A 71,160-nucleotide genomic window follows, 5' to 3' on the forward strand; every position below is an offset into this window, starting at 1 on the left:
TTTTTAAGCTGGTACCAGCTTAAAAAAGAAACATGGCATTATACTACAAGGGTCCGAGAAGCCTAACCCTATCTCGGATGCGGCCATCGACATCATCAACATCAATTTTTGTGCTCAAAATTGGGCTCAAGATTTTGGGTTCATTGCCCCTTTTTATGCCCCTTAACTATTGGTCTTTCTCTCACCACACGCATACATGGGTGAGGGCCATTGCTTTGGCAGGTACCCATGGTTGTACTTTGTAATACCAGACCCAAAATACATCATGAGGTCGGACCTGACCTTTCAATGCTAAACTGTATTCAATTGGGAGTCCTGATAGTGTGTGTGTGTGTGTGTGTGTGTGTGTGTGTGTGTGTGTGTGTGTGTGTGTGTGTGTGTGTGTGTGTGTGTGTGTGTGTGTGTGTGTGTGTGTGTGTGTGTGTGTGTGTGTGTGTGTGTGTGCACCAAGCTGAGATGGACCTTTGTTCAGCAAGAGAGTAACTGATTTACAGCATCCTGGGGAACTCTTGAGAATCGACACACAAATGATTGACAACCCCAGTCTCATAGCTGCTGGTTGGCCTAGAAAGTCAAAGCCCTCAACTGTTCACTGGGTAGGGCAACAGTTAAAAAAAAATCAACCGTCGAACCCTAAATTTGACTTTTCTTTTGGGCACACCGAAATGTGTGTGTCCAACTGGCCGTGTGCATTTCTCTCTGCGTCCCAGTGTGTTGTGTATTGTTCTGCGGGGCTGGGCCCACAGACAGACAGTGGTCTTTTGTTGATGAGAAGGCAAATGGTGACGCATGCTCTAATGTAATGGCCCCCCTCCGGGCCCAAGAAGTGCATGACATGAGCGTTTCCAAGCACATTCCTGACTCTGTCAACTTGTGTCTGTTTGTCTTGTCCTATTTCTCCTTCCTTTTTTTTTTATCCTCTTTTTTTTGCTTTTCTAAATTGTATATTCAGCAAACCACATTATGGAGGTATTTTATAGGACTTTGAATGACTTGAATAAGTGGCCCCCTTCCTGCCCGCATCCCCACGTCATCTCCACCCAACCTCCACCTTGTTTCAACACCAACTTCACAGCACATGGGCTTTGTCAAGTTTTACATTTAGGGTATGCAACATCTGCATATTTATGGCTTCTTTTCAGGCCCTCAGGGATTTTTAGCCATTGTCCGGTAGGAAGACAATGAAGTGTAGAAGTGGCCCCCTTCACTCGCATACTGTCACCAATGCGAACCCCGGGGGTCTTGTTTACGGCCTCTTGAAGAGGAGCAGCCTCGGGCCTCGTTGCCCTGCAGGAGGACATCGGGTCATGCTGCTGTCTGATATGGGTCTGGAGATAATGGAGGATCTTGTAATATTCCTTATACAAATGCCATGAACTGTTTCCAACTGCTCCAATATAAATCGCAACTTTATGTCTTGATATAAGAGGCCTCTACGTGTATCTTAATGTGGTTAATGATATTGACCCCACTCTACTAGATCTGGACGGTTTTCCTTTCAGACAAGGTTGAAAATTGCATTAGTGGCATGCCATGGTCTGTATGAAAAACCGCTGGATGCAAAGAAATTCCTTAGAGTTCCTTTAAGTCCCCCTCAGTACCGCGACCGAGGGCATGCTGGCCACAAAGGTGTGATTGTGTGTGGTCGGGAAGGAGGGACTGGGTGAGAGAGGGAAACACAGAGGCCCTGTTTACGTGAGTGTCTCGAATCTCTTTAAATCCCGATTTGAGAAACCGTTGTGGGTGAGATTGCGACTCGAGGAGGGAGTTTTCTCCGTCGGAGCAGAGGGAAACACTTGTAAGACACAGTCAGAGGACTGGAACCAAAACCATCTCCGGAGGTTCATGGCACATTCGATCCAGATGACTGGCGATAGATTCTCGTCTAGACTTGCTGAAGCGTAGTCGGGTGTTGTCATGTGGTTGCTGCTGGCCGTCCGCCAATATAAATCGGGGGGGGAATCTTTTTTTAAATATATATATATTGTATATAATATATATATTATTAAAACTAGATTGATGTTTTAAAATCCACATATTGTTCTTGTGTAAAAAGTAGAGAGAAAGAGGGAGGGAGGGAGAGAGGGGTCCAGCTTGAGTTGATAGGTGTTGTTGGCGGGCTGATGCAGCTCACAGTCAATTTAGGATCCTGCATTCCTTGCATTCCTCTGCAAGGGGCTGGGTGGATCAGAGTGTGTGTGTGTGTGTGTGTGTGTGTGTGTGTGTGTGGAGAGAGTGGGATGACAATACAGAGTTAGCAAGAGACAAACTTTCTCCCTGTTTTTATATGATGTGTTTGTTTTGCCATTGTATACGTGGTAAATACTAGACGACAGCTGTGTGTGTGTGTGTTGTTCTAGACATTCCGATAATCACATACATGAGCGCTCATGTAAATCTCCACCAGTATGTGCCCAAAGTCCCCGAGACATAAACAGCCATGCAAGGCCTAACTTGCGTCATAAGGGTACAATGTTGGCCTTGTCTCGATAGCATCTTGGATTCAAGTGTTGTTTTAACTCCAGTCTCAGGTAATAAGGATCCAACGAGCAGATCCCCTGGTTCCTTGTGTGTGTACCACTGAAGCGAGTGATTTTGAACCACAGTTTCTGTACTAAACAAATAATGTCTGCCTTTATCACTGAATGCCTGTGGAAGTGATTGTGAAGCTGTACTCCAGAGTAGAGTGAATCATCTCCTACTGCATAGCCCAAAGCCATTCCTCCTCTATTAGTCGTTGTTGATGGCAAATATATGCTCCGGATGAGGTAGCCTAGCTCACCTTTGACCTGGATAGCTAGTTGTTTTTCTATTGTGATGATGAGTAATACATTGAGATTGAGCAACACATTTGTTTTTTTGTGTCCTGTATTATCTGTGCTGGTTTTGTCTTATTTAGTTTTGCCTACAAATGTTCCAGAATACATTCAAAAGTATGCAATATGATAATCACACAACCATGTCCTTGTCACATTTTACAAGTTCCCAAGTTTCCAAAATGTACACACACACACACACACACACACACACACACACACACACACACACACACACACACACACACACACACACACACACACACACACACACACACACACACACACACACACACCTCATTGGGTACCACCCAAGTAAACAAGATAGACTATCTTTACCAGTGGGAGAATACAGGAAGTGCACTTAAAGTGTGTGTGTGTGTGGGGGGCGTTTCATTTAAGAAAACCATGATGTCATGGATTGAGAAGGCTAAATTAAGGTACCCAAAGCGCTTTACATAGTTAGTTATAGTACATGTGTTTGTAGGGGTATGACACCTCATCCACCTAATAACTGTAGGCTTCCCGAGAAACTGCTCATGACCATAACATGTGACGCATGCAAACACACAGTCACACACACGTGTGTTATTTCTCTTCCTACATTTTGGCTATCTGGCTCTTCCTCTGCTTTCATGTTTATTTACTGTATGGCTCTGTTTACATCTCCGTGTCCGTAGTAGCTTCAGGGCTTCCCTTTGAATCCGGGCCTGCAGGAGCGATGGAGAAGAGGGTGGATGGCATTAGCTGAGATTGATATACTGTGTAGTGTGTTAACTCTCAGGGACATGGCTGCTCCACCTGCCAAATTCTCAGCTCAGTGCACAACATGGCCCAACATTGAGCTCTGATAGGGTGGAATATCACTGTCCCTATTTCAAAGTCATTCCTTAATAACACACAGAATAGTTCAGTGTAATTGGGTGTACCTGTGAGTTGTTTTTCTTCAAAATGCAGTTAAAATGGCGTCATTGTCAATGGCGAGTGTTCTTCGGGTTTTTGTTTTGAGACATGAGGACCAGAGGGCGGTCAGGGATAGATGAGTGTTTGCGAGGCGTATAGCTTTGAGGTGAACGTTAAGTGGTGGCTGTGTGTGGTCATCGCGTCAGCGGCGCTCTCTGTTACGCCCGGAATTACTGACCAGTCAGCCATCTCCATGAATCCATTCAGGGATGGCGAGCATCTCCGATACTGGGAATAGAAAATGTGTACTTCTCCTACCTTGGGTCTCATTCCCTCACGGCAGTCTGAGGATATTAAATAAATCAACATAATCCACACCCGTAGGTGAACTGAGAAATCTCCCCAGACTTGGCCTCAAGATGTGGATATTTGTAAAACGACGCTGATATAAGCTTTATTTAGAGTAACTTGCATACTTGTTACACTCTGCGGAGTTGTATTTCAACATGACCTCAGGTCAAGCAGGGTTGCCAGCCTTAAAGCAGCGAGTGGAACAGAACATGGAATGTAAAGTGATAATGTAAAGTGGAAAGGGAAAGTGAAGGGAGGCATTACGGGAGATGGACCAGGCCTTATCGTGCTCAGTGCACTCTGTGCCATCTTATCTCCACCGTCCGGTCCATATGGGGCCCTTATTGGGAGTTTAGGTTTGTAGAGGGAGTTGTTAGTGGCAGGGCAGAACCACACGCTCTCAAAGCACCATGAGCACTATCTACCCCTTTCCCATTAATCGACCATGCATGCATATCGACGCTCGCATCATTAGCCGTACCTCTGAACCCAACTCCGGCTGGCGCCTTCTGAGTGGCCGCTGCTCCCACACACACACACGCGTTATAATCAGGCACCCGTAACGCAGCTTGCCCACTGCACCGTCCGTCAACGGAGGATGGAAGGCGTGGCGAACGGATGGGGGAGTAGTCTTTGCAGAGGCATCCGTCGGCCAATCAAATCGCTTCCCGCTAACGACAACAAAGCCGGGTTCTTCCTGCTTCTTCCTGCTTGTTGATATTGCGTTTTTGTCCTTGCAAGATGGATCCCGTTTGTAGCAAGGAGGGTGTTATTTCGAGTTGCAGTTGCTGCTTTGGTCCACAGACGTGGAAAGCATGTGCATCGGTGGTGGTGGGCTCACCCCATTCTCCGGACACGAAACCAGAGAGGGGAGTATCACAAACTTGCAGGAGTTGTGTCTCGATGCTCTCTTATTTAGGCAGTATTTTCGGATGTCTCTGAAAGAAATTCCCCGCTGCCGGCCGGCCGGCTTTGACATATCCACGCACTTTCCCGGGTCGTTTCACCAAGGTGATTTTCATTAGTCAGAGCCCCAATAGTGTCACAGTGCATACATTTGCATACGCGATCTGATTGGATGAAGGATCCGTCGCTGCCTGAAAAGTCAAAGTTTTCAACTTCTTGACGGAGCCGACGGATCAAACGGCGCGGATGGATCCACAATGCATTGCGGCTCCGCCCCATTCAAAGTCAATGGGATCCGTCAACGAAGGGTTGCAGTGTGCAAGAGGTGTTACGTCTTGTTCACACTACATGCGTCCGTCAATGGATGACCGAGGGCGTGTAGGGGACTAGTCTCTGTAGACGCATACTGCAGCCAAATCAAATAGCTTCCCGCTGCAAAGCCAATTTGTGGATATAAATGCAAAAGATGACAGGTGTCTAAAAACAATCCTATCATGCAAAATGGATTCAGGAAACGCGTGGAGTTTATTTGCATAACCGCGATCTGATTGGCCGACGGATCCGCCGCTGCCGGAAAAGTTGAGCATTTCTCAACTTTTTGACGCAGGCCATGGAGCCGAATGGACGGATGGACCAACATTGCATTTAGCAATGCCCCATGAAAAGTCGATGAGATCCATCGACGGACGGAGGTAGTGTGAACAAGCCCTTACACCGGCGTGGCTGACGGATGGGGGAGTAGTCTTTGCAGAGGCATACGTCAGCCAAGGCCGAGCATGCGTGATCTGATTGGATGACGGATCCATCGCTGCCTGCACATTTTTCCTGAAAATGTTTCAACTTTCTTGACGGAGCCGACGGATCCAACGGAACGGATGGATCCACAATGCATTGCGGCTCTGCCCCATTCAAAGTCCATGGGATCCGTCCTTCAACGGATGCAGACCGCAAGAGGGCTTAGTCTCACACACCTGCCGTGTTATCGTTGTCTCCCCTAACCTGTGAAATCATTGTTCTCTCTCTCTCTCTCTCCCCCATCCCCAGATGCAGTCTCCCAGTAGCTCTCCAGATGCCCCCAGCAAGCACCCCACAAACAGGAAGTAGCGGCCTCCAGAAGATTGCAGGTAGGACTTTCTGCCGTGTGCGAGGAGGACAGGAATGCTGGGTGTTGGAGATGGGATAGCTAGACCAAATAAGCACAGAGGAGTTTGACTCGGGCGAGCTGGCACATTTCTGCCTTGATGTCAAAGTCTCCATGAAATTGTGATTGACGTCTTGACCTTAGTGGCTCATTTGCACAGCCATATTATTTACCCAAGTAGGTATGCATGCATGTTAGTCGGCCAAAATGCACAAATCAGTTATTATCTGATGTTAGAAACGTCCTCATTCTGGCTCTGGCAGGCCTGAGCTCTTGAGCAATTCAAACATGTTTTCATAACCTCCACATAAATCTCTCTCTGCAACGGGTTGACACCCAGTCGGCCAGCTATGCGGTCACTTTCACATCGGCCAATGAGATCCTGAAGAATCAAGTCGCATTCCTCCAGGTGAAACTGGACTTGTACGTCGTCATGTAACAGAATTGACGTGGAGTGAATGGAAGCTAGTCAGGGAGAACCTGAATGAATGATTTTAAGAGAAGCATATCTTTCAATTGAAACCCAACAACAGTCAGCCCTTTGGGTTGTGGATTATATCGTGCCACTGAGCACAATGTTCTGTGTCTGGTTCCTCGGCACCTAATCGCTGCATCCGACGGCCAAACGAATGCTTCCAGCAGCACAGGTGCAGTTGTCACATCTATTGACATGGCAACGGCTGTCAACAAATACTGGGAGGCCGGTAATCACCAATAATGAACACACATTGTACCACCAGCCCCCCACCTCTCTTTCTTTCTCGCTTCCCCTCCCTCTCTTCATTTAAATCTCACTGTCTCCCTCGCTGAATCTCTTGCTCATCCGCCTACTCCGATGTGGAAAATAGCCTGATCCAATTATCGCTGTCCGCAATGAGCCACCAGCACTTTCTTTACCATTTCCCTTTTTCTTCCGCTCTTTCTAGTTTCTTCCATTATCGTAAATCCAATACGGGAGATTTTTCATCGCTTTGTAATACTGGCGCACACTGAGCAGCAGCATCTACCCCATTTCCCGTTCATCATTCCTTGAAGGTTTCTGTTTTGTTTTTTTTCCTTTTTCTTGGAAAAATTGTGCTGAAACTGGCTGAACTACAGCGGCGGTGTTGTAACCACTCACACAATCCTAGGAAGCCCTGCCCTTGGGTCTATTCTTTGACGGGTGTTCTCCAGAGTGCCAACGACCCACACACCCTGCTACTAGTGCTCCATAGTAAGGCTAGTTGGAACTGTGGGACAGGGGGGCATCACATCGCCATACACCCCCACCCAGAAACGATGTCTTTTTAAACGTACGTTAGCTTATTCTGGCTATAGCATGTTTTCTGTGCGTGCACTACAGCCCATTCTTAGCGGGGGAATGGGGATGCTACAGCCTAGTCTTAGCGGGGGGACGGGGGACGGGGGGTCTCCAGCCCAGTCTTAGCTGGGGGACGGGGGGGGCTTTCCAGCCCAGTCTTAAGGGGGGGGCAGGGGTGCTTCAGCCCCGTCTTAGCGGGGGACCGGGGTCTCCAGCAGGCAGCCGTGTGTGACGGTGAGCAGAGCACACAGCCAGTCAAGGGGACGGATAACAGGAGCGGAGGCGGACGCGAGCTTGTCATTTACCTGGCCAGGCTTCAGATGTGTGTGTGTGTGTGTGTGTGTGTGTGTGTGTGTGTTTGGAGATTCTAAAGGCTGCGGTGGGGGGACTGAAGTGGAGGAACACTCAGCTGTGTGTGGGTGGGCTGTGTGTGCTCGGGAGGCCGTGTGCCTGTTTGGATGCCAACATGGCGCTACCCGGGGAGATGGGTTATTTCTCCTCCGTTTCTCGGTGTCTTTTTTGCCATTCCAAGAGGTAATGAGAGGCTGCCGAGGCATTCTGACAGCCGTGTGTTTTTATTTCCTAATTTAGCTTATTGAGGGTTGGTTTGCATCTATTTTGGAAGGACCAGGGCCGAGTTGTTCAGGAAGACGGTACTTAAATGGGGGCAGTGGATTCAAACTAAAATGCAAGCTATTGCATTTCATTCACCTTATTTGGGTTAAGAAAGGTAGGGCATGCATCTGAAATAAGAACAAGGCCTCAGTTAAAAAGATGAAACTCTATGTAAGCAGCTCATGAAGACTTTAGAGGTAGGAGAGGTTCTGGTTAAAATAAGCATTTGTCTTGAAATGCAGTGCACCTGTTCTTAGACTTTTGTTTTAGGCAGTTTGAATCCACTTTGTTTTGGTGTTTTGCCACAATCGTAAATGTATTTCCACCAAGTATTGTCAGACTTAGTGGTTTTTGGGTTATGTTTTCGAGACCTAGATAAGGGGTTTCAAAACAGCCAGCAGCCAAATAAGCCTGGATGACAAACTGACTGACTTAATTTCCTGTTTCACAGAGACAACAACAAAGGCCAGTACTTTGTGTGTGTGTGTGTGTGTGTGTGTGTGTGTGTGTGTGTGTGTGTGTGTGTGTGTGTGTGTGTGTGTGTGTGTGTGTGTGTGTGTGTGTGTGTGTGTGTGTGTGTGTGTGCCCGCTTTGAATAATAATCCAGTGCAAAGGACTCAAAAATAGAAGATGCGTTTCATTGAAGAAACGAGTGTCCGTAGCGACTGTGGATGAGTACTGTTGGGTTCAAGGGCCATCAAACATCGCAGGAATACAAATAACTGTGAGCTTTGTCATGCATTCATTTGATGATGGTTTTTCCTAGTAAACAGGGAGGAACAATGTGTATGTTTAACTAATGGGCTGGCTTGTCTCAGTGTGCCGACCGTGGTCATGTATCTGTTAATGTTAAGTTGCCAGAGGGGATAATGTGCTGCCTGGAACTGTGGATCGCTCACTGAAATAGCCATACAATCCATCATGTGACCGCCATTTTACTGCCTTACATTGGCTGTGTGCGGCATGTAGGGTTGTGTGATTTTTCTGAGGGAACAGTTTATCGTAGTTGTGTCAAATTGAGTTGTAGTTGTCTCACTGCCACGGATCGGGGGTCGTGCTTACTCTACACCCGTGACCGCCGTCCTTGAGGCTAGAGAATTTGATCCGACGTCAGCCAATCAGTGGGATGGGCTTGGGCACAGAGGCACAAGCCTTTGCTATTGAAGCCACTAAAATGGCAGCTAGCGCTATCACCGTGAGTGAGCTAGTTAAAAACAATTGTAAAATGTACACACGCAACATGCATTCAGCATGTTGTGCTGAATTGATGAATGATCTTTGCATACATTAAATTCATTTTTGCTTACTTAAAATACACTATTAACTGCCAGATCGAATTCCCTGTTTTTACCATTCTCCCAAAAAATCTAAGCCTTAATGGCTCTATGGATGAAATGTGAGAAAAGGTTTTTAAAGGGGACATATTATGAAAACAACACTTTTCCAGGGATTTTGGGTGTTGTTTTGGGTCTCTGGTGCTCCCACACTCATACAAACTTTAATTAAGTCTGTCTGTGCATCATTTTTTGAGTGAGATATGCATTTCTTAAAGCACCCCGCCTACAGTTACCGAACGAGCTCGGCGCCCCCTCCTACGTAGGAAGGGGGCACATTTGAATATTACCACCCACTTCCCCATCCCCTCCAATCAGAGAACAGATACGATTTTGTGGACCAGCGGACGAGCGCTGGGCAGAGATGTTCGCGCATTTCACCAGCAGGGAGATTTCATACAAAAATAGATGTCTAATTTGTCAGTTTGCCATGTGACTGCCTGGCAGGGTGTCTGGCGGAGCTGCCGGACTGCTGCCGACGCTCCCCCGCCGGAGCTGCCGGACTGCCGCTGAAGCTCTGGCGGCAGCCCGGCAGATCCAGCGGGGGCAGCTCAGCTCCATGAGTACAATCCCTTTCTCCTCCATGTCGCGGTTCAATATGGACTTCAGAGTCAAAGCCAAAGTTCCTTTCCCCCAATTCTTCTCAACCATGGCCGGGATAACTCCCACTACTAGTCTTTACTTGTTGTGGAAGTACCAGAGAGCAGGCAAGATTTTTTTTCCTAAAAGCTATTTCCAGCAAACAACTTCAAAAACATGTTTTCTGGAACTCATATACTATGTTTACTTGTTGGGAAAACACCATCATATTTCTACTTTAAATATTTTTTAAAAAGTAGTGCCTGCGGATTTCGTACTCCACGACCTTAAAGAGCAGGGAGGATTAGTACCGGTACATTTCCGTGAATTTGTAAATTGAAATGATGTCTCCCACTATGCCGACATAAATGCAGAATAAGAAAAAAATAAACATGAAATAAGATGCTGTTGCTGTTCTCAAGCTGGCAGGCGACGTGACGCAACCTCCCTGTGAGACTGCTTGTCAGAATCACAGCGTTTGACATAACTGACAAATATATAGTGCTGCTTTAATAATGCCATAAGGCTGCTTGATTATGGAAAAAATCATAATCCCGATTATTTTGGTCAATATTGAAATCACGATTATTCAAACGATTATTTCTGAGTTTGAAACATGATGTAATTATTCAGCATGTCTCTCCTAAAAACACTTAGTAGCTGAGAACTCTTTAATTTCGCCTTAAAAAAAAAACACAAAATGGTCAGAAAGAAAATGTTCAAATCCAAAATAATGTACAGATAATGTATCCAGCTGTTCTAAATAAAAAAAATAAAAAAAAATATCGAACTCGATTATATTAGTTTTGTAATCGTTTGATGCTAAAATCGAAATCGAAATTGATATTAGATTAATCTCGATTATTGGCCTAGCCTAGCCTACCATCACACTATTATTAATAGCAAGTTAGTGAAGGCCATAGTTAATCACTATTATATATCCCAAAGAAGCCATATGATTGATTTGTTTAATGGGTTTATTATTATGTTCGAACAAGAATTGGGGTAAAAAGTGATTTGCAGACGATTGCTTCCACCAAGTGGCAGAAGACGGTGAATCCACTCATGAGGCATTGGAGATGGATGGTATAGGATTAGGACCCTGGCACAAAATAGTTTATTGGTTTACGGTTGAACCGTAAACCATCACGTTTTGGAGAGCGGTTTGAACGGTTTGAAAAAGTTTATATTGTCCACCCCCCACAAGCCCAATGTTTTGCTGGTTTTCAATTGGCTGTGTGTGTGTGTGTGTGTGTGTGTGTGTGTGTGTGTGTGTGTGTGTGTGTGTGTGTGTGTGTGTGTGTGTGTGTGTGTGTGTGTGTGTGTGTGTGTGTGTGTGTGTGTGTGTGTGTGTGTGTGTGTGTGTGTGTGTGTTTTGGGGACAGTCCCGTGCCCTTCACAAACGCAACCCTTGTATCAGCCTTGTCCCCGTTCACCCCTTCTGACCTCCTTCCCCCTCTCTCTCTCTCCTGCTGTCCTTTCTCTCTCTCTTGCTTTCTTTCTCCACCACTCAGTTTCCCTCTCTCTCTCACACATGCACACAGAGACCGGCACTTGCTAAAAACAGAAGCGCATTGTGGACGCGGCCCACCCACCACAACCCATCGCTTTGCTTACTATCCTTCCCTGTTGCTTGTGTTCTCTTATGTGCTTTCATTACACCGCTCTGTGTGTCTTTATCTCTGCGTTCTCTTTCCTTCGCTCCTCCACTCTCTGCTGCTCTCTACCAGCACAACCTTTCCTCCTGAATCTTTTGTTGGGCTACAGTATTGCTGTAAACCAACACTGTGTGTTTCTCGACCTCCGTCTCCGCATCGCTCCTTTCTCCTGTCTCCTCGCCTTCTTTCTCTCTCTGATCACCCCCTCCCTCATCCCCCTTCACACTGTCTGTCTGTCTGTCTGTCTGTCTGTCTGTCTGTCTGTCTGTCTGTCTGTCTGTCACTCCACACACACTCCACACTCACTCACACTCCACACTCACTCACACATCTGTTTGTCTTCTCTCTGAGTGTGTTAGGAAAATGTCACACAATCTCAGTCTTAACCAAGGTCCTCTGGGCCAAGCAGCAGTGTGTGTTGTGACTGCAGTGAGTGCAGTGTGCGCTTGTCCTTTTATCCTTCGCTCCCAAGTGTAAAATTATTGGGGATCAGCGAAACATCACACTTGCGCTATTGACTTGCACAAGTATGTCTCACACACACACACACACACACACACACACACACACACACACACACACACACACACACACACACACACACACACACACACACACACACACACACACACAGTCACAGTCTAAGCAGTCCACGTAAATAAATTGAACTCAGACGCCCGTTATCCATGTGGCACAAGTTTGTCATAACTAAATGTCTATAATCACCCTGGCCAGACAATCGGCGCATGGTTCAACAGCTATGCATGCTTTATTTTTGGATTTCGCAAATTTATTTGGAGGAGCATTATAATAACTGCTGTCTTTGATGCAAATAAGAGAAGACGAAATGTACTGGATTGATACCAGATCGGAAATTGTGGTCTCACTCTGTGTTATATCCAGCCTTTTGCTACTTTTCTTTTAGCATTTATCTATTCATGAAGAGAAAGCCGATCTCCGGCGACACACCTAGCTGTTACATAAGCCAACGGGACGGATGCCGAGGCTCTAGACTCTCATCCTGTTGTATGCACATCCATCTCTCCCCCCCCCCCCCCCCCCATCCCCCCCCCCCCCCCATCCCCAGCCCCCCCCCCCCCATCCCCAGCCCCCCCCCTTCCATTTGCACCGCTTGTAAATATTGATGTGTCTCATATGACTCTATTGTTATCTCTCTCACACACACACACACACACACACACACACACACACACACACACACACACACACACACACACACACACACACACACACACACACACACACACACACACAGTCACACACAGGGAGGAAGGGATTTCTAACCATGTTTATTTGCCGAGTGTGTTTGTACACATTAACGTGTTTTACTCTCTGACCATTTTCACCCCCCCAAACTCCACACGTGGGACAGCCCTCAACGCGTGGGGCCCGGGGGCCCCCGGCTCCCCCTAGCAGGTGCCAATGCGCCTGGCGGGGCTGGGTTGGTGTTGTATTACAGCGACGGGGCTGGAGGTACTATACCTTCAGCGCGCCTCGTTCCGGAGTCATTAGCTGACACTTCCCTTTTCCATCACTTATTTTAAGGTTGTGAAATGGAGACGCTGATGGCTGTTTGGTCATCCGTGTTTTCACGGCAAGGCCGCGCTGCGAGCGTTGGCCGTTCTCACACACACCCCAAGATGTTTCCCAGAAGGCACAGATTCAACCAAACAAACACTTCGAGACTGCATCTCAGCTGCTCAGAGTTCACCTAGACTCTGCGAAGCACCCCCCCCCCCCCCCCCCCCCCTGCCCCTCCTACTTATGTATGTTGTAGGTCCTGGCACTTAATGTACTCACTTATTGTATGTTGTGTAAGGGATAATGCCCAACGAGGTGTCCATTATCAGGAATTAATGGACGACGCAGAGGTGTTAGAAGTTCTCCGCAAAGTCCATTAATTCCTGATAATGGACACCTCGAAGGGCATATTCCCGCTTATACCATGGTCACTTGCCAAACAAAATAAATTAAGACCATTTGTTTATATTTTCATGCATTTTACAATCCAAATATAAAGTTTTTTATTTTTGGATATACTTTGCTGAGGGTTGGACAAATACCTGGAACAATCATTACCCTCCCGTAAGGTTCTTATGCAACGGAAACGTTGTTCACTCCTCCAGTAAATAGGACGGACCTTAGCTACGACTTGGCTACGGGAGGTATTCTAGTCCGCTCAGCTATGAGCTATGAGAGCTAACATTATGCATTGTACATATTTATAATTTGAAATTCGTCCCAGCCTTTATACCACAGATACTATAGGTTCTGTAGCATAATACTGGGTTTTCTGAGTTTAATGCATCTTTCACAATTTACCAGCTGTCGTTTTGAAGACTGAACAGACAGACAATTTGACTGGAACTACTAAGCAGGTGTCTGTATATCAAGGGTTAATGCACACCCTGCAGCCAATCAGAATCGAGTATTCCCCCAGACCATGGTATAAACTTAGTTATAGTACTTAGTTGTGTAGTGTGTTGGCGCTTGGTTCTATGATCATCCTTACTGTACTGACAGCGATATACTATTTCACCTTCTTCTGACAAATGTACTTATTATAAGTCGCTTCGGATAAAAGCCTCTGCTAAATGCCCTAAATGTCAATGTATGTTGTTTTTCTGCAGATCCAATTAGGAAACAGCCAGCGCTCAGTGTAGCTCTCACTCACAGACTCTGTAGCATCTCTCATCCCATTAGCAGGCAGTGTTGCAATAATCACGCCGGAGCAGGGAAAGCAAACGACGGCCTGCCTGAGAAGGGATGGGATAATAGACCCAACCCCCCCATCCCACCGTTGACCCTTCCTGGCAACTCCGCCATCGTCCTTAGGCCGTCCTTTTGCCCAAGCTTGATGATGTCATAAGACGTACATTCCCCCCCCCCCCCTCTTGTGTGATGAGTTGATGAATTAGCTATGATGTCATCGCCCACAGTGATTGGATCAGGTGTGGGTGGCAGGCTGCAGCACAGGTGTACTCCGTTTTTTGTCGAAAAACCGTCTATAAATATGAGACGCTGTGTGACTGATGTTTCTGCTGCAAAAAACAACATTTATACTGTCACGATAAATTACAAATACATTTGGCTTTCAATGTGCTGGGTGCCAGATGGAGTCCCAGTGTGTGGTTATGGCAGGTGTTCTAGTGGCATTAGACAAGGTTGTCCTTCATATCTTTGTCTAGATGGTCAAGGAGGACTCTGGAGAGATAAGATCTGAGTCTCGGCAAACACAAAGAAAACAAATCGACGTAGACGACAACTTCATTACTATTTGTCTATTTAGCTTTCCCAATTCAGCCAACAATTCTTTTAGCAAAATTTATATTTTCTTGATAAAAAATCATGACCAAATTAATCTTGTGCCTCTGAAGACAAATCCTTTTTTTTATGAATGAGTTTCTTCAGAATTTTTTCCCGTTCCATCTGAAGGGTATGTTGCCACTCACTTCCTCTCTGGCGTCATCGCTTCCTGTTGAGTGTCGACATGAACACACAGAAGTGTGTGTGTGTGTGTGTGTGTGTGTTTGTGCCTGTGTGTGTTGTCCCCACAACCACGCACACTTGTCAAGCCTTACATCCTACACAGTTGCACGTCATCATTTATTTATACAGAAAAGTGTAGATATTCATATGGGAATGTCGTTGGAATGAAAGCCTACTTGTGCTTTTTTTAAGTTGTGTAAATTGCCCGCCTATTAACCTGCACTTCCTTCATAGCCGACACCAGATTGACTTGCTGCTCGTATTCCTAGCCACAGCACAAATGACGCCAATACCAACTCCCTACCAAAGCGCTTCTGCAAATGTATCGGTTGAAAGGTCATTCTACGCAAGTATTCTGACTCGACACTTTGGGAACCATGCCGTCAGTGTGAAAATAAAAACTGGAAGTTCAAACTGCTACTTGAATCTGCGTGTAGATGTTCCTAGTAAACGTACTGTATACAACTGGCTGCTCTATTTGGCGGGTTTCGATAAATCGGACTACGCCTGTTGATTCTGTCCCTTCCCGGTGTTGCCGGCACCACGCTTGTCTTGTGATCCATGAGTGGTAGGAAGGGGATTTCTGGATTTCACCATAATCCTCATCGTCATCACTTATTGTGACAGCTTTCTTATTGATTTAGACGTATCCTTCGCCTCTTGTAACCGCACTGTTACTTCAGTGGTCACTCGGGTCCCAGCACCTCGCCGTGTTCATTTGCTCTCAGACTCGGTGGGCGTTCCCGACCGAGTGTCTTCATCTCAGTGACTTCACCCCCCTTCCATTGGCCGGCAGATGGAAGTGCGTACTTTCACAGAGTTGCATAATACCGCGTGGTGCTTCACACGAGCGTTCATGGAGAGCATTTTCTGATCCTGCTGAATGGAGAATATAGCGACACAGCAGCCGTGCCGGAGCTCCCAGTGGGGGGGTGGGGTACTGGTGGGATACTGCGGACGCCCCCGCAATGCTGGCTCCTTCTGGCCAGGCTTCACGGGCGGGTCAGAGGGTTCAGAACCTCGTTCTGAATCTGGCCCGTTTCATTGTGCGGTTTTATGTGTTCAAGCGTTATTTTTAGCATGGTGGCGGAGACCGAGTTTAACCTTCCCCCCGCCCCCCCCCTCCTCCCCCCCTCCCCCTCCTCCTCCTCCTCCAATGAGCCCCTCCTCTTCCCCCCCACGCACGCACACAGACAGCCATGCACACACGCACACACACACACACAGACCCATTATGTCTGCCAAGCTTAGTCAATTACACACACACGCACGTCTAAGTACACATACATGTACAAACACGGACACACACCCATGTACACATACGGACACACACGGGCAAACTTATGTTCACACAGGCAAACTCATGTAGATTGACACACACTGCATTGTGGGGACCCTCACAGTCGTCTCTGTGTCAGACAGTGAGCTTTACAAAGAGTGCTGACTAACACCAGTGTTAACAACGTAACACATCTGCACCCGGAACACACTGCTGACACCAAACCTCAGAGGGCCCGCAGGCATCAAGACATCAGTGGTTTGATTTTTCTTTGAATAAAAAATAAAAAAGGGTTTGAGTCCATTTTTTGATGGGGCGCATGTAACAGTGGCTTTGGTGTCTTAAAGACGGAGGAGCTCGACAAGACTGTCGTTCTCGTTTTCGGTTCCCCATGAGCCTTTACACTAAGCTTATTCATAAAATCACATGAGCGTTACTCTGTCAAGGACACACCACCTTTGTTCCCTATGCAGTTTGTTGACGTGGGCGTATATTTGTGTGTGTGACGATAGGTAGATTAGATCTATATTTACATGAACTAATCAGTCGGTTCCCCCGGTTCTTTCAGAGATCCAAAACGTCTCTGTTGTGGTTTAACTGACTTAACCCGAGGCCCACTGCATGTTCTCTTGCTCCAAACCCATCCCTCCCTCCCTCCCTCCCTCCCTCCCTCCCTCCCTCCCTCCCTCGCTCCCTCGCTGTGAAACCTGACCTAACAGCTGCCCCTGGCTGCCTGCCACTGTGTGCACTTGGTAACCCTGCTCACCTGTGTGTGTCTCTCTCCCTCTTTCTGACTCTGTCCCTCTATGCCTCTCTCTTTATATAAACATGTATGTAGGATAAATCTGCATACACACAGTCTGAGTTAAATGAGTCACGTGTCGACCACACGCGGGTTGATGTGTGCGTCTCGGGCCTCGCGATTCGTCTCGTCATCGTTCAGACGTGTGTCTGGCCGCGGCCGGCGTCGCGTTTCCCCTCCGCACACGTCACATGTAACCGCGCACCTCGGTGACGGCATCCTATGGCGGGGCTCGTGAGCCACGCCGCCTGCGCTTTTGAACAAGGCCCCTCGGATTCAGCCGTGCTCCCGGCCGTCACTCCCGGGGTGTGGCCTCGTGTCTGTGGAGGAGGGGACGGGGGCAGGAGTGAACCTACCATTCAGCGTTTTGTTTCCATTTTCCGCCTCACATAAGAACAGGAGCACACACACGCAAGCGTGAATAACGCAACAAGGCGGACGTCTGTACTGTAGAGGGCTGTTCGCTACTGACAGCCTTCGTCTTCGGTGGCATAACGCAGCTCAAAGGAAAGTGTTCATTTGTATGTGCAGGGGTGAGGTCTTTGGCTCCAGAGAGCTAGCTAGCTAGCTAGCGCTCTCCCTCTCACTCACTCACTCACTCACTCACTCACTCACTCACTCACTCACTCACTCACTCACTCACTCACTCACTCACTCACTCACTCACTCACTCACTCACTCACTCACTCGAGCATGGAGAAAGCCATTCGAGGTTGTCGGGCGAGGTGGACAGGGTGTACCATAATTTTAATTTATTTAGATTTTGAGTTGATTACAGTAGCTAAATGCACGAGGGCGGTAAGGACTCTGCAGTGGGTCTGAAGGAGAGTTGAACCTGTTTAGGAGCCCGGCCATGTTGTTTAACATCATAATTTCAGTCCGACCTCTACTTTTTATACCTGCCGTGTTTCTTAACTGCTCCACCACAAACAATGGCCTTGTGTATTTTTTTTGGATTTGTTTCCTAAAATCTTGAAACCTGCCCCCCCCCCCCCCCCCCCTCCGCCTCCTGTATCGCTTGCACAGACACAGGCACACTGTGTAGGTCCGTCCAGTCGAAGACGTCAACATATCCTCGTGTTTCAATGGCTGCATTAATTAAAAGTGTGTGTGTGTGTGTGTGTGTGTGTGTGTGTGTGTGTGTGTGTGTGTGTGTGTGTGTGTGTGTGTGTGTGTGTGTGTGTGTGTGTGTGTGTGTGTGTGTGTGTGTGTGTGTGTGTGTGTGTGTGTGTGTGTGCGCTGATGAATGAGGTTATTTAATCCAGCCGTCAGGCAGATCTCAGAGACGTCCTCATCCGGTGATGAGGAACATGAGAGGGAAAACTTGATTAGTTTTGCAGATTGATTCTTTTTTTTACCTCACTTCTCTTTCAGAATTATTGACCATCTTTCCTGGCACGAGGATAGTCTGTCCGCCCCACATCCTTTGTCTTCTGGTACCCAGCTGAGTTAAGGCTATACCCCCCCCCCCCCCCCCCCCCCCTCACACTCCCCTTCCCCCTGGCATCTTCCTTCACTGTACTTCAGAGAAGGGGGGGTGGGGGGTCGATAAAGACATGGCAGGGAGACATGGCAGTCTCTTTCTGTCTCTCTGTTTCAGTCTGCCTCTCTCTCTCTGTCTCTCTCTATCCATGTCCCTCTCTCTGGTCAAAAATGATATGCGATTTGTCAATTTGTCAAAGTAGGCCTCTCTAGTTGGAGATCATACTGATGGCCGCATGAGCTAAACTGTTGTCTGTGCCCGGTACTGCACCACCAAGGCTGTATCTTATGCGTAGGCTACGGCCAAGAAAGGTTGCTCTTTTCATGCATCTGCTAACCTGCAGTTACCAACTGAATGCAAACTACTGTTAACACGAAACCATAGAGAAACCAGAGTAAGTTTTCCCTCTCAGGGAGGTTCCCAGAGCAGGTTCGATGGGTGTCTCTGACCACAGTGGCCTCATAATAAACTGTTGTTGTACGTTCCTCTGTGGCTGACCTCATTGCTTCAGCCATGTCAACGGATGGGACGGGTCTGCCGCAGAGCGCTGAGAGTGGGGAGCCGACCGTTAAGCACTCCACCTCTTGCAGCTTTTAATTTGCTGAAGTGGACGACGGAGGACGTAAAGCACTCGCTGTTCGCGGCCTAATCCCGGTCATCTTATCTGTTGGCTGCTGTGCGGGATGTGACGTCACCCAGCCCGATCACGAGGGTTTACCACTGGTGTTTGGACTCGGAACGAGGTCCCGAGTGAGGGACCCTCCGACCCCCTACCTCTCTCTCACTCACTCACTCACTCACTCACTTAAGGGGCTGTATTGGCATGTTTTTTTTATTTTTCAGGCCTAAGCACAAAAAGTGAACCAAAATACAAACATGAGACGCAAGAATATATACTGATAGTGAAAATGTCATAAAAAAAAAAGCACAATTCGACAAAGTGAAAGGGTATACTGATCTGATCGTCTAGTAAGCCCTTAATGTCTCTCTCAACAGGTCCCTATGGTGGAAGTGGCCCGCGGACCACCTTGCCATGCCTCCCGCCATGACGGACATCCTGGACATGTGGTCGCCCCTGGCTGGCCATGCCACGGAGCTGGTCCCCGTAGACTTCCTGCTGCCCACCGGGATCTACATCCAGTTGGAGGTGCCCAGCGAGGCCACCATCCAACACATCAAGCTGGTGAGGGCCTCTATTGTGGAGGCGGGCATGGGGGGGGTGGAGGGTATGGGGGAGGGTGTGGGAGGTGGAGGGCGAGGTAGGGGGAGGTGAAAGGTGTGGGGGGAGGTGGAGGCTATGGGGGAGGTGAAAGGTGTGTGGGAGGTGGGGAGGCTACTGGCGATGGAGGGGGGTGGGTGCGGGGGTAGTTATGAGGTTTCATGCACAACCCAGTTGGATTTGGGGTTAGAGAAGGCATCTCTTGAGCCAAGCTTGAGGTGGTTCTTATGGGAAGGCTGTTGTTTTGTTCTGAGATCATAGGCGATGACGTAAGGTGTCCTGTGGTGAGTGGTTGCAGTGCATCAGGTTTGATCAGCAGGGCCCTGTCAGACACACGCACGGCGCTTTTGTCTTGTTTATTCCACCAGCTGTAATTCCCGAGAGACGCACGCAACACATCCTCTTTTGTTATTTATTTTCTCTTGCTTTTGACACACACACACACACACACACACACACACATGCGCACACTGAGCCGTGATCTGTATGTGTGTGTGTGTGTGTGTGTGTGCAGTCATGTGATGGCTGTTATGACCTTGCCGGCTGTACCTGAGCAGGATGGTTGTTGGTTTTTGTTTTGCGAGTGGCCAGAGCTCGTTACATGCAAATAGTTTTTGACCTGCCGTTTGATTGCAGCTCTTCAGCTGACCTGGAGGTCAGAGGTCATGGACTCATTGTGCACCCGGTCTCTGAGGTTTGACTTTGTTTGTTTTAGAATCAACAGCATGTCGGTATGCAACTGTTTTTAAAGGTAGTATTAATGGCCGTCGTTTGCGATGCATCAGTGATCACTCAACGATGGGTCTTTGCTATTGGCTCTATTTTAGATTACCGGTGTTATTGTATTCACAAACAATCCTTGCACATCCACACTATACAGACGGGAATAAACATGGCTTGAATGTTTTTCATCCACAAAACATCGCGCAAAGGTGCACACAGTGGTTTCTCCTGGGTAGGAATCATCAAAGTCAGTACGTCCATCTGCCGTCTGTCTCCATAAACTGCCTAAACCTGATCGGCGGTACGCTGTGATTTCCCGTCGAGCCGTCTCGCGTTTCTCGTCTCCCAGACGGTGACGCCTGGCGGCCGCGGAGGACGGGGTTACACTGCGTCTCCCGAGCTCCGACGCTTCAGTTCCGCGGGCCTTCCAGGGGCTCACTCCCAACGCTACTTGTTAAACCAAAAGACAATCTCCTGTGAAACCATGAGTCTGTTCACTGCCTCGTGAAAGATGTTGTTGTTGTTGTTGTTTTGTTATGCTGGCATTCACTTGAGGTTTCATTACCTCAGAGGGCTAAGCGCGGAGCGAAATGAGGGTTTGGGAGGGTACGCTAATCTCCACTTCTCATGGACCGCCTCCATTTTGGAAGCAAAGGGGCATTCAACTGATATTTATACTGTGCAATTTTTTGGCCTTTGTTTGGGAATTAATCCTGAAAGGATTTGCACTATGGGGACTCTTCCACAGCTTTTCTCATGTGTGATGGTGGCAAATCTAATTATCATTAATATTATTTTCAGATTATAGAATACTACATCGTTCTTGAGTCTGCTCAGTATGATATAGAGTATCGGCAACCAAAGATCCTATGATGTATCATGACATACAAGCCCTATTGATAAAGGGGGAGAGGACGAATGAGGATGATAATAACAATATAATTAATAAATACTATTTATAGACACTTTGCATCCAGGCCGTACATTGAGGGCCTTCTGTTCAACTGTAACGAGACCCCTCTGAAGCCCAGACAGCGATGGTACCCTGACCCTCTGGAGGCCGGAACATGTTTCATTCATGCAGAAAACTGTGCGTGCGTGCGTGCGTGCGTGCGTGCGTGCGTGCGTGCGTGCGTGCGTGCGTGCGTGCGTGTTTGCCTGCAGATGGTCAAGGAATTTATCCAATGATAATTGAGAACGGATTCCACAGCAAATCTCCAATAATAAAATCTTGGATGGAATGGCTAGGAATGGGACTTAAGCCTTTAGGAGTTTGGTTCCAGCATTAAGTGCGTAAGATGGCCACAAGTGATTTCCAAAAATGAATCGGACAGACCCACACACCCACTTGTTGCCCAACCTTGCGACAACAGGTAAATGACTAATGTGCCTATTGGTTTAGTAGGATGATTCACATCCCGGTTGGATCTTGTGGAAGTCGTGGCTTAATATTTACTCTGCTTGCATTCTCCTGAACAGGAGTTATGTTTTTTATTTGTTTTTGCAGTTCCGTGTTTCACTTGTGTTTTGATAGGATTAAATAAATTTGTGCAGTTTTTTGTTTACAAACAGGCCACACACTTAGTAAGCAAGTCAGTTTGACAAGTGCGCACGGGACTACAGATCAAGGGCAGCATTTATTATCAAGACGGATGATGACATGGCAGGGAAGCAAGCATGAAGCCTCAACACTAACCTCTCTCTCTGTCTGTATCTCTGTATCTCTCTCGCTGCCGCTCTCTGTCTTTCACTCTCTCTCTCCCTCTGTGTCTCTCTGCCTCTCTCTATCTCTGTGTCTCTGTCTCTGCCTCTCTCCCTGTCTCTCTGTCTCTGTCTGTCTCTCGGTCTCTCTGTCTCCCTGCCTCTCTCTGTCTCTGTCGCTGTCTCTCTCTCTCTCTCTACCTCTGTCTCTCCCCCTCTCTCTCCCCCTCTGTGTGTCTCTGCCTCTCTCTATCTTTGTCTCTCTCTCTCTCTCTGCCTCTCTCTCCGTCTGTCCCCCTGCCTCCCCCCCTGCCAGCTCCTATGGAAGCAGGCCCAGACGTACCCTCTGTTCCCCGCGCTGGGCGAGATGGAGAGCCACATGTTCGAGTGTGTGAACCAGGCGGCGGTGCACGAGGAGCTGGAGGACGAGACGCGGCGGCTGTGTGACGTCCGGCCCTTCCTGCCCGTGCTCAGGCTGGTGACGCGCAACTGTGGCCGTGCCGAGCGCCTGCTGGACTCCAAGATCGGCGTCCTCATCGGGAAGGGTGAGTTTAACCTTTTTCCCCTGGAGGTCGTATTCCTTTTGGTCTGGGGTGCACGTTTTGAAGTCCCTCCCTCTAGGAAGCATTATAATCTAGGCCTGACTCGTGGTTGGTTAATCTGTCCTGAGGGAGCAGGTGGGCGTCAGGCAGCGTGATAACCGGTAGACCCTAACTAGACCGTCCTACACCTGCAAACCATAAAGGCAACGATTGTCTTTATAGCTCCGGGGATCGATTCAGTCATCCGTATGTTCTTCAAAATATTGTTTTGCAAGCTCTGAAGCGGTTATGCAAGCTCTCTCTCCCTCTCACAGACACGCATACACACACGTACACGCACACACACACCCAAGCGCATACATACGCATTCACACGAATGCACCCATACACAGTCACGCGCTCACACACACAGCGGGAGCGGTCTCTCCCACGGTGCTTGATTCCCCCCCCCCCCCCCCCAATCCCATTTGACATTTCCGATAAAGCGAAGCACTTAAAGTCTAAAGCCGGGATGGTGCATGGCAAACAGGCTGCTACACTTGCCAGTTGCCGCTCCCTCGGCCATTGCTTGCGGCACTGGGCCCATTTGTGGCCTGCAAACCTTCCGATAGAGACGCTCTTGGTGGGGGGCGGGCGGGGCTGTGGGGGGCTGGACTCCACACCGCTGGATCCATTACCTCCGTCACTTATATCTGCCGGTGATCGGACCTCACCGGGTGCGAGAGTGTGAGGTCACCCAAATCAGGCCTGAAGAATCCCCACGGGAGACGGATTGATCCGCCTCTTTCAATGTGTATTTTGAGGCAGCTTCGTCCGTAGTTCTTCACGGGACTTCTGCAGATGTGGCTACAGGACTTCCAACATTATTCATGTCCCCGCCTAATCGCAGCGGCTTGCATGTGCACATGCGTATCTTCTCACTAGGGCTCCTTGTTACTGTTACTGACTGGAGATCAGTCAGAATCATATTTATTTTTCTTTTACAATTCAATAGTTATAAAAAGAGGTTACATCAATTCATGCATCAATTCATCTCAACACATAGTCCAGGCCTAAAGGAAAGAGCAGCTTCCAATGTATTTGAATAATACATAACATAAGGAACTTTAAAAAGAAAAATCACATACTAAATCGCAATCGCAATATTGGTCGAAATAATCGCAATTTGATTATTTCCCTCACACCTAAATGACTGCAACTCATTTTAATAAAATTGTGGTTTACACTCGGTGACGAATGTGCGTTCATGCACTGGTTGCATGGCTTGGAAGAAGATAATGCAAGCTAGTGGATCTCTGACACTTTACTGTTGCCTCCAGTCTCCACTGCGGGTCAACCTGAACCTCGGGTAGTGTTTGTCAGAGCAATAAAACTGCTTGATATTGATATCAGCAATTTAAAAGCTCCATTGACCTACATGGATACAAACACAGAAATACAGACTCGCACACAAAAGACTATGTTAAAAGTAAAAAGCCTCATGGCCTTTAAATGTCAACATGTTTGTTTTAGTTTTGAACTCAACATTGTACACCACTTCCGTAGAAAGTGAGAAAAAAAGGCAACCTATAATAATACTAATTTCAATAGAAAGGAGCAATGCGGTCAGGTCAACACACCTGGCATTTAGCTCTGCCTCGGCTGTGAAGAGGTTCATTGCCTGTTGAAGAACCTCCCTCATGACCATTCAACAGCACTTGGTTCCGCTGTCCGTCATCAAGTGGTCACACAGGTACTGCTGCATTAACATGAGTGAGGGCCCCGGGCAGACCCCCCTCCACCCCACTCGACGCCATGGGGGGAGGGAGAGAGGGAGAGAGAGGGAGGGAGGGAGAGGGGGAGAGGGGGAGAGAGGGAGAGAGAGATATCAGCGCATGTATCATTGTTTCGATGGCCGTTTCTCCCCACACCTCCTACACCTCCGTTATAATTTGGTTAGATGATTTGAGAGTTTATTTATGAACAATGCCAATGGTGCTGACAACCAAACAAATTGTTCATAAGCACCCATTGATAATAAACAACAAACCTCCGCCCCCACCCGGGCCGCCCGTCCCCCGCCCAGGTCTCCATGAGCTGGACGCCCTACAGGCCCAGGAGGTGAAGGACTTCCGGGCAAAGATGCTGCGCGTGAGCGAGGCGCGCATGCAGTTCTACCATGCCATGACCTGGAGTGAGTGGCTGCAGGCCTGCTTCTCGCCGCAGATGGAGACCACTGGCGCCGCCCCGCCCGCCGCCTCCAGCTACAGCCAGGAGGAGTACCTGAAGATCACCATCCACTTCGACCAGTCCCAGGTGAGCACGGAGGGGGCTGTGGGTTCACGGGTTTAAGAGCTGTTGTTCGAGCGTCGTTGGGCAGAGATGTCATCGTCATCTTCAGGTGTTAAGAGGGAAATGCGCTGTAGGTTTAGTATAGCGGTTTAGGGTTTACTGTGCCGGCCTCCGGAGGAGCCATGCTTTATTTGAGACCATTCCTGAACAATCAGGACATCGCTTCCCTGATTAGTCCTGGGAATCCGTTTCTCCCTTTCAATCAGCAGAAGAGAGCAATACTTGCTCTCTTCTGCTTTTTTCTTCTCTCTCTCTCTTTCTCTTTCTCTCTCTCTTTTACTCTGTCTCTTTCTCTCTTTCTCTCTTTCCAACTGTCAATTGCGACCTGCAGCAGCTGCTGGGGTTGGTTCCACCTTTACAAACACATGTTTGTAAAGGTGGGTCACGCTTTGGCCTTTTGTGCCTGGTGACCGTGGGAACGGTTTGCATTTTACTAGGCCAGCTCCTCGAGGAATATCGCGCCGTATGCACGACGGGAGAGCGTCATGCGACGAAGGCTAACGAGAGCGACGAAGGCTAACGTTTACACTGGAGTTCCTCAGGGAAAGAGATGACTGGATGGTGACCTTTCTCGACTTCCACACTACTGTGAACCTTGACATGTTTGTGTGCGAAAATTTCATTCAGTGTTTGATGACGGGATGTCATTGTAGTTGCTGCGTGCACAGGGCTTGCCACACACAATGAAAACATTGTTGTTGTGTAAAGCACTGCGAACAGGACAACAACTTTTGATCTGGATCTGTTGTTAAACTCTGTTGTCTGATGTTAAACAAAAGTAGCCTAACCTCGCTTCTCACTGGTCAGGGTAAGCAGTGCTGAGATAGGAGCTGGTCATGTGAGTAGACCCAGCTTGATAGCCATGTGACGGCACTAAATAGGTCACCACAAGTGGTGAAACTATGCCATCCATGCACGTGCAATTGCACACACACGCACACAGGCAAAAGCTTGACGACTCAGAGCAGTACAGCCCTCTTATTAAAATGAATCCATCTCTTGCTCTCTCTCTCTCTCACCTCTTTTGCTCTCTTTTCGGTGTTATATGAAGAACACGATTAAATATTAATACTGATTGTTTTTGTCCTGGCTAACACACTGTACACACAGATTGCAAAACGAAAAAAAAAACATGTTTGAAGTACATGCATATAGTCACATGCGACCACAAACACACACATGCACACATAGGCCATCTGTTCCAATGTCCCCAGGTGGAGATTGGCAGGAAGCCACATTAGTGGCAGGAAATGTGCATGGGGGAACCTTTAGCTGTCGGGGAACGTACCGTTTTTGCGGTTAAGCTCCTGGGCCTGTTGTCTCGCTCCTTCACCTCTCCTGGGTCCTCCTTATAGCTCCACGTAACCTTCTCCTCTCCCTGCCCTTCATGATGTGCTCACTAGTACCCACTTGGCAATGAAAACACATCCCACTTCGCTCTAATTTCAGCTCGTCGTTCTCCCCCCCCCCCGGTCTCCCGGGGATTAGCCTAGCCGGTACCTCCCGCTGTGCCCTCGGGGAGGGAGGGACACAGACCTGACCCAGGCGGCCGTAGTCCACGCCTGGGTCAGGTGGGACAGATGATGAGCCAGGACGTTTCCACCTGGAGTGATTTCACATGGGCTTGTTAAGATGGTCTTATTCCGTTTGTATTTTGTGAGATCCAAACAGGTCGTCACTCCCCTTGAATGCTGATCGCCAGAGGTCGGCTTAGCTTAGGAGGTGGAGCGGGTTGACTTGTAACCGGAAGGTTGCTAGTTTAATCCCCGGCTCTTCCTCGTGTCGAGGTGTTCCTACGAGCTGGCTGTCGCCTTGCATGGTTGCACTGTCGTCGGTGTGGGTTTGTGTGTGTAAAGCATTGTAAGTCACTTTGGATAAAAGAGTCTGCTAAATGCCCTAAATGGAAATGGAAATGGAAATGAAACCAACAGCAGGGCCGTTGTGTGTTGACAGGTAAATGCATTCTGTCAAGCTCAAGTAATCTGCTAATTTCATAGCAGATTTTTAAAGGCCAGTAAAAAAGTTAATTATCTGCTGGCATTTTATTGCTGTACGGATATTTTTTCTTTTACTGGGGCCAATAAAATCTATATTTTTAGTGTGTTATGTTTATATGTCTTCTTAATGGTTACGACATGCGTTCCGTGATTCACCACATACTTGTACACACATGCTTATCGTGTTTTGTGACTGACACTTTTCTGACACGTTAACAAGCATACAGTGTGTGTGTGTGTGTGTGTGTGTGTGTGTGTGTGTGTGTGTGTGTGTGTGTGTGTGTGTGTGTGTGTGTGTGTGTGTGTGTGTGTGTGTGTGTGTGTGTGTGTGTGTGTGCACGCGTAAAAAAGTCTGGATGTGGCTCCAATGCTTTGCTACATCTCTCTCAGGATATGAGCTCACACAGTGGGTTATTTCTAGGAACAGTGGTGCCCTTATCTCTGCAAGCGGCAGATGTTGTTTTTGTAAGAACACAACGCTGAATGGCACTTTAATGCTCTCTTTTTGTAACCTTTTCTACTCTCGCTACTCTTCCCCTCTCTCTCTTGCATTTTCTCAATTCAATTCAAAGGAGCTTTATTGGAATGGAAAATAAACATTGACATTGCCTAAGTGGTTAAGGAAAGTACTACGAAAGGTTAAAACTAAGTGAAATGGGATTGCCAGTACAAAAGTAGAAGAAAGATAAGTGACTGGTCAGGAGTGAGTTCATCAACCAGAGCTACCCCAAAGGTTCAAAGCCCACCAGGGACGGGACCCCTCTGTGTGGAGTTTGTATGTTCTCCACGTGTTCATTAGGGTTTCCTCCCACACAACAAACAAGTTAACCCTCCTGCCCTGCCCATGAGCAAGGCAGGGTTGCCGCCCTGAGAGAAAGACAGCCCACTACCCGTCATAGCATTGGATGAGGGCAGTGCAGAGAATGATTTCCCCTTGGTGATTAAAGACACAATGTGTCACATCTCAACTAGCTCTCAAACCCTTAAACGACATGCTCATATTTACTCAATGCTGATCGATAGTGATTCAAATAATGGTATCAATAAAATCACATCCTATAACTGATTTCTAAAATAAAATAAATAACGCTGACCAGGCCCGTACCTCTTTTTTCTTTAGTAGCATCGTACTACTGACAATACGTAATACGTACGTCCGGCCAGTCACACAGTCACACAGCCAGTGAGAGTTATTTAGTGTTTTAATTCTGAAGGTCTCCTGCCTACTCAGTGGGATGGGCTCAATCGTACACGTTCCCGAATTTAATGAAAGTAATAAAAAACATCTAAAAACTTTGTCTCCATCCCTCCCACCCCTCCCCAGGACGCAGCCAGCCTGAGGGTGTCCCCGGCCTCCACCCCCACCGAGGTGATGGAGCAGGGCCTCAAGAAGTGGCTGACCACCCACGGGCCCGAGGGTGACTCCCGGCAGGGGCCCTACGTGCTGAGGGTCAGCCAGCGGCTGGAGTTCCTGTGTGGGGACCACCCCCTCATCCAGTACAAGGTGTGTGTGTGTGTGTGTGTGTGTGTGTGTGTGTGTGTGTGTGTGTGTGTGTGTGTGTGTGTGTGTGTGTGTGTGTGTGTGTGTGTGTGTGTGTGTGTGTGTGTGTGTGTGTGTGTGTGTGTGTGGCGGGGGGTTTCAAAGTGCACCTGACGTAGATGTCAGAGAGACATGAAGAATCAGTATCACTGTTTAGTTTTAATTGTGAAGCAGGTGGCCGGGATTACCTCTTCTGTTGTCGTTTCATCGTTATTCAGTGAGAAGGGTCTTTGTTTCAGTTTGATGTCTTCTAATAGAGATGCCGTGCAGTACAGTTGTGTTCTTTCATTTATTTTCTTCAGAGTTTATCTGTAGGGTCATTGAGTTTACTATTTTTCAAAGTGGGCCAAATAGTTGTTTGTCCTTTCTACTCATGAAAGGCTTATTTAAAGTAATGCCAGATAATGCCTTGTTGACACGAGGATTTTGGATCTCTCTTCAAATATGGAATGAAACTTTTTGCGGAGGAGTTGCGCAGCAATGTCCTCGGCTCCTGCGTCGCTGATCGCCTGCCAATGTCGGGTGACTTACGCTAATGTCTCTGACACGTTATTGTGCCTTCTATCTCCCCGATTCCTAGTGCCTCTATTATCTATTATTAAATGTAGTTTCACTACATTTTCCGACGCGCTGCTCACCGGTAAGCCCTGGCCGCGACATCTTCCCCCGGCCGTTCTCTGAGGTTTTTTGCAAACCCGCGTGGATGTGGTGAGAACCTGAAACGTGTGTTGGTGAGGCTGCGCATCGAGAAGCCATCTCTTGTAAACTAACCCTACCCACAACAGGCTGAGGTGGTTGTGAGTTTGTTCCATGTTAACCGATGCGTGACAAAAACTTGTGGAATCTGAGATATTTCCCGTCATGGAAACAGGGGGAAAGAATGAGATAAAAAGAAAAGGCCTGCATAAACGGACCCGGACATCAAACGTCTCGTACCCTGGACCACAAAATATCGGGCACAAGGTTGGGTCGGCCTCTGGGCTGCCCTTTTTCTATTTCGTTGAAACAGAAATTAGTGGACCATGACAAGTCGGCTCACAGCTCAATAACACTACTTCCGGCTCAGTGGTTTTATCTTTTGTTGTGTTTTGAATTCCATTTTAAACCTTCAGAGAAGTATTCAGCAGGCACGCACACCAAACCTTTGTGGTGGCTAACTTGCGTCAGAAGCTCAACTCTTCGAATTGTGTTCTGTGAACAGTGAAAACAGGACCTCGGTCAACGTTTAAAAAACATCTGTTCCTGTTGCACCGTAGCATTTTATGGCTTGATTTTTTTTATGGCTTGATGGTTATGGCTCCGGCCCCGTCTGTGGCGTGCGTAGCTCATTACATGAAGTCTGGTAAACTGTGTAGACTGGGTAAACATCCACTGTGTCCTTCTCTATCTTAAACCTACAATCCCTTATGTTGCGCCACGGTTGCTTAGTGTAGCGCGAGTACTCTACTGTGAGCCATCCCTGTGTGTGTGTGTGTGTGTGTGTGTGTGTGTGTGTGTGTGTGTGTGTGTGTGTGTGTGTGTGTGTGTGTGTGTGTGTGTGTGTGTGTGTGTGTGTGTGTGTGTGTGTGTGTGTGTGTGCACACGCGCATTTTATGCATATTTTGTATCCAATAATACATAGTGTAGCGGGCCTTTGAGTGTGGGGTTTCCACGCCACCAAGTTGAATAGACAATACCGACACAACACACAAAGGCGGTTCAACTTAGGATGGTTTAATCACCTAGTAAACACAACCAGGGTGGGAAAAGGGTCATCCACCTCCTTTATGACTCAGTCCTCTCTGTAACTTGCTCGCTCTGGCTTGGGGTAGGCTGCTCTCCCTTTTAACTGCAAGCACTCCAGCTTAATGGCCTTCAGGCCTGCCTCGTTAACTGGAGAGAAGTCCATGTATGGCCTGGGGGGTGGAGCCAGCAGGTTGACAGACCTACCACTCCCCTCACTCCTCCCTGGCGTCACCCTGCCACAATAGTTTATAGTTTACATTTAAATTCAGCTTGATTTCACCTGGGTTTGTTTGATTCTGTATGCGTTGGGTACGGGCCTCAAGGTGCGTAAACTGGAGACGTGTTTAGGCAGTGCTCGCGTCGCTTGCTCGGGCGGTGGGTGCGGTGCCAAAACTCGTAACGCACGCAGCCTCAGCCACGGCTCAAAACGTTCAGTCTTTTTTGACTGCACTACAAAGCTTTGGTTGGAGAATTTTCCATGCAGCACGCCAGATTATTTTCTAAAGCGTTCAAACCTTGAAATAATGTACAATTTCTAGTGAGTCCCGTCCACAGCAACGCATCGCAAGGTCCAGTCCCCCCCCGTCCCCCCCAGAACCGCCGCCTTCCCCGGAGGGCCGTCAGCGGAGTGCATGGCGTTCAACAGCCTGCTCTCCGTGCCTCAGGTCGTCGCACCCTCCATCCTAAGACGCGCCCCCTTCTCTTCCCTCTGGTCCTGCAGTACATCAAGGAGTGCATCCAGGCCCGGGAGCCCCCCCACCTCACCCTGGTGCTGACCAGCACCATCAGGACCATGTTCGAGAAGGAGATCTCGGCCATCGGCGCAGTGGTCTCGCGCAAGTCCTCAAACCCTCCGGTCCCCCTCCCGCCCAAGAGGAGAGCGCCTACGGTCAGTTCTTGGGTGGGAGTGTGTGTGTGTGTGTGTGCGTGTGCGTGTGCGTGTGCGTATGCGTGCGCGTGCGTGTGTGTGTTCTATTACAAATCAGTGCAGTAGAAATCCCCTCCGGCCTCAAAGCATTCGTTCTGCGGAGGCCGCGTTGGAGAGGCGTACGCGGAGGCGCGGAGGCTACGAGGCTACATGTCTTTTTATCTTTTTCTTTTTTTGGTGCGAGGCAACGCTTCTCAGCTGTGTGCGCACATGCCTGCCCTGCAGCAGACGTGTGTAGCCTAGAAACCAAACCCCCACACGCTGAATATCACTCCCTTCAGCAGATGCTGGCCGCTTTGACGTGTGTCTGCCTTTTTCCTTTTGAGGTGTTCAGAGTATCTGTGGACACCTGTTGTTATTCTACAGAGCTTTTGTTGGAGCTTTTGTGGTTCTAGGGATTTGTGATCAACGTTGCCGTACTCTTGTTGCCAAATATTGTTTTGAAATATATATATGCTTTCAAAACGTATATTTATTAATTTATTGACCCTTGATTTCTTCGCTGGCTTAATGCATGCAGTAACAGCAAGGCCAATGAAAATAGCATGTTTGAGTGGAAAATGCATTTAGTCGATTTGGGACTCGCCTGAATACGGTGCTGAGCACTTGTGGTACGACTGATATCCTGTGGTCCATGAATGGTTGCCTTTGAAAGGAAGTGGAATCTATTTTTTGCAGAGGCGCCTTTTATTGCGAACTCAGCTGCTGCGGCGGCACTGTAGATAAGCAGCATCTCTAATTGGTCAGAGGCAGGCGCCTTAGGACTCGAGGACTCAGTGTTCTGATAGTGGAACAGCACACGGTTCGTCATATGACACACACACACACACACACACACACACACACACACACACACCCTTCTCGGGTATTGGAAGGGCTAGGGACACTGGATGGAACACATTCACACATGCATATGAGGGGTGGGAAAAATAACAACACACACATATTTGAAAACTAACACTTTCCGTGCAGTCACCTTGCAATGGCCACTCACGAATGCATATACACACACACACATGCGCGCCCGAAAACAGGCACGCATTCACCGCCAGCAGCAGGAAGTGTGGTAGTTAGTCATGAAGCTTGGCTCCATGGGGAAGAGACAGTCATGTGATCGTGTTTGTGCTGCCGACTGCTGACCCTCGCAAATCCCTGCTGGACATCAGAATGCCCCGGCTGACCCTCACACCCTGTGTGTGTGTGGGTTTGGGTGTGTGTGGGTGTGTGTGAGTGGGTGGGTGGGGTAAATGAGTATGTAATGAGCTGTGCTCGCAGAGTGTGTTGTGGTGTTTTTACCGTCAATTCCGCCATAGACTGCGTTCACATTACAACTCACCGACTTTCTCTGTCTCTTTCTCTCGTTACTCTCACTCTGTGCCTCCCTCTCTGCAGCAAGTACAGACCTGTGTGTGGGACGTGTCTAGCCAGTTTAAAATAATCCTCCTGAAAGCAAGCAAGGTGAACGCAGAGGAGACGGCCAAGGTAGGCTCGGGCCCTGCATTGTTCACAAGCAACACAACAAAGTGTATGTCTCCTGTCTCACCGCATCGACACAGGATTCACACATGAATCACCCAAGTGACAATGGACCAATAAAGCTCAAGCTATGCCGAAGGCCCTTTCTGTTAGCTATGCATGTATCGACACTGACTTAATATCAGGTAAACTTATCATGCAAATTTGTCTTGTTTTAGCACATTTGAAATGCTACTGATGGCACGGAGCTAAAAAGCCCCAAAATGTGACTGAATATTCAGCCTTATCCTTTGTGTACATAGTTTGATGGCTATCCTAATAGATTTATCAAAACAATCTCAAACACTTCAATCAATATTCCAATTTTTATGTTCTTGGTACACCTGCACTTTATTTATGCTCTTAAAGAAAACAACAACCCCTCACGGAGCTAAAAAATTATCCACGAGGTAATAAAAAAAAAAATACAATGAAAATCAATGGAAAGGAACCTTTACGACCCAGATCCACTGTTTCCACTTCCGCCCGGATCCATCTTCCCCTCGTGACGCCCCCCCCCCCCCCCCCACCACCCCCCAGGTGCAGGTGCGGGCGGGCCTGTTCCACGGCACGGAGTTGCTGTGCAAGCCGGCGGTGAGCAGCGAGAGCAGCGGGCGCTCGGAGCATGCCTGGTCGGACGGCACGCTGGAGTTCGACATTGTGGCCAGCGACCTGCCGCGCATGACGCGCCTCTGCTTCGCCGTGTACGCCATCATGGACAAGGTGAAGAAGCAGAAGTCCACCAAGAACACGCACTCCAACAAGTACCAGACCATCCGCAAGGCGGGGAAAGTGGTGAGCGGCGCCGTGCACTTTTTTTTTTCCGTTTCCCGTTTATTTATTGAGAACTGGAGACCTGGTCTCGGTTGTGCTGCTGTCGCCGAGGCAACCCCGTGTACGCGTGGTCAGCGTTGGGCTGCGTCAGACCACAGGTACGCACTCGGATCTGTTTTTATGGTAGCCGGCCTGAAACTAGCTGCAGGGCTTCAGAGTGTTCACACAGCCTCCTCCTCCTCCTCCTACACCAAGGAAACCATGCCCCCCCCCCCCCCCAGGCAAGGCAGGCACTGTGCTTCAATTCTGGTTATGGTGCTGCACAAAGTAGCCAGGATGAATACAGCTCTGAGCATATTTATCAGGGTTCAAGCAGAGTCAATAGAGCTAAGTAACCACCTAAACACAGGGGCGAGGCCCTTGAGTGCCTACTTCACGTTGGGTACTTCAAGTGTCACTCGAGGAAGTGGTTGGTAATTTCTGCGCCCCCTCTCCTCTCCTCTCCTCCCGTCTCTGTCACAGCACTACCCCATAGCCTGGGTGAACACCATGGTGTTTGACTACAAAGGCCAGCTGAAGACCGGCGACGTCATCCTGCACAGCTGGTCGTCCTTCCCTGGTAGGCCCTGGACACACCCCGTAGCAGCAGTGTACCACGACACGCGTTGAACCTGTCGTACGGCTCCTTCATTCGCTGTACTACACGACTCTCTGCAGCCCCTTGCTCCAACCGCGCGCGCGTGTGTGTGTGTGCGTTTGTGTGTGTGTGTGTGTGTGCGTTTGTGCGTGTGCGTGTGCGTGTGTGCGTGTGTGTGTGTGTGTGTGTGTGTGTGTGTGTGCGTTCAGATGAACTTGAAGAGATGCTGAACCCCATCGGGACCATCCAGACCAACCCGTACACGGAGAACGCCACCGAGCTGCACGTGCACTTCCAGGAGTACTCCTCGCAACCCATCGTCTTCCCGCCCTTCGACAAGGTTCAAGCACACACACACACACACACACACACACACACACACACACACACACACACACACACACACACACACACACACACAATGACATACTCATAAACAAGCATCCCGCACATCATGCACAAGTCATCACATCTGCTTGATTGATGGTTGATTGATGACACACACACACACACACACACACACACACGCACCTCTCACTTCGGATGAACTTCCTGCTGACACCACCACTTCCTCCGCGTCTCTCGGAGGAAGCCCATCGGTGCCCTTCATTAAGACACGATGACAGAAAATTGTGATTATGAGGAGGCTGGCGCGTGTGTGCGATTTGTGTGTGTGTGTGCGATGTGTGTGTGCGACGTGTGAGGCATGCACCATCTGCAGGCACTAAAGTTCACGCCGGTTTCTTGTCCTCACAGATACTGGAGAAGGCTGCGGAGATTGCAAAAGCCAATGACCTTGTTCCCATGGTGAGTTTGGGAGATGAGCACGAAAACGCTCGCCCACCCACTACGGAGCTATTGCTCCCATTCTCCTTACCTTCAATTAATTTCCTTTAAATACTTGCCCCCCTTTTTTGTTTTGAGTCGCAGCGTGTCAGGCGTTGGTTAGTTTCCTAGGAAACCCAAAGCAAGCACCATTCAGAAAACTGGACTGAATGTGCTAATCCACCCCCGTACTCGGTGATCATCAATTTGGTTTCATTTTAGGATGGTTACATTTTTGAACAGCAAGCCAGAAAGCAGTCCCATAGTGTAATTGTATCCCAACAGACAGTTAAAAAGACTGCATTTACATCACTAATAATATTAGCTTTGAAATTTGAATGTATGGTTAACGCCAAAAAATGATAGAAGTGGAAAGACTTTCAAGCTACCGTAATTCCGATACGATTTCGGTAAACAACATCTGTATGTATTTAGACTGAAATCACCTTTTTAATAGCTCTAAAGTTTGCGAACAATTCCCTTGCAACATGCTAATACAAATCCTTTGTAGATTCAAAGTCAATCATTTAGTTGTAAAGGGAATTTGATCGTTGTAAGCTGGTTGCATGCTGCCATCTAGTGGTTCATTTTCAGCAAGAGCTGCCGATGAGGAGTGGCAGGTTACCGTAGCAACATTCAGCAGTGTGATATCCAAAAGCATCATAAACGCTGCAAATTAATGGCTTTGGCGCTAACGCAGCAACCAATGGCAGAGCGTATTTTCTCCAGTGCTAGTTTCTAGGGAATATCGACGGAGAAAGTATCTGTTTTACATCCCTGGTTTACCATAACTTTTATCTGCTGGGACACAAACAAAGATGCCATCACAAACGTGATCTTCATATCTGTGGTTGTATAGGGCTTGTACATCAGAATGCACCATGGGATTCCTTGTTGTCGATAAACCACCATTTTGTGACAACTTGATTGAGTCGTGTCCTAAATTAACGTAAGCTTTCCCTTAGGCTAATCCAAAAAAAAATATTGCCATGTCTCGTATGAGAAACGTTGTGGCAGTTTCAAACGCAACAATATCCTCCCATAATGACAAATGATATCACCATTAATTACTGAAGAATGACCAAACAAGATTGCTACCAATAACATTATCATTGCTGTGTGACGTCAGATTGTAAAAGCCCTATTTATTTTGTACTGAGAGCAAGAAAATGTCAGATTTACCTGTTTGTTTATTAGATTCGACTTTGATTCCAAATATGTGTCCATGTATACAGCAGCCCAAAGTGAAACATAATTAAAAAAGGAAAAATAATGTTAAATAACTCATAGATGGAGGAATGCTGGAAAACTGTTTATTTGTTAACGCTCTCTAGGCTGCCAAGAGCCCCTCAACAAACTTGATACTGGGCCTCAACCGAACGTGTTCTGTGAAGCGCTGCCAGAGGGCGCAGGATTGTTGTCTGGTCTTAGAGATCTCTCTCAATCTCCTCTCCTCTCCCCCGCTCCTTCTCCCCTCCCTCTCTCCCTCCCGTCCCATCCCTCTCTCCCTCCCCTCCCATCCCTCTCTCCCTCCCCTCCCATCCCTCTCTCCCTCCCCTCCCATCCCTCTCTCTTTCCCTCCCATCCCTCTTTTCCTCCCATCCCTCCCTCTCTTCCCTTCCATCCCTTCCTCTCTCCCTCCACTCCCTCTCTCCTCCCTGCTCCAGGGGCGCGGGGGGAAGAAGTTCCACATCGAGCTGAAGGAGATCATGGAGCGCGACCCGCTCTCCCAGCTGTGTGAAAACGAGAAGGACCTGATCTGGACGCTGCGCCACGACTGCCACTTGAAATTTCCCCAGTCCCTCCCCAAGCTGCTGCTGTCGGTCAAGTGGAGCAAGCACGAGGATATGGCCCAGGTTAGCCAGGGCAGAAGGCAGCATGTACAGAGATACTCACAGACCGAATCCAGAAAACACAGCCCTGTCAGCGGCCAACCGTTCTTCATTCACATCACAACAGGCCTGACACAATTTGCATGGTTGTCAAATTTCTGTAATCATGACCGTGGACGCCAGGCCGATCGACTTATAACATATTATAACAGCTTCATAAATGATCGAAAAATATTTTTTCAAGAAATGTTCAGAGAGGACCTTTTGAGTATGAGGTTTGATGTGCCGAGTGAGAGCATGTGGAGCAGCATATTGATGTAAAAAATGGTGATGGTGGTGATGATGATGAAGATGATGATGGTGGATGTGTGTGTGGCTACCTCAGCTCCAGGCCCTGCTCCAGATCTGGCCCCGGCTGAGCCCCAGGGACGCCCTGGAGCTGCTGGACTTCAACTACCCCGACCAGTACGTCCGCGAGTACGCTGTGAGATGCCTGCGAGAAATGAGGTACACACTCACTCAGTCACTCAGTCAATTACTCACACACTCACACACTCAGTCAAATAAATCATGGCCCATTTACATCTCGACATTGACAATGTCAATAATTAACCTCGTGTCTTGGCAAACATTTAACCCTTTTTTCTCTCATCTCTCATCTCTCTCTCTGTCTCTCTGTCTCCCTTTTCTTCTATTTGTGTGTGTGTGTGTGTGTGTGTGTGTGTGTGTGTGTGTGTGTGTGTGTGTGTGTGTGTGTGTGTGTGTGTGTGTGTGTGTGTGTGTGTGTGTGTGTGTGTGTGTGTGTGTGTGTGTGTCCCCCAGCGACGAGGAGCTGTCCCAGTACCTGCTGCAGCTGGTGCAGGTGCTGCGCTACGAGCCGTACTACGACTGCGCCCTCACACGCTTCCTACTGGAGCGTGCCCAGGCCAACCGCAAGATCGGTCACTTCCTCTTCTGGCACCTTCGGTGGGTGTTGCTGTGAGCTCCCAAGCCCACACCTTGCCAGTTGCGCGTGCATAAAAACAAGTGAAACGTGTTGTTGTTTACAGAAGGCGGGTCACACGAGGACGGTTTGGGTTGGGCTCACTGTGTTGCCTCTGCCGCCCCCTACAGGTCAGAGATCCACATGCCTGCTGTTTCCATCCAGTTTGCCCTCATCCTAGAAGCCTACTGTCGAGGAAGCATTCCTCATATTGAGGTCCTTAAGAAGCAGGTAGGACACGCATACACAGAAATACAGAGACATGTGAGGTTTTTCCTCTTTGTGGATCATTTAAAGGGGACATATTATGAAAACAACACTTTTCCTGGGATTTGGGGTGTTGTTTTTGGGTCTCTGGCGCTCCCACACGCAAACAAACTTTGAAAAAAGTCTGTACATGATTCTTTGAGTGAGATATACATTTCTGAAAGTACCCCGCCTACGGTTACCAAACGAGCGAGCCAGTGTCGGCGCCCCCTCCTACGTAGGAAGGGGGCACAGTTGATTATTACCTCCCCACTTCTCCACTCCCCTCCAATCAGAGGATAGATACGATTTTGTGGACCAGCGGACGAGCAGCTCCAGCGGGGGGAACTCGGCGGTAGCCCTGCAGCTAAGCTCCGGGAGTGCAATCCCTTTCTCTCTGCCGGACTGTCGCCGAAGCTTCGGCGGCAGTCCGGAGCAGGAGACATGGAGGAGAAAGGGATTGTGCTCCCGGAGCTGAGCTGCAGGAGCTGCCGCCGAGCTGTCGCCGAGCTACCCCCGCCGGACTGCCGCCGTTGAAGCCGTCCGGCCGCCACCGAAGCTTCGGCGGCGGCTCCGGCGGTGTACTCCAGTAGCTGAACTGCGGCCGAAGCTGGCAGGTCCGGCGGGGTTAGGTCTCGGCGGCAGTCCGGCTGCTCAGCTCCCGGAGTACAATCCCTTTCTCCTCCATGTCGCGGTTCATGGACTTCAGAGAGTCAAGGCCAAAGTTCCTTTCCCCCAATCCCTCTCAACCATGGCTGAGATATACTTGTTGTGGAAGTACCAGAGACGCCAGACGCAGTCTTTATGGTTCATAATATCATCCGAGGCACACATAGCTTTTGGCCATGATATTCGATATAATATTATATAAATACCCATATATTATGTTATGATTATTATATTATATGATATAGATATAGAGCTCCAGGAGTCCGCAAACGGCAACAATCCCTTCTCCTCCATGCTGTGGTTCAGTCTGACAGCTCATTGGTCAATGGGCAGCAGCTCATTTGCATTAAAGCTACAGACACCAGAAACAGCTCATTCTGAAGGGACTGAAACAGGGGAATAGCGGGAGGCGAGATTTTTTTTCCTAAAAGCTATTGCAAGCAAACAGCTTCAAAAACATGTTCTCTGGAACTCAAATACTATGTTTACTTGTTGGGAAAACACCATAATATATCTCCTTTAATCTTCTGTGTTCACTGATTCCTAAACCAACTGTGTCAAACGACTTGCAACAAACATAGTGGGACGCACGCACGCACGCACGCAAGTGTGTGAAGTGTGTGTGTGTAGGCATGCTGCAGGATGTGACCTGGACATGAATGGTTATTCTGTGTCTATTCTTCCGATCTTAAACTCTGCATGTGAAGTGTACCGCCCCTGCCACATCAGCCAGGCAAGGACCCAAATAGTACACCGTTTATTGACAGGCCCAGGGTCATGATACACACAAGCACACATTTCACCTTTGACCTTCGCCCACAAAAGTAGTACGCTGGAGGACATTCTCTTCTCTGGGCACTTCCTTCCTCTTCCACTTCCTCAGCACTGTCTTAGCGCTCTCCACTTCCTATTTCGTGTGTGTGTGTGTGTGTGTGTGTGTGTGTGTGTGTGTGTGTGTGTGTGTGTGTGTGTGTGTGTGTGTGTGTGTGTGTGTGTGTGTGTGTGTGTGTGTGTGTGTGTGTGTGTGTGTGGTTGGTTGGCGTGTTGTTGTTGCTGGTCGTGTAATTCAAAATCATTCTAGATCAGGGTTTATTCTGCATCAATTCCACTACTTGTATGGCTTTTGGCTGTTCAATTATGCATTGACTTTGATATGCATGACAGAGCGTGGCTTATGGGACTCGTACAATATCTCAGTATGCGTGAGTTTAGTTCACTAATCAACTAGCTCTCGGAGTATCACTGTTAATATCGACACGCATTTAGAGTCCAAAATGTTCCTCTGTCGGCCCCTTGACCCTTGTGTCCGTCACCGCTCTGCCAGTCCTTCCGTCTTTGAATGCGTCCATACGTTATTCCCCAACCCCCCCCCCCCCCCCCCCTGGCAGGTCGAAGCGCTGAGCAAGCTGAAGTCGGTCAACGAACTCATCAAGCTGGGCACCCTCAAGACGGCCCGCAGTAAGACCAAGGAGGCCATGTTGACCAAGGAGGCCATGATGACGTGCCTGAGACAGAGCGGCTACTCCGAGACGCTGTCGGACCTGAACTCACCGCTCGACCCCAGCATCCAGCTCTCCGGCATCAAGTGAGTCCCAAGGAGCCCCGCCGCTCTCCGCTGGCAGACCACCGTCAGCCAGTAGTCAAGTTGTTGAGTCTCTTCTGCCGCGTTTCTAAAGTTCTGGGTCACTCACGACGGTGGTCGGATGGTGGGCTGGGGCCTGACAATGCACTTAACCCTTAGCACCCCAGAATACGTGATCCTTGTGCTCAAAGATGGTTCGGTGCGTTTGTGGTCCCCCCCCCCACCGCTGACTGAAGAGGCCTCTTGGGTCCTGAGGTGACCCAGTTAAAGAAGCCCTGCTCTGCGTGTACAGGATGTCGCGTGTGCTGAAACCACAGCATAGACACGGCGATTGTTTCGTGGAACTGCCGTTTGAACAATAAAGCCCTTTTTTTTTTTCTTCCAGTTGAGGGTCAGAGACGGCCAAGAAACCAGAGAAGTGTCCGTGGCTCTGTGTGGTCCTGGGTTTCTGGTTTAACTTCTCTCTCTCTCTCTCCCGATGCTCTCCCCTCTCCCTGTCCTCGCTCGCGGCCCTCAGTGTGGAGCGCTGCCGCTACATGGACTCCAAGATGAAGCCTCTGTGGATCGTGTACCACAACAAGCTGCTGCGCGGAGACAGCCTCGGCATCATCTTCAAGAACGGAGACGGTAGGACTACACACACACACATATATATACATATATATAGATACATATAATATAGCGTTTTTCCAACTAGTTCAACAGTTGTTCAAATGTTTTTTCAACAAGTAATGACTCGTGTGCATCATCCTCTTGGTGTTTGGATTCCTTTCACTGGTCGCTCTTCCCTCTCCCTCTCGTCTCTCTGTCTTTCTATCCCCGTCTCTCTTGCCACAGACTTGAGACAGGACATGTTGACTCTGCAGATTCTGAGGTTAATGGACCTGCTCTGGAAGGAGAATAGCCTGGATCTCAGGTGAGCCTGTGTGTGTGTATGTGTGTGCTCTCTCAGCAGGGCAGAACTAAGGTGTGTGTGTGTGTGTGTGTGTGTGTGTGTGTGTGTGTGTGTGTGTGTGTGTGTGTGTGTGTGTGTGTGTGTGTGTGTGTGTGTGTGTGTGTGTGTGTGTGTGTGTGTGTGTGAATACACAGACGGGCGGGTGTTGCGTGCCCTAGCTTGTCGACAGCTGTTCATATTAATATTCCTCATTCCCTTCTAAACCTCTCCCCAACCAACACGAGGATCAGTTCTGTTCTCTCAGGCCTTGGGATTGGGTTTGTATTGCCTTGAGTCCCATGTGTCTGCATTTCTCCGGGTTGGGTGGTGTTGTAGGATGTGTTGGACAGCGTTAGGCAGCATCTATTATTAAACCTAGAAGAGTAGCAGAGTTAGTTTTTCAACCTTTCCGCGTACTTTAAATTCTTCTGATTATATCAACACTGCCCTCCTGTGGACATGGAGGGAAAATACAACATTTGTATTAGAAATACATAAAAAGATTGCAATGAGTTATTTCCTTAGTAAATGGATCCCTGATTGAATTGACTTTCCATCGGATGAATTAATAAATACAAACTTTTCCATTTAAGTTCTCCCTTGTTGTAACCGATATTTCCTTTTGGTAAGTAAAACAGGAGCAAGCATTGTATGGTGTTTGTACGTGTGTGGGTTGTGCATGGAGCGAACTCTTCCTGATGCGTCTGCCTCTGTGTGGTGCAGGATCGTTCCTTACGGGTGCCTGGCCACGGGGGACCGGGCGGGGCTGATCGAGGTGGTGTCGTCGGCGGACACCATCGCCAACATCCAGCTGACCAGCAGCAACGTGGCGGCGGCCGCGGCCTTCAACAAGGACGCGCTGCTCAACTGGCTGAAGGAGAAGAACTCTGGGTAAGGAGGACTCTGCACGCTGCTGCTGGTCTCAGGGTTAGGGTTAGCCTCGGACCTTTGATTATTATAGGCCAGAGTTACCACACGTGACTTGTTTACCAAAGCTATTTATTTTTTATTTAGAAAGGATCCTAACTATCTGTTTTATTTGCATTATGTAAATACAAGGCAGGTACTTTATAGGTGTCAACACAGCCTATACATTATTTGCATGGCAACGTTTATGTTGCATAAATGTGTTGTGTACGTTTTTCAGGGAGGTTCGATCTCAGTGAGACCAACCTGGTTACAATACCGAATAGATCCAAATCGACAATCTAGACTTCCAAACTATGGAGCATTTTCACTGCTTTAATGTGTACGGTCTCGATACTGTTCAGACAGTGATGGGTCACTTTTAGCGAGCCAAGCTAGGAAGCCTAGGTTCCATGTCTCTGAGTCCGTGCACTGGAGTTCCAGGTGCTGATGCAAGTCGTTTTTTGGGATCACGGACTGATGATCACCGGCTGTGTTTGCGTTGTCCTAACGATGACAGGGACGCACTGGACCGCGCCATCGAGGAGTTCACCCTGTCGTGTGCGGGCTACTGCGTGGCCACCTACGTGCTGGGCATCGGAGACCGCCACAGCGACAACATCATGGTCCGCAGCACCGGCCAGGTCAGTCTGAGGGCCAGAGAGGAACACCGGCATACACAGTGTATAACGGATAGTCATGTGTGCAAGATAAGCTTAGTAATATAGCATGTGGCCTTGGGTTTTTGGCATGATATGATATAAGTAGAATAAGTTTTAATGAGCATTTTTCAACAACTAAAAACAATGTACAATCAATATGAGGTAGGATAGTTTTGTGTGATATTTGTTGAAATTCGCTTTGCATCCCGACCGCAAACAATATATCAAATGATCGGTCAACAAAAAAGAGAATAAATTGGAGAGTGAATTATTTAATTTGGACGTCAATGATTAGATGGCCTACCTGTCTGTCTACCTACCGACCCGCACTCATTGCAGATGACCGGACTCTTCCACAAGGCTAGGTCAGACCTATCTCTTAAGCTAGTGTGCTAGCTCTTTTTTCATTTGCAAACCTTTAAATTCGACCTTACTTCTCCACATTGCCTACCACTAGCTTTAAGTAAAACAGAAAAAGAGAGGCCGTTAAAGATGCTAGAAAAGTTAAGTCACTCATCATCTTCATCGTCATTGATTTGCTCATCGTCTCACCCCCAGCTCTTCCACATTGACTTTGGCCACATCCTGGGCAACTTCAAGTCCAAGTTCGGCATCAAGCGGGAACGTGTGCCCTTCATCCTCACGCACGACTTCATCCACGTCATCCAGCAGGGCAAGACGGGCAACACAGAGAAGTTTGGCAGGTGGGCTCCAGCTTCCTGTTGGTGGTCTGAGCCACTTCCATGTGTTTGCATGGAACAAGAGGGGATGACTCTGATAATTGCTCCTATTAGACGGGGATGAGGGGAATTATGCTATCATACTATACTACGATACTGTGATGACGCAACATTTTTATACGTCTAGACTGCCCCCCTTTTTATTTGTCTACACCACTAGCGCTTGGCTTGTTGCTGCATCTTTTCTGTGTCTTTTCCACCAGCTTCCGTCAGTATTGCGAGGACGCCTATCTGATCCTGAGGAAGAACGGGAACCTCTTCATCACACTGTTCGCCCTCATGCTCACTGCTGGGCTGCCAGAGCTCACCTCCGTAAAAGACATACAGTACCTGAAGGTAACGCACCGACGTGCACTCGCTCACTCACTCTCATACACAGACTGATCGAACGGAGATCATAATGCACAATGCCGCAGTGTACAAATGCGTTTGGATGCATGCCTTGATGAGCGTCTGCATATCAGCTAACCTTTAAAATCATGTACGCGTTCCGTTACCGATGCAGCAACGATAGCGTGATTGTTTTCAGGACATTAAAGTGGTTTCTTCTGTAACTAACGTAACACAATGACATAAAGCGCTGACATAACCAGCGCTGCCATCATCTGTACCTGTAGCCCGCCGGCCATTGCTTAGCAACCATCGTTGACACCGGTGTTGGACATGTTTTGGTTGTTCAAAGATCAAGTGATAAAGTATTTCTATCTCTCCTGTTGCCGCCTCGTTCCCTCCCCGGTCCTCGTCTCTGCCTCCGTCTCGGTGCTCGCCCTGCATCTCCTCCTCCACCCCTGTTCCCTCTCTCCTCTCCTCCCTCCTCCTCCACCCCTGTTCCCCCTCTCCTCTCCTCCCTCCTCCTCCACCCCTGTTCCCCCTCTCCTCTCCTCCCTCCTCCTCCACCCCTGTTCCCTCTCTCCTCTCCTCCCTCCTCCTCCACCCCTGTTCCCCCTCTCTCCTCTCCTCCCTCCTCCTCCACCCCTGTTCCCCCTCTCCTCTCCTCCCTCCTCCTCCACCCCTGTTCCCTCTCTCCTCTCCTCCACCCCTGTTCCCTCTCTCCTCTCCTCCCTCCTCCTCCACCCCTGTTCCCTCTCTACTCTCCTCCCTCCTCCTCCACCCCTGTTCCCTCTCTCCTCTCCTCCCTCCTCCTCCACCCCTGTTCCCCCTCTCCTCTCCTCCCTCCTCCTCCACCCCTGTTCCCTCTCTCCTCTCCTCCCTCCCCCCCCCCCCCCAGGACTCCCTGGCGTTGGGCAAGACGGACGAGGAGGCGCTCAAGCAGTTCCGCCAGAAGTTTGACGAGGCGCTGCGAGAGAGCTGGACCACCAAGGTCAACTGGATGGCTCACAACGTGGCCAAGGACAACCGCTCCTAGGGCAGCTGCCCCCCCTGCGGGGTGGGGGTGTGGGGGGGGTTGGAGGGCGAGGGGCTGAAGGGGGTGGCCACGGAGAGACGCATAGAAACAACTTATCTATATATTTAAAGAAGGGAATGTAGAAGACACCCGCTCCCGCCCCACCTACCCGCCCCGCTCACTGCCTTACGTTGTTCTGAAAGACGGAACAAAGAGAACTTCTTTCAGGCCTTTTGACATATTTGTGGAATAACCTATGGCACTTGCAGGTTTTGCACAAGTACAGTCGGTGACCGAGCACACACTCACACACACACTCGCAACCCGTGGAAGGAACTTACTCTCCAAACTCTACCGTCTCTCTCCTATGTCTCCCCACACCAAATCCCAGCCGCCAGCCCCTATAGACGTACTGACCGCGGGGTCGGGGGCTCCGGCCCACTGACTGATGAGGGAGAGGGGTGCTTCAGAGGACGAGTGTGGGTTGGCTAATTTGTGTCCGGAGAACATCAGCGGCTGGTCCCACGCACGGAGCCAACGGAGGCATCACGCGCCACGCCCAACTACTGAACTCTCTAAGATAAACGACGGGTGTGGCCGGCAAAAAACTGAAAAAAGACGTGGAAACAGGAAGAAGTCTTAAAACTTAGCCAAACTATATGCAACGGCCACAAAGGATCACAACATTCTTGTTCCTTTACTGCCTCCTGCTAACCATCAACCGTGTGCCTCAAGTGCGGGAAGATTGTATATTTTTTATTTTTATTGTGCGATTTTTTGCCGTTTTAAGATTTTTTTTGTTTTTCTCGTTTTGTTTTTATGTGCCAGACTACTTTATTGCTCCACAGAAGTGTGTGTGAGAGGAACAAGTTTTTAAAGTTTTTAAAAGAACCAGAGGAATCGAATACCTTGAGCCTCGTCCACCATTGTAAGCTAAGGGGTAGCGTGGAACATTCCAAACACTGGAACCTTGCATGAACAAGACCTAGCAGAGAATAGGAATTACTGAACGTTTTCTATCAAAGTAAAAACTTTATTTTTGAGTTTGACCGAAAAAATGATTAAAAGTTGCTTCTTATTTTTTTTGCTTTATCTAATTCAATCAGATTTTTTTTGGTTTTTAACAAAGGTAAATAAAAGCAATTCTGCTAAATATATCCGCTTTAAGGAGTTCATGTCTTATACAGGGCCTTGCCTCAGTTTGTCAGCCTTTCAAAGCACAATCCACCTTGTGCTATAATCTCGACAATATCGGAATCATGTAACATGCCTTTCTTAGGACCAAACTAAAGAGAAAAAACTTTGGTTGTTTTATTGTTAATACATATTTTCTAATTATTTGTTCCAAAGTTGAATGTTCTTGCAAATAAGTGCCGCTGTAATTTGAAATGTATTGGTTTTGATATAGCAGGGTGAGGGACACTGCGATACAATGCTCCAATCTAGCTTTTCGACATAGGGTGCTCCCTGCAGCACCTGCATTGGTTGTTGTGCAATATCCATAAACAAATATATGAACTGTATCTATTAGCATATGAACCCTTGGGCTTCAGGCCCGAGCCCAAACTGGAGGTCCCGGTTGGTTTATGTGTGATGCTGCTGTACTTCCCATAGCCTTTACATGTCTCCCAGACACTGGATATTGTCAAATGTACAGGCTTTTATTATTTCGCTGGTATTTTGTTTTCATAGGAGTTTTATTAAAGTTATTTTTCACCAAAAACTCAGGCAATCTCTGCTGTTGTCCCAGTCCTGGTTGCTGTTTAATGTCGCTGATCTGGTTCAAAACAAACTGAATGATTCCATCTTTGTGGTTGCTCGAGTCTTGTTGTGAATTAAGTTTGATTCCAGGAGATGAAAATATCCAGATCTGTTGGAATCAACTTTTTTTATTATTCGGCAGAGAGAACAAAACTTGTCAGGGCGAGGTCCCAGATGGTGATGCCTCTCCTTCTTATGTCCATAGCTTGCTTTCAGTGAGGCTGCAATGTTGTGCTTTTTGGAAGTTATTGCTTTGAGTGTCAACATTCAGTACACGACTAGTATGCTGCCCTTGCTTTACTATAGAAAAGGATACCATCTGTGTTGTGGCTCTTCCCCCACAAACTGCATATGGCACCGTTCTCTACTTTGAAGTGGCATTCTTGCTTATCTTATCCAGACCACAATGGAACACATTGTGTGTTTGTGGTTGTTGATTGTCTTATCTATTTGTCTGTAGAGGTCCATCTCTTTATTCTTTTTCGCAGAAGCAGAATAATCTTGGCACTAAATTGTTTAACAGTCAATTCAGTACTGCTGGATAGTGACAAGGTTGTGACATCATCATCAGGCAATAATGTGTGCTGGTCCTATTCCCCCGTTATGTAATAACGTAATGTCTGCTTCCTTCAATATGGTGACTAAACCCGGAACTGTACCATGTGTATCTGGAGGCGCTTTTTAGGTCATTGCATACGTAACCACCGAGTCCTTCGAGCTCTATTTTGTGTTATTATAATATTGCATTGGTTGCTGCTCGTGTTTTCTTTTTTTATTCAATTTCCAACTCAGACTTCACGCACAACACAGGCAAGCGAAAAACATGCAACATGAGTCTCCACGTGCAAAGTGTAACAGTTTTACGTAAAGTGATAGGCAGTGGCTTGAGCCAATCACCGCCCTTTGTCGTTATTGCGTCACTTTCCCAATGGAAACCCTCGGCTTCAGCCAATGACCGGCAGATATTCTGGAGTCTAATTCAGGTCGCTCCGGGAGATGCGGAATACCGACTACCTGAAGTTAATGACAATATTCCCTTCATGCCGTCAGCATTCAACACCAAGGTGCATGATCCAACTTCAACCACTCAGGTTTGTGATTTTTATATGAGCATTTTTTTTACCAAAAAAAAAACGACCCATGCGAAATAATCCAGTTTGCTAATTGTATTTTACTTATAAAAACAATTTCAGAAGCTTGTTTTTTCTTACAAAAGTAAGGGGTATGTCTGGACTTGACACTTGTCTCTACATAGCAATTATAACCCTATTTTATTGTGCGATTTAACACTTCAACGGTACCTCAATATAACTGTGTACCTGCAGTGGTTTGCATGTCAACAGGTCTGCGTCATGAAGGAGTAGAAGGAGTTGAATGGGAGAAAATAATTCTGCTCCGCTTAAAGTGGTCGTTTTTAATTCCTCATGAACTTCAAATCATTCTTCATAGGCTTGCAAGTCTAGTTAGTCTTGAAAATAAACACATCCCACAGCCTAGGAACCCTAGGCTTACCACACTGTTGTGTATTCAGTCTTATGTGCTGTTCCTGTTACTCCACTACACCACCAGATGGCGCACTTACCTAGTATTATACTGAAACTGTGTGTGATGTTGAGTGAGTAGAAGAATACAGTGTTACTCATTGAGTAAACCTACAGTGCCCGTCTCGTTCTTTATTCTATTATATTAGGAAGTACAAGTTAGTATAGAACTATTCTACTTGCTGTAGTTTGGTCTGGCTTTGCGAGACTAGTATAGAACACATACCCATTATATATGTGGAATTATCTGGGTTATATCTAAATCCTATATAGATATAGAGAGAGCTATTCCAGTCATTGTTTTTAATCTGTGAATTAATTATGGTAAAACTCGGAAACTTTTCTTTAATTTGACAAGAATTGTGTCTCAGGGTTTAAGTTTTTCTTACCTGTACTTCTGTTCCCATTTAACATGATTATAGGCTGTTGTCCAAAAGTACTCTCACTGTGTTGGCTGTTTGGCTTTTCCATAACAGCGTCAGTGGTTTATTAGTTCAGGTGCTTGCTTCTGTGGGTAGGCCTATGTGTTTGCATGTTTGTTCGTAGAAAGCCTGCTCACATGCAGAAGGTCATCAGATCAAGTCAGCTGATAGTAGCCGCCACCACCACCATGCTGCTATGAACAGTGGTTGAATTGTTTTGCCTTTACGAATATAGGCTACAGTTGATCGTTGTGGAACACAAACTTTCAATTTGGTGGCGTGCGTTTGTGTGTACTTGCATGAAAGGTAAAAAAAAAAGATTGCCTCCATGATATGGTTTGCCCTTTTCATTATTATTAATCATAATTCTGTTCCCCTCTAAAGCTGCAATTCATATCGCTCTGACCGGGTCAAAGGCAGTTTGTTTTGGTCCAGTGGGTGACTTCCTGTTATTGATTAGGATTATCTACAGAGATATGATCCTAATAATGGCTTCCCCAAACAATCATGATCATCTCATCCATGTGCTAGCCCTGTCGTGTAAGGTTTCTAATACTGTATGTTTTGTTTCTGTCTCCCTTTAGTTCCCAACACGGCTACACTTATTATTGCAGTGCTGAGGCCTTGCTGAAAACAGCCTAACCTCAGCCCTGTGCTTGCTTTACTGGTGCACCCCACCTCCCCATGGAAGGCTCCCCCTGCATCCCCATCGGTCAGCTGCACCTCATGGCCGGGTGCTACCCCGAGGGAAGCGGTGGACGGGACCGTCCCGAGCTGGAGCCGGCACTGGGCCTGGCGTCCGAGGGAAGCGAGAGCAGCCAGGAGCGCCCGGCCTCGCCTGGGTCGCCGCTCGAGAACAACAGGAAGCGGGCGCGGCCTGCCTTGCACGAGGACATGGAGATGGGGGGCAGCGGCTCCCGCGGAAGCGGGACAGAGTCCCATGGCAACGAGTCCCATGGCAACGAGTCCCATGGCAACGAGTCCCATGGCAACGAGTCCCACGGCAACGATTCTCAAGGCAACGAGTCGGTCGGCAGCTCCAGCGGAAACGGCAAAGACTCCGCCCTGACAGAGTCTTCAGAAAGCAACGAGAGGTGAGTGACGCCCCCCCTGCTGAGCTCAGGGTCTCCCCAACGCCACAGGGAGAGCGCAATCTCGGCCATGGATGTGCGTTTCATTAGGCGTAAATGGCATGGACGTTCGGGAGGCTGTGAGTCACAGTCGGCGGGCAGTCTCCGCAGGGGACCTGCTCTGTGTTTCAAGGCTCTAAATGTCCAGAAGTGACGACACTGCGCTTCATTAGAATAATGCTTTCCTGTTACCAGAAGAGACGACAACGGTACTGCTGTCATACAGAAGGAGGGGAAATTAAAACGTTGGTTGGCCACGATTCACCAGTAAAGCTTAAAGAGACTAACTTACCAGATTCTGCAATGCAGGGCACTTGTATACGACATTATATCAAATGAACCTTGTAACAACTGATAAACTTCCATTGACATGATCTCCCTCTCCAGATATATAATTATATTCATTCGTCTATATTCGATTGCTTACGATACTTTTGGACACATGGACCTCCAGCCACTGGATGAACCTGTAACTGTGTAGGGTATTACGTTTTCTGTGGAAGCCATTATAATGGCAGCTCTGACCGTCATTTCATCCATTCTGACCCGGGCAGCTGTCAATTGACGTAGACTCAAAAGACCGAGCCCCTTTTGAGCACTTCACACACACACTCACTCACTCACTCACTCACTCACTCACTCACTCACTCACTCACTCACTCACTCACTCACTCACTCACTCACTCACTCACTCACTCACTCACAACGTGCTTGTGGGGGGTGGACAATATAAACTTTTTCAAACCGCTCTCCAAAACATGATGGTTTACGGTTCAACCGTAAACCAATAAACACACACACGCACTCAAATTTCATTTACAGCGAATTGACTGCAACTTCAAAGTGCTTGCGTTGATGGAGCTCCTGGACTGGTCATTGCTGCCTCCTGCTGAAATTAGTCTATCCGAATTGTTCTAGAGCGATGCATTTCCTGGATTCTGACAAGATGGACCATGTCTGGATGTCACTGGCTCCAAGTCAGGTTTTGATTGATCTTAGCACTGTTGGAGACTAGGGCATTGCTGGCCAACACCAACATTTGGTTTTATAGTGTCAGGTGATTTGGAAGTTAAAGTGAAAACTCTAGAAACCCATTTGGGAAAAAGGATGAACTCTGACCTGTATTACATTAAAGGGAAGCTGGTTCAGGAGTGTAGTGGTGACAGAGATGGCTATGGTGCCGTTATGGTCAGGTTGTTTAGTTGATCAAATCAGGAAATATATACATAATCAAAAAGAAAGAGAAAAATAAGCCAATTCCAGACATCCCCTTTAGCCGCTGATAACTTGACGGTAATTGTTTATGATCATTTATAAACGAAATGAGTAATCAACCACAGAAACAATCAGTTGCATTACTTGCAGCCCTATATAGTACAATACTTCTGGTCATTAGAGACGAGCATATTGGTGACTATAGGAGCTACTGGCTAAAGCTCAGACCAGGCAGTCCATGTGCGCAGGTCCGGAGGGAGACGGAGAGCCTCACAGACGGGTCTAAAGGCGTTGCATCATCACAGTCTATATGTGTCACAGGTTGTGCGGTGCTGGAGCAGTGTACGATTAGAAGCAGGGTCTCCTGTAAAGCCCCACACCTGGAGGAGTCTGGCTGTTGCGTAACACTGCCTCTGGCTCGTCTTGCAACGCCGGGCTGTCTTTGTATCCATGCAATACAAACAGCCCTCCCTTTGTGGAGAAAACTCTGAGGAAGTCCTGTCTGCCAACGTATCGGGAGGGGTAACATTGTGCATCCCTCCTGCTGGAAATGAAAGGAAGCAGAATGGCAGGGCGGAAGGTTTAAATCCTCGGATTTTAATAATGGGTTCTGTATCGTGAGCCAATGTGCAGCCTCTCATTTGTGCACAAACAACAGATCCATTGAGTGGTATTTTTCCTATTTTTTTCAATCTTTGTGTTAGGCCACAGTGGTTGGGGGGTTTTGGCCAAAGTTGTTTTAATATCAATGGCATATATATGACGTGTGCTCAGAGTAGGCCTCACATGGCCGGCCACTTGACCATGGCAACACGCCCCACGTGGGATGGGATCGATCCAGTGCTAAGTGGCCCCCTGTTGCTGCGGAAGTGATGCTTGTTGTTCTGAACCAAGCTTCTTAGTTGTTAATTTTACACCCATGTCTTCAAGGGGGAGCTAAGCTAAGACAATGGGATCAGATCTCTGAGATGGATTATGTTAGGGTCCACTAGTCCTGGAGGTATTAATGTTAAAACAACAACCACCGATTCGCTCTTAAATGAAAATGATGTAGTCTAGACAAATATTGACGGTTGTGAAAGGCCTGGTTACAAGTTGTTTCAATACAATTTGTTTATAGTATTTTTGGGCAGACAAATTAAGTGATGAACATCTGAGAATCTCTATAAAAGACGGTATGTTTTTATTCAATCAATTTAATATAATTAGTTGGACCTTCTCCGAAGGTCCATGGATACCCTTAACTCAGGCATGTCTGGCATCAACCATGTTTATGAAACATTTTAGACTTTGTTTTATTAATCTTAAAAATTCAGCCATCCCTTCCCACACTCTATGTTTTGCGACGTCACAGGAAACGGAGGGCTGTTGTGTGTTGCTTGCTGGAGCTGAGTGAGTTATGTAAGAGCGGAGGGCTATTGTGGATCAACAGGGATGTTGAATGAAAAGAGATAGTGGTGTTTATCAGCGGCAGAGGCCAGTCAAGAGCCTCCGTGCTCGTGTAACACAGTGGCCGTCGGCCTGTTATCGCACTGTTGATGTTACATCAGAAACCCTAGTGTGTATATATATAGACCTGGCTTAATTTCCATAACTGTCATGCATATGCTGTAACTAACCTGGGGGACGCACCTGCACTCTCTGCAGCTGTTGCCCTTTACAACCTACGATTATCACCAATTATTTCCACTTTTATGACGACGATCTTGCCGTTCCTGCAGCGGTTCCACCTTCTATTGTGTGTGGTACGTGTCCTGATGGCTAACGTCCCCTTTCTCCGGGCTTTGGTTCCCCCCTCGCAGCTCCAACTCCCACAGCCCGTCTCCGCCCAGCAGCTCCACCGCCTTCAGCCTGCTGAGCTCTGAACAGGACAACCCGTCCACCAGCGGCTGCAGGTCAGCACTCGCAACCTATTTTCTGCACTTACTCCGCGGTTTACGTTATTATAGTGTTATTTTAGGAATCAAACGGCAAATTCGAAAGAAATGTTAGCTGTTGATGCATATATTCGAATATTTTAGAGGTCAAGGGTCAATCAAAGCATTTATCCCCATCCCCGCCTACTGAGGTATAAACCAGGCACTGCCGTTCCCCTCCGTGCTTTAAACCCCCGTGGTTCGACGCATGTGACGGCGTTGGCCACTGAACCAGAGTGTTTATGTTGGCTGATGCACGTGTGTCTGGTCCCATGCGACCCCTGCAGTAGCGAACAGTCGGCCAAAGCCAAGACGCAGAAGGAGCTGTTCAAGACGCTGAAGGACCTGAAGATGCACCTGCCGTCTGAGAAGAGGAGCAAGGGGAAGTCCAGCACGCTCAACACGCTGAAGTACGCGCTGCGATGCATCAAGCAGGTCAAAGGTAAGAGGGATCTCGTTTTTTGTCTTGGGATGCAGAGTGCCATCATTTCAACTGTGGTATTCCATCTCCATTCAACCATGTGTATATCCTATATTTATTTCTGTATGTACATTTGGCTTCTACAAATTTGCATACATGTGTTTATTACATGTGTTTATTTTGAATACATGCATACACGTTGTCGAGCGCACGTTGTGTCGACAACGGTGTCGATGAAATTAGGCTATCAAAAAGCATGGCGTGGAGGTCGGTGTCACTAATCGTTCACGCCTGCATGTCGGCCTCATGTTAACGTGTGTGTGTGTGTGTGTGTGTGTGTGTGTGTGTGTGTGTGTGTGTGTGTGTGTGTGTGTGTGTGTGTGTGTGTGTGTGTGTGTGTGTGTGTGTGTGTGTGTGTGTGTGTGTGTACTCGGCAGCCAACGAGGAGTACTACCAGATGCTGATGATCAACGACAGCCAGCCCCCCGGGCCCGACGTTTCATCTTACACCATCGAGGAGATCAACAGCATCACCTCGGAGTACACACTGAAGAACACGGTGAGCCCCACCCCTCATTCCCCCCCCAACACGGCTGCACCTGATGAGGTCCACGCCCTCAGAGCCAGGCGGCCGTGCCCTCCCCCCCCCCTCCGTCAGCCTCGTGTTGTACAGATGGATCCTCTGGGGGCACTCAAGAGTCCAACCTGGTCTCTGATAGTCATTTAGCGAAAGCGTTGACTCAGAAGAACAGCGCCTGGCTGTTGATGTATAGATATGATATAGATATGGAAAGATTGGCTGGGATGCTACCACTAAATCTACCGACCAAAGGCTGCCTGACTCTTTGACAGGAGATTGAAAGACAAAGCCAGCGCCTTAAAAACTGTGCACACTATTGAATTAAAACCACTTGGAGCAATAACAATGTCTGCTGTTTTACTGACATGCTACGAGGGAAAAAAGGGTTTTATCAAAGAGGAATGGGGCAAAATTAAATGACTTTAAGGACTGAGCTTAACGGTCCCCCACCCCCCTCTCCCTGTGCGTCCCAACAGGATGTCTTCGCGGTGGCGGTGTCGCTCATCCCAGGGAGGATCGTGCGCATCTCGGACCGGGCGGCCGCCATCCTCAACTGCAAGCGGGAGGTGTTCCACAACGCCAAGTTCGTGGAGTTCCTGGCGCCGCAGGACGTGGGCGTGTTCTACAGCTTCACCACGCCGTGCCGCCTCCCCTCGTGGAGCACGTGCACCGGAGCAGGTACGACGTCTGCCGGGTCTGGAACGCGCGCTTCCGATGCCCGTGGGAATTGCCGAGAGCAGATGGGTCGGATGCAAAAGTTTTTTTTTTTATTTCTTTTACCGTGAAATTCGACTTTAGATCACAAATCACAAATCCCGAAATGTGGATGAGCCGGGTTCAGCCATGTGAGGCTGGCAGGTAGGGAGCGCCAGAGCGGTCAAATGTCAGCACTCGCCTTCGCCATCGTCTCTCCCTTCACGGGGAACACGTGGGGAACACATGGGATACGACCCCTCACACACGCGCACGCACGCGCACACACACACACACACACACACACACACACACACACACACACACACACACACACACACACACACACACACACACACACACACACACACACACACACACACACACACACACACACACACACAGGGTGGTGCATAATCATGTCGCCCGCCCACGCGTCATCGACACATCTCCATCACCCAACTGGTCCATCTGAAGGGTGTGACGTTGCTAATATTCATGCTTATACTAAACAACAGTGGAACACTTCTATTTTTTGTGTATTTGAATCTGAGAGAAATATTAAAGATTCTTGAAGTAAAAGCTGAATTGAAGTGCAAACTGTAGGCTCTGTGGTACTCGCAATCACTAATTAAAATCACCAAGAGAAACACACAGCTCTGTTCAGTGTTCAGTGAGCTAACCTAGATTATCCTCGCCCACTATTCCTCCACCTGGGTGAAAGACACCATTTCAATCCATGATTATAGATATTATTTCTGACTCTCTCTCTCTCGCTCTATTTCTGCTCCGATTCTCCCTCTTCCTCTAATGCAGAGTCGTCTCCCACAGAGTGTATGCAGGAGAAGTCCTTCTTCTGCCGCATTAGGTAAGTGATCAGAGCTGCTGGGCCAGCGTTTCCATCTCCAATAGGCCCTTAGTCAGGCTGATAGTAGACCTCTGTCGCCATCTAGTGGTCAGATACATGGCTACAAAAAATATGAACAGGTGGCGCTTTTTGGGGATCAATATATCCCTGTGTTTTTTGTTTAAAAAAGTACTAAAAGAAATACATCTGTAACAAAATGTGGAACATGAATCTGATATCAGAAGATTGGACTTTATATTTCAAACCCCAGCTTAACCTCTCTCTCTGTCTCTGTCTCTGTCTCTGTGTGTGTGTGTGTGTGTGTGTGTGTGTGTGTGTGTGTGTGTGTGTGTGTGTGTGTGTGTGTGTGTGTGTGTGTGTGTGTGTGTGTGTGTGTGTGTGTGTGTGTGTGTGTGTGTGTGTGTGTGTGTGTGTGTGCCAGTGGGGGTAAGGAGCGAGAGGGGGCTCTGCGCTACTACCCGTTCCGCATGACGCCCTACCTGATGAAGGTGCAGGATGCCCAGCTGGCTGAGGACCAGCTCTGCTGCCTCCTGCTGGCCGAGAGGGTGCACTCCGGCTACGAAGGTGAACACTCCAACAAGAACCCCCCCCCGACGTCGGCGCCCCCCCCAGCCCCCCAGTATATCAACAGCCTGTACAAGTCAGAGAGAACCGTGATCATGTGTTTGAAACATTGCCCTGCCTCCATTGCCACAGCGCCACGAATCCCTGCCGACAAGCGCATCTTCACCACCACACACACGCCCAACTGTGTGTTCCAGGACGTGGATGAGAGGTGAGCCAGGCCACCTTCACCACCCCCCACACACACACACACACACACACACATACGCACGCGCGCACACTTACTTCTGTATGATGTCGGCAAGTCGAACTGCTGATCCTTACATGAATAAAGAGTAAGTCAAGGTTGGACAAATGTTAACAATGTCTGCCCCCTCCCCAACCCCAGGGCCATCCCTCTGCTAGGCTACCTGCCCCAGGACCTGATCGGGACCCCCGTGTTGCTCAACCTGCACCCCAGCGACCGGCCTCTCATGTTGGCTGTACATAAAAAGAGTGAGTGCCTCCCTTGTTTTCTACCCTTAGACTATGATTTGCTACCGTCCACGGGGTAGGCTGGTAGACATATCCGTCCATTATACATCTAGGTGGACACGCCCACTTGACGACTATTGTAAAATACAGGAGATGGCAGATTTTCAAACGGCTCGTAATGGCTAATCACACGCACACCTGGTGGCATAATATCACTCGGGCTGGCCCGAATGCCATTTTTCAGGCTTCGAATACTCGTTGGTTTTTCCGAGCGAATATTCGAATACTCGTTCCAGAAAAAAACACCATCAAAAACAACATTAATAATCCCTATATACTCCCTGGAACCGATTTTGACAGTATCTGCATATTTTGTTTAAGATTGAATAGCTTTTGAACGTTAATTAGTAGGCCTAAGATGTTCCTTAGTTTTCCCCGTGAAAGCGAACAGCTGTTGCTCCGTTCCAAATCAGCTGCTCTCTGCCATCTCAGCCCTTACGGGAACTTTTCAATTCATCCTGGAACGTGCATCTTTTCAGGGAATTTGTACAATAAATCCATAACAAATACCGAATATTTATTGTCTTATGTGTCCATATTATATCCATTATATTATATATATCCAGACGCTCACGCTCTGCAGCAAGCCAGTCACAGTTGATTGGCGCGGCGCTGTACAGCGAACGTAAACAAACAACTAAGCTAAAGTTTTAAGTATTACTTTTCCTCCAGAGATCCCGCTAATGTTGTGTTATAAAGTAAAGGGAAACAAGATATCTATTCTTCCTCCACCTCTCTCGCTTCTCTGCTTGGTGTCGCTGACGCTTATAGTTTGCCTCCCTCGCTCTGGTAACGTCGCGTACGTGAAAAAAAAAAAAAAAAAAACGAAGCTCAGAATACTGATTTAAGCTTCGATTTACTAATTTACTAATTTTCCGAACGAGTATTCGAATATTCGAATAATTCGGGCCAGCACTAAATATCACCCCTTTAAAGGTTGTATCAGCGATGCTGGGTGACGTCACTTCAGATGGTATTTAAAGTGAGATCCCAAACAAACAGAGCCAGCTCGCCCCTCCCTTCCGTGTTTCGTGCATCCAGTAAAAACTATCATGAACGCAGCGCAAAATCCCACAACAACCACCCCTTCGCGATTCATCCTATGTAAATGTGTGTAAAAACACTTCCAATAGTGTCAGTGTGAATGGGTGTGTTTTCAGGGTCAAACTTGTGTGAATGCTTTTATAAACAAACTCTTCCTTCTCCTCCAGTCCTGCAGTTCGCCGGCCAGCCCTTCGACCACTCGTCCACGCGCTTCCGCGCCAAGAATGGCGAGTACGTGACCATCGACACCAGCTGGTCCAGCTTCGTCAACCCCTGGAGCCGCAAGGTGTCCTTTGTGATCGGCCGCCATAAAGTCTGCATGTGAGTGGTGTTAAGGCGCACACACACAGACCCACACAAACACACACAGATGCCGCACAGACGCCGCAAACAGACAGAGATTCATGTTAACATGAGGCCGACGTGCAGGCGTGAACGATGAGTGACACCTCCACGCCATGCTTTTTGATAGCCTAGTTTCGACACCGTTGTCAACACAACGTGCGCTCGACAACGTGTATGCATGCATTAAAAATGTATGCAAATTTGTAAAAGCCAAATGTACATAATAAATATTGGATATTCACATAGTTGAATGGAGATGGAATACTGCATTTGAATTGATGGCATGAGAGTTGCCGTTGATATTTACAAGAAAAAAAATAGATCCTTCTTACCTTTGACCTGTTTGACGCACCCACACACACACAAATAATGTACCTTGTGTGAGACAATTGTTGTCATTGTTTTGACTTGGAAATTAGTGTTTTGGACATGGGAAAATGTTAATATTGATTTGTGTTTTCCAGGGGTCCCGTGAATGAGGACGTGTTTGATGCACCGGCGTTCCACGGAGGAAAGATCATGGACTCTGACATCCAGGAAATCAGTGAGCAGGTCCATCGAGCGCTGCTGCAGGTACACACACACACACACACACACACACACACACACACACACACACACACACACACACACACACACACACACACACACACACACACACACACACACACACACACACACACACACACACACACACACACACACACACACACACACACACACACACACACACACAAACCAAAAAATCCCCTTATTTGTTTAGTTTTTTTACCCACTATGCAGTTCACAACCTCTAACGCCACCCTTCCTCCGCCCAGCCGGTGCACCACATGGGCTCCAGCGGCTACGGGAGCCACGGGAGCAACGGCTCCCATGAGCAGCTGCTGAGCGCGGGCTCGACCAGCGACGGCACGGGGGCCCTTGCTGGAGGCCCCGCCACCGCCACAGAGGACGAGACGGCGCGGGCCAAGCCGCGCACCTTCCAGGAGATCTGCAAGGGGGTGACCATGCTGAAGAACCAGGACCCCCTGGTGTGCCTGCAGCCGCCCGCGCCCTGGACCCCCAGGCCCGAGCAGAGGCTGAAGGCCGCTGATGGTGAGTGGCAGTCCGGCCGGACACATCCATGTTTGGTGCTTTCTCAGACGTTGAATTTTAAGCGTTTTCTTTTGTCGCACCTTTTCTTTGACCGCCATCTGTGATGTATACGGTATTTGAGTGGATGGTTGATATTGTCAGACGTTATGTTCTAGGTGTGTCATTTTGGTTCTTGGTGTTTGGAACCACACAGAGTTGCATAATCATTAAGTGTGGAATAAAGTTAAAATAAATGTTAGACCATAATGGTTTTTGTTCACTGCTCGAGTTAAAATGTGTTCCATGTCTTGTTTTTATCGCTCATCAGCATCCTTTCCGGCTGCACCGATGAATCCCCTGGTCCGTCTGAATGACCTGGTGCCCCCTCTGGTGGCCAAGGACAGTACTGCAGCCAGCATGGAGAACCTCCCCTGTAAAGACCAGAGCGTTTACTCCTACCAGCAGATCAGCTGCCTCGACAGTGTCATCAGGTAAGGCCATCAAACCACTGTTGCAGTCCAGCGTTTTATGAATCCAGGCTGCTGTTCTCTCTGTGTGTGTGTGTGTGTGTGTGTGTGTGTGTGTGTGTGTGTGTGTGTGTGTGTGTGTGTGTGTGTGTGTGTGTGTGTGTGTGTGTGTGTGTGTGTGTCTTATCCTAAATCCTTCTCTCCTGGGGCTCCGTCTTCTCCCAGGTACCTGGAGAACTGCAACATTCCCGGTACGGTGAAGAGGAAGTATCAGTTCTCCTCCCACACCCCCTCCTCCTCCGTCGAGGAAAAGAAGGGCTCGGAGAACGGTTTCCAAGGCCCGCATGACACCCACCAAGGCAGGCCCACGCAGATCAGCCCACCGAGCCACGTGCTGCACACACCTCAAACATGTTTGGGCTTTTAAAATCATAAATTTGTTACAGTTAAAGATGCAATGTTTATTATTTGCTTGCTTGCAGATAAAAAAAAATCTTGAAATGTCTGCAGGCAATGCCGATCGATAGTGATTTCAATAATGTCATCAATAAAATCATACCCTCACAAAATCCCATTCTTCATGATGAAAAGTTGGACATTGTGTTAGTATTTTTAGTTATTTACCAATCGTTATTCAGATGTACAACTCATCTCTGTCCCTCCATCCAGGCTCCATGATGCTCAACGCTCGCCCAGGGCCCCCCTTCATGAAGGGCCCCAAGAAGCCTCTGGCGGCCCTCCCCCTGGCCCGCAAGGCGGAGAGCGTGGTGTCCATCACCTCTCAGTGCAGCTACAGCAGCACCATCGTCCACGTGGGGGACAAGAAGCTCCAGCCCGAATCTGGTGATTCCCCCATGCCCGCACACCCCACCATGCCCGCACACACCCCCCCCCACCCCATGCTCCACACCCTCAATATGGCCTGTTTGTGGGTGAATTATTTGTTGTATAATAATCATGACAAGACTAGCCTCCATGCAGACATTTGATATTACCTTTTAATCCATGTGAAAAATGGGATTGCCTTATGCAACTGTGTGACTAACCCCTCCATGCACCCTGCCCCCCCCACCCTCCCTCAGAGATCATCGAGGACGTGGTGGAGAGCCCTGCGCCCCCTCCCCCGCCCGCCAGCGTGGTGGAGTCCCCGCCCAGCCAGGAGAAGGAGGCCTACAGGCGCCTCGGCCTCACCAAGCAGGTGCTGGCGGCGCACACCCAGAAGGAGGAGCAGGCCTTCCTGACCCGCTGCCGGGAGCTCGGCGACGCCCACACCTTCCAGAAGGACTGCTCCACCTACCTGCACCGCCACCGCACCGCCACCAACGCCGAAGGTAGCGCCCTTGAGCAGCCGTCGGAATGCATGGTGTTTATGTGCAGCCATGTTTCATTGCGGTGTAATCGTTGTATCTGACCTCGTCGTCTTAGTATTGGACAAAGTATTCAGTGCGGTAGAAGAGAAAATACATTCCTATAATCAGTTCCAAACCTCATCGATAAGTCCTACATCTGTAGCATGTAGCAGTTAGCATGTAGCACAACACATACCCGAGATGGTACAATGAATGGGACAACGCATGCAATGAAATTAGACGTGGCAGTAGGTGGTAACTCACGCTGAATATCGTCTCCGCCCTGCAGAATCCTCAGGGGCCCGGGGGCCACACAAGCAGGGCGCCGGCCGGCCCGAGCCCGGCGCCAGGAAGGGCGGCCGGAACAAGAAGTCAAAAAAGCCCCGCATGAAGCGTCCCGACTCGTCGGACGGCGCCATGTCCGACCGCAAGCCCCGCTCCCCTCTGCAGGGCCTCAACCAGACGTCCTGGTCACCGTCGGAGGCCTCCCAGTCGGCGTTCAGTGTCTCGTACCCGGCCCTGGTTCCGGGTTACCCGCTCTCCGTGTACGCCGCCGCCCCAGCCCGGTCGGCCTGCCCGGAAACCCCCCTCTCCGGCGGCTTCGCTGAGGTCCAGAGCAGCCGGGCTCCTCCCACCGCCACGCCCTTCGCGGCTCCCATCGTGGCGCCTGTGGTGACGCTGGTGCTGCCCAACTACCTGTTCCCTCCGACGGCTCCGATGGGCCTGATGGCCGCGGCCCCGAGTCCGGCCTTCTTCCCTGAGCAGACGCAGCCCCAGCCGGCGTACAGCGCCCAGACGGCCCACCAGCCCGCCTACCCCACACAGCCGCAGGCCCCCTACGCCACCCTGGCGCCCCAGCCCTTCGCCCCCAGACCGGCCTTCATCCCCCAGCCTGCATTCGTCCCCCCGCCCACGTTCGTCCCCCAGCCCGCGTTCGTCCCCCAGCCCGCGTTCGTCCCCCAGCCCGCGTTCGTCCCCCAGCCCGCGTTCGTCCCCCAGCCCGCGTTCGTCCCCCAGCCCGCGTTCGTCCCCCAGCCCGCGTTCGTCCCCCAGCCCGCGTTCGTCCCCCAGCCCACCTTCAAGGCCCCGCAGGCGGCCTACGCCTCCACACCGCAGCCTTTTCAGACGCAGCCCGCCTACAGCCCCCAGCCGCACTTCTCCCTCGCTCCCCAGGCGTCCTTTGGCGTGCAGACCCAGTTTGTGACGCAGGCCCCCTACCCGGCCAGGCCCTTTGCCTGCGCCATGCGCGCGGAGACCCCGACGGTCCCGGACCCCCGGACGGGGCGGCGTCGCGCTCCTCCGCGCCTGCGTCGGCCGGCCGCGAGCCCCCCTCCTCACCGGCCCCGCTCTCTGAGTCGCGACCTGCTGAGCATGGAGGAGACACAGCGCTCCGCGGAGCGGCCGGACGCAGGGCCGCCGGCCGGACCGGGGCCCCCCGTGTGCGGGGAGATGGGCGTGGCCCCCGCCGAGGACCTCCGTCGGGTGAGACCAGGATTCATGTTCAGTGGGGCGGTGTTGTGGAGAGGCAATCAAAGGGCTTCTGGACTAGCTTTCAACACAACAATAAATATAAAAGTAACTAATTTCTTTCCATTTAAAAAACCGTATATCCCAGTTCTCAAATCCAACTGGGGAGTGCTAGTGTTTGAAGTGGATTGAACCATTTTTGTGCGCAGAAGAGAAACGGAGGAGAAATAGAATAACAAAATTCGTTTAGTGAGCTGTGCGACAGTTTTTTAACCCGCATGCCCCACTTGGTTTGTTATACAGAACCATCTGGAAAGTTTTCTACTTGGTATGGCCGAGGCTCTTTCAAAAAGGACTTGGCATTTGGTTGCATGAACCATTTTCTTACAGCCGTCGATCCGGTAGATCACATGGTTCCCCATAGGATGCTGATTTGGCCTGACACGTAAAGGCTGACGAGAGGGAGTCTAATCCAGCGTCCTCGCAGGGTGGAGCGCCTTAGCCACTTGAGAGAGTGAGAGGGTGTGGTTGTAGTGCGTTGTGTACGGGGGTGCGTCTCTGACGGTCGCTCTCTCTCCTTGTGCTCGCAGGAGGAGGCGCCTGAGGACGGGGCCCAGAGCGACGGGAACCTGACCTCCAGCGACCTGCTGGACATCCTGCTGCAGGAGGACTCCCGCTCCTGGACCGGCTCGGCCGGCTCCATGGGCTCCGGGTCAGGCTCCCGGTCGGGGTTGGAGTCCGGGTCTGGCTCCCGGGGCTCCGGCTCCAGGGGCTCTGGCTCGGTCTCCAGGTCGGGGGTGGGGTCCGGGTCAGGTTCGGGCTCCAGGTCCAACGGCTGCAGGACCTCAGCGAGCGGGGCATCCGGGAGCAGAACTGGTCAGTCATTAACCCTGTGTGTGTGTGTGTGTGTGTGTGTGTGTGTGTGTGTGTGTGTGTGTGTGTGTGTGTGTGTGTGTGTGTGTGTGTGTGTGTGTGTGTGTGTGTGTGTGTGTGTGTGTGTGTGTGTGTGTGTGTGTGTGTGTGTGTGTGCGCGCGTATATAGTCAGTCAGTCAAACCTTGATTCTTAGAGAGAAAGCCATGAATGTACATCATTGCAATATTAGAAATGACCTTTTTTACTTTTTGGTCCTGACTTAATGACTAATACACATGTGGGCACTGAAACTGCACCAGTAATGAACCACTATATTACCTGTTTCGTTTTAGGCTATTGTTGAGATTCTCCTTTTTCTTTCAACAAAGGCAATACAATGCATGCACAATTGTGTTAACAATCCCAGAGCCATTAGTCTTCAGTAGAGTATTTACATGGTGGGTTCCTCACTAAACAACCAAGGGAATTACATTTAAATAAAATAAATGTAAAATACATTAATTAACACTGGATACAAGATGTATTAAAAAAACAAACCTTTCCATATTTTTCTTTCCAATGCCCGTCTCTGAACCCCCACATGTTCTTAAACTCATGGCTCCTCCTGCTCTCCACAGGAAGCCGCAACACTAGCAAGTACTTTGGCAGCATGGACTCCCTGGGGCCCGACCCCAGGGTAAAGGCCAGGGCCAAGCTGCGGGGCGAGGCCGGCTCGGAGGCCGGCCGGCCCCTTGCTCCGGGGGACCGGGAGAGCCTGGCCAGGTACAGGCTGCAGGAACCCCTGTGGCTCCTGGGGGCCAACACTGATGACCAGGTCATGATGACCTACCAGATGCCTTCCAGGTGAGGGGAGGTGGTTTTGGAGAGAACACACCCACCAGACTGGCCCATAGAACAGTTTATTGTATTTGTTCATTCATTTCATAATTTCCAAAATAAATGTGCCAATTCCTTCATTAGCAGGATGAGAATGATTGTTGAAATTGCTCAAAGGTTGGGAAAATGTGACATTGAGCAAATGAATAAGTGAAACCATACCACGTGGCATTATTTTATTTAAACAAGCAAAGGATGAATGTATAACCAAACTATAACTAAAGGGCCCTGTTTTTTATTTTGCATCAAGTGAAATCAATTCAGGGTCAGTTGAGGATAGGTTCCTTTTAAGGCATTAGCAATAGAGCCTCTTAGTTTCCTTGGCAACTCGGATTCATACCTGGGCCCTTGTCGATGTTTCTAAATATCCTGTGTGTGTGTGTGTGTGTGTGTGTGTGTGTGTGTGTGTGTGTGTGTGTGTGTGTGTGTGTGTGTGTGTGTGTGTGTGTGTGTGTGTGTGTGTGTGTGTGTGTGTGTGTGTGTGTGTGTGTGTGTGTGTGTGTGTGTGTGTGTGTGTGTGTGTGTCCAGAGACATCCAGACGGTTCTGCGGGAGGACAAAGAGCGGCTGAGGCTGATGCAGAAGAGCCAGCCGTGCTTCTCGTCGGAGCAGTGGAGGGAGCTGGTGGAGGACCACCCCTGGATGAGGAGGGGGGGCCTGCCCTCCACCATCAATGTCAAGGTGAGACCCTGCATCTTATCGGAGAGGGGGGGGGGCACGTGGAGATTAAGATTACCTTTTTTTATTATGAGAATTTGATTAACTTCTATTAAAGTCCCATGTAGATGAAGACAGCCATTCATTCATAAGTACTTAATTTATGCCAAGATATATAGAAAAATGGTTTGAATCATTAAGATGGCCCTCAGTTGTTGGATTTCCAACAGATAAGAGGATGAATACTAGTGATATATATTGACATTTTCTGATTATTGAACAAAACAAAGACCTTCTTCCAAACCGGCCCCTAAACATCAACAGGGTTGTTGTGCACATTAGTACAAATTGCTATCAGGATAATCACCCTTCTGAAACGATGAAGGTTAGCTAGCTCACTGCTTGATTAACTCACAAAAAGTGAAGGGGAAACAAACACAACTTTGTACAACTACTCATGTTTCTGTAGCGGTGGAAGCAATCGGTGTACTGATCTAAGTGTGTGTGTGGTTTCCGCAATCCAGGAGTGTGTGTACTGTGAAGACGGAGCCACGCACCCTTCTGCCGAGGAAGACCACCCAGAAATGGACCTTGGGACAGGGTAGAGGAGAAGGGCCGACAGGACCAGACACAGCCGCCCACGAGGCCGGACCTCAGCCCGACTTAGGGTCATAGACACACACACACACACACACACACACACACACACACACACACACACACACACACACACACACACACACACACACACACACACACACACACACACACACACACACACACACACACACACACACGAGGGGATGACATGCACCATTGCCATGGCATCAGATGCTTACATTACACCACATTGAATTACATTGCACACACATGCACCTGGGCGTCTCTATAAACATGAGGTATAAACTGACGTGCCTTGGGGACTTGCATGGCAACACTGTGCATCGAACAATTTCACGTGTGTGGAACTCTCCTCTTTGCGGCCATTTGGGATGGCGTTGAAGCTGTGTACACGTGTGTGTCTATGTTTGTGTGTGTCCAGGAGCAATTATGTGTGATAAATAGGAAGAGGTGGACTGCAGACCGCAGTACCAATCCCCTCCTTCCAGGGGGCAGTATGCTCCAGATTCTGAAGGCATTGTCCAACACACTGTTCTCTGCTCATGAAACACAAGCCCTCACACATGTTCTCTCTAATACCTTTGGTGCCCAACTTGCGTAGCTCATGACTATAATCATGCGAAAATGCCTTCGTTTTTACGAGCTCAGGCTTAATTGTATTATTGGTACTTATTATGGAAATAATTTCTGAATTTTATTAATGAATTACAAAACAGATTGCCACTTTACTGGGCAAAATATGCCCTTTACAGACTTTGTATATGTTCTGTGGACGGTCCTAGGCAGAGCGATGAGGCTTTTTGGTGCAGGTTACCAAGCTCTCTAGTTGTTCCTTCCTGGGGCCAGGTAGCATTGGCAGGCTGTTCAGTGGCTAGTCTAAAGATACGCTTAAATCAAGAAAGTGTTTCAATCAAACTCATCCACTTATCCCCGCCCTTTATTTATGTATTGTTGCAGAGAAAGCACAGAATTTTGACCAAAGCTCAGAAAGGTGGTTCGACCTTTTGAGCTCCGACTTACAGCCGATGATTTATCTTGGGGAAACAACATACATACATATATATATATATATATGGGTACAACCTCACACAAGCTACTGTTAAACTCATCCCACTGACCACGGGGAACTCCTGTATTATATGGCCATTGGCCACAGCCCTGCATCGGGGCAGGGCTGGCCAGTGAAAATGGTGAATGACCACGCTAGTGTCATTCATCTTTTTGAGTGTTTTTATTTAGTTTTGTGGCTCAGGATGGTAGGAGAAATATGTAATGTTTTTTTTGCGTCATACTGAATCAATAACCAGTGAGCAGCGTTGCACACAGTGGATAAGTCACATGGGCAACATGGTATCAGAGTGCTGAAATACACATTGGTCAAGTGTGACTATTCATTTTATTTAACCTATTACAAAGGTCACACAATCACAGCAACTGTAAAGCCTCCTTATTGGTCCCTTGGGCATTACAATAAGCTATTTTGCTCATATTCATATGTTTATAATGAGCTGCTTGTCGCCTCGTTATTGTTATTTATTTGTTTATTTAAATCAGACAGTCAGTGGTTCCTATGGCTATGTCTTTGTGGAATAAAAGAAATTGCTTCAAAAGTTGACCTCATTGTAAAGGCCTATTCACCATGTTGAAGTTGTATTGTACAAACCAGGGTACTGTGAACTTTAAGAGGTCGTCTCCGTCCTCTGGTTCACCAGCCCCATGAGTTTAGAGCACCTTGGACTGTTTAGACTAGCATTAAGCACTGAAGCGGAATATCGGAGGACTGCTGCGTCACAGCGGTCGAGGATACAGAAAAGCAAATCACCATAGTTACCTTACACCCAGGGGGTTTGAGTGTGTGATGCACAAACGCATATGCAACAGAATGTGGGAAGTAGAGCACTGGACGTGTTAATGTGTTATTGTGCTCACCGTAAGAGGGGAGCTATGCTCATTATGTTAAAGACATGGGGACTCTGGGAGGGTCCATATTGGCTCCATCATTCAGTTTATGAGGACTAGGAACAATTGTGGTGCGGGGGAGCATAAGAGAGGGTTGTGGGGGTAGGGGCGCTATGAATCAAGTCAAGGCCCTTGGGTTGTGTTGAGGTGATTTGATATCCCTATTATTGTGGCATCGTTTTAGGTCATATTTTTCTTCTCTTCTCTTTGCCGCCGTTTTCTCTTTGTGTAGCTGTTGAGCTTTTGATTGGGGTTTTGGGAAATTCAAAACAGGAAAGTGCTTTAGGAGCGTTATCGGGGAACTACCTCTGATTCTGAAAAGAGAATTAAACCCCAACCTTTCCACCTTTACTGTATGCGCTATGAAACGTACTATTACCTTTGTGGGCGCAGCGCGGTGAACAGGGTGGAGGTACCTTGTGGATTCCTCTCGGTGGCCTCCATGTACCAAGTCTGTAAGGAGAAGACCCTTGTTTGACTTAAGGTGTTGCACCCACCTCATACAAGGGCCTGGCCCCCCTCCTTCTATGAGTATATTGTTTTTTTATCAATATTGTGTCCCACATTTATTTTGGAGATTATTTTTGAGTTCCGGGGTGTTACAAATGTTTGTTGTATTTTTTATTACCTTGTGACAGAATTGGTAGGGCATCACCTGCTAAAAATGTTTAAAGTATATGTGTTTAATCAAAGCCTTACTCGTAAGGCCGTATCAGGATAGCCATTTTAAAATGATTTCACACGCAGTATGAGACCATGTTTTATAAAACTGGCACGTTTTCTGTGCGGTTTTTGTAGGTTACAAAATGTGTTGATTGAAACATGAAGATGATGTAATAAAAATGGCAAAAGCATTATACATGTGGCTGTGCTACCAATTATTTTGCTACTTATTGTTTAATTGGACTTCCTCACGTCTCCGTTACATTGAATGATTCTTTTCAAAATCTGCTGAGCAACAGATTTTGTTGAATTTGTTGTATACCCATGGGATTCGTGTTACCGCCATATGCTCTCTTTCTCTCACTCTCTTTTAATTTCTCGCCCTCCTTAGGGCCAACTGTCGCATCTTGCTGACCTCTGACCCAAGAATTCAAGCAGCGTTAATGCAGATTTAATTTAGAATTGTATATTCAAATATAGGCCTATCTCCGACTCTGCTCATTATTGGTTTATGCCGAATCAACAAATCACGTAATGTCGGCTGTAAAGGGTCGATGCATCCCATGGCAATAAGCTGTCTTGACATTGTGCGTGGATGAACCCGGTGTTGCTGCAAGTTTCGGATGTCTTTGAGTTCTCCTCTCCGGCTTTGACGCCCATCTGTCACACGCTGGCCCACCATGCTCTCCGCTTTGATCACAACGCCTCCTCCGCTCTCGTTTCACCGTCTCCTCCGACATCAGACGGTTCACACCTTGTCCAATTTGAGACCTGGGTGTGAACGAGCACAGGGAAGCACCTTTCTCTAATCCTGCGTATTAGTCATTTCTGCAGAAGGGTTAAAGACTAATCAGCACTTGATTTGACCTAAGCGGAACTTCGTCCTACAAAATGGAATGCTTGAATTATAAATAACTTCGACATCCACGTAAAAGTCATGGCTGGTTTGGTTGTCCACAATGCAACCATTGCATATTTTTAACAGCCGTCTTCATATCGATAAAGTGTGGTCTGCGACAGATTTATGAAAGACAACATTTCAGACTTTTGAAGTCATGCGCTTTCGAAAAATCAGTCTATAGGCCTACGGCCTCAAGGCAGCGCGTTGTTATTGTTTGCGTCTGGCCTATTTTTACTGTTCACTGGGAGGGCTGTTCGGACACCATTTGGGTCCAGACAGGATCTGAAGCCACTTTGATGCGGATGTTATTTGCATCGGAGGTGTGAGCTGTGTCGCCGACTGGGGCAGTCCGAGGTGTGACATCATCCCTTTCATGTGCCAGCTTCCGTGACTTTAAACGTGGGATCCACACTTAGGACCGATGCAGTCTATGGCCTATAGGAGAACCCACCATGGTCATGTCTGAAGCTTCCCAGCATAACTTGACAACCGTTGTTTCATACTTATTTATTATTTTATTTATGAGATTCAAACACGGAATTATAGCAAAAGCTTTCTAAACATCATTACATCATCCACTTATTCTGACGGAGGCTAACCCCAAAATCAAATTACATGCCTCATGACACAGGACTACATTTGGAATAATACAACAAAAATAATTATATTAATCGCAGAAAAGGGCCGAACGTGTCGGTATCTAAAGAGCTTGGTCCTCACACGCGTCCTTTATTATACACTCCATTATATACAAAGATGGGCTGCCCTTCCGGTTCTTCTTTTTATTCCCTGGTCCACGTCTGTAGCGGTAAGTGAATCTCCGGTCTGAAGGGTGAAACAAGAAATTCTCAGCCTTGTTGTCAGGTGTACGGTCTTAATAACTCACAACGATACGAGCAGGGCCTATTGGCACACAAACGTCCCACACTGAGGGCCCAGTGCCACGGGGACCCCCACTGTGTCCCCCTCTCTCCCCTACCACGGCCTCCACATGGACTGAGAGTAGAGGACAGTGGGGGGCATGCCGGTGGGTGTGCTGGTGGCCTCGCGGGTATCCAGCCCCTGCCCCTCGGAGCTCTGGTTGTGCTCGCTGTCCGTGTCGTCCAGGTCCGAGCACAAGTCCGAGCACAGGTCCTCACTGGACGCACTGGAGGGGGCCGGGGAGAGGGCCATGCTGGATATACTCCTTCCCCCGGGCGAGGCGAGGCTGGCGCAGAGCGCGTCGCCCGCGTTCTGCCAAGTGCTGCCGTTGTGACCACCACCAGTAGTAGTAGCAGTGGTATTGGTGGTCGTGGTAGTGGTCGTGTCTGTGATTAAATCCATGAGCACGTCCGTGAAGTGGTCCTCGTTCAGGGGCATGCACTCCAGCAGATGGTTGAGCAGCTCGGCCGCCACCGTCGCGTCGATGCCGGGGCAGTTGGACACGAACATGTGCACCTCGTGCATGCACTGGATGTACCCGGCGGCGAACCGTTCGCTGGCCTCCCGGTTCAGCGTGTCGGTCTCTGTTTGTGCAAAAAGGAAGAGGGGAGCTTTAGAAGGGGTGATGGAGGGTCCAGCTATTTGGATAGAGGGGTGGGGTGTGCTGACCTTGCGTTCGGTTCTGCAGAATGTCCTCAACCTTTTTCACTGTCATCTCCAGCACCTCTGCGTTCTCCATCTTGGACTGAAACTTAAAAAGAGAGAGAGAACAAGAGACCATGGGCACAGGGTGTTTAGAACAGAAACCGGTCTGATGTGTTCATGAACGTGTCGCAGTCGAGCCGGTATAGCAGTCACAGGTGAGCGCGTAATGAACCACGGGGCTACTCACGTCCGCGTCCGCCAGCAGGTTCCGAAGCTCCTGCAGACTCTCATTGATGCGAGCACGCCTCTTCTTCTCCACTAAGGGCTTCCTCGTCTGTAAGAACATGTGAGACGTGTTAAAACAACCGTGGTTATAACCGCGGTTTCCATTGAAGGGTGCTGCAGAAAGTACCACGATGCGTCGCTTACGAGGGCTGAGTCGATTTACCTTTCGGTCTCCTCTCTGTATCCCGTAGTAATCCTCCTCCTCCTCCTCCGTATCCAGTTCGTTTACGCTGGGTCGAGCCGAAGGGGCCATGTTGGTTAGAGCCCGAATTGTGCAAAAAAAATACCGCAGTTGGTTAGATATCCCAGCGCTCTCTGGTTCTCTCCCCGGACTC

The 71,160-nt window shown here is 48.6% G+C and overlaps 3 protein-coding genes across 4 annotated transcripts in view; 2 read left to right on the forward strand and 1 right to left on the reverse strand.

The window, feature by feature from the left end:
- The first annotated feature begins 5,971 nt into the window (after positions 1-5,971).
- On the forward strand, positions 5,972-46,755 carry pik3cb (phosphatidylinositol-4,5-bisphosphate 3-kinase, catalytic subunit beta). The gene is made up of 23 exons (XM_060075980.1): positions 5,972-6,100; positions 19,674-19,860; positions 22,637-22,865; positions 24,928-25,157; positions 28,515-28,694; positions 31,177-31,344; positions 32,776-32,865; positions 33,439-33,693; positions 34,195-34,291; positions 34,519-34,649; positions 35,066-35,116; positions 36,802-36,990; positions 37,352-37,473; positions 37,789-37,932; positions 38,080-38,179; positions 40,252-40,448; positions 40,963-41,072; positions 41,283-41,361; positions 42,103-42,270; positions 42,806-42,929; positions 43,506-43,651; positions 43,891-44,023; positions 44,916-46,755. Exons 2-23 carry the CDS (start codon positions 19,711-19,713, stop codon positions 45,051-45,053), a joined length of 3,231 nt encoding a protein of 1,076 aa, XP_059931963.1. The 5' UTR covers positions 5,972-6,100; positions 19,674-19,710; the 3' UTR covers positions 45,054-46,755.
- A 2,693-nt stretch (positions 46,756-49,448) lies between these two features.
- On the forward strand, positions 49,449-68,269 carry LOC132475022 (period circadian protein homolog 2-like). The gene is given in 24 exon segments (XM_060075984.1): positions 49,449-49,850; positions 52,904-52,996; positions 53,305-53,459; positions 53,876-53,997; positions 54,495-54,696; positions 55,528-55,579; positions 56,001-56,143; positions 56,276-56,354; positions 56,532-56,638; positions 57,889-58,042; positions 58,531-58,639; positions 58,885-59,161; positions 59,469-59,631; positions 59,833-59,966; positions 60,277-60,450; positions 60,690-60,938; positions 61,246-61,747; positions 61,931-62,229; positions 62,232-62,316; positions 62,318-62,411; positions 62,945-63,299; positions 63,916-64,141; positions 64,704-64,854; positions 65,355-68,269. Coding segments are annotated over 24 exon segments (4,374 nt in total). The 5' UTR covers positions 49,449-49,482; the 3' UTR covers positions 65,436-68,269.
- A 1,197-nt stretch (positions 68,270-69,466) lies between these two features.
- her13 (hairy-related 13) overlaps positions 69,467-71,160 on the reverse strand; it is a 1,916-nt gene continuing 222 nt past the window's right edge. Inside the window, exons 1-4 of one of the 2 annotated variants that reach the window (XM_060075983.1) lie at positions 70,989-71,160; positions 70,788-70,874; positions 70,565-70,640; positions 69,467-70,479 (exon numbers count right to left, since the gene is read on the reverse strand). The exon at positions 70,989-71,160 is cut by the window's right edge and continues 222 nt beyond it. In XM_060075983.1, coding sequence (XP_059931966.1) covers positions 69,950-70,479; positions 70,565-70,640; positions 70,788-70,874; positions 70,989-71,078 — 783 coding nt within the window. In that variant the 5' untranslated portion in view covers positions 71,079-71,160 and the 3' untranslated portion in view covers positions 69,467-69,949. Of the gene's footprint in view, positions 70,480-70,564; positions 70,647-70,787; positions 70,875-70,988 lie in introns of both variants that reach the window. The other variant, XM_060075981.1, reaches the window with a different exon arrangement.

The sequence above is a fragment of the Gadus macrocephalus genome, chromosome 16, assembly GCF_031168955.1.
Source record: "Gadus macrocephalus chromosome 16, ASM3116895v1".
Taxonomy (NCBI): Eukaryota; Metazoa; Chordata; class Actinopteri; order Gadiformes; family Gadidae; genus Gadus; species Gadus macrocephalus.

Bases quoted from the DNA above. Each gene is read 5' to 3' on its own strand.
- pik3cb (XM_060075980.1), top strand. From the start codon at position 19,711: ATGCCTCCCGCCATGACGGACATCCTGGACATGTGGTCGCCCCTGGCT. The intron at 34,292-34,518 runs GTAGGCCCTGGA...GTGTGCGTTCAG, and splicing joins CAGCTGGTCGTCCTTCCCTG to ATGAACTTGAAGAGATGCTG. The intron at 41,073-41,282 runs GTAGGACTACAC...CTCTTGCCACAG, and splicing joins CATCTTCAAGAACGGAGACG to ACTTGAGACAGGACATGTTG.